Below are 72,089 nucleotides of genomic sequence, written 5' to 3' on the forward strand. Positions count from 1 at the left end.
CACGAGAGTGAGTCGGAACGACTGGGCTACTCTACTGGTGGTGGTTCCAAAGAAAGAAGGCGATGAGCTGAGGCTCTGTGGTGACTATAAGGTCACAGTGAACCCAGTGTTAAAGACGGATCATTACCCGTTACCGCAACCAGAGGAGTTGTTCACCGCCCTTGCGGAAGGCAAAGTGTTTTGTGCGCTAGACTTATCATCACCCTACCAGCAAGTGTTACTGAGCCCGGAAGCCCGACAGATTCTAACAATAAACACTCATAAGGGGCTCTATCAATATAACAGACTCCCTTATGGGATCGCGAGTGCCCCTGCTATATTTCAGTCCTTGATGGACAAGGTCTTGCTTGGTATCGCAAACGTTGGGTGCTACCTCGACGACGTTATCATAGCTGGCCGCGACGTGGATGATTGCCAAAGGACACTCGAACGGGTACTAGAAAAACTAAGCGAGTACAACCTTACGCTTAAATTCGAGAAGTGCAAGTTTTTTCAGAGCTCATTAGCATACCTTGGCCATAACAAAGGCACCGCCCTATCACCCGATTTCAAAAGGAGCTGCCGAACGCTTAGTGCAGACCACAAAGCGTATTTGTTAAAGCAACTGTTATCCCAAGCTCAATCCCGATCAAAAGAAACGCTACAGGAAGCGTTGGACAGCTTTTTGATGAGCTATCGAAACACGCCGCATTCCATAACAGGGAAGACACCTGCCGAGCTTTTTTTAAATCGGCAACCGAGACTCAAGTTGTCTTTCCTCAAGCCAAATTATGTTCGGGATATGCGTGATAAACAGTTAAGCAGCAAACAGCAGAATATAAACATCGGGGCACCGAGCGCGCATTTGCTGTTGGGGAGAGAGTGTATGCTAAGTGTGTGCGTGGCGAGAACATCTCCTGGGACGACGGCACGGTGACTCAGGTTGTTAGCCCAGTGACGTATCTTGTGCGCGTGGCGGGTGGTCGAATTCGATTTATGCACGCAGACCATCTGCGTCATTCCTTCGCACGACCTGTTACAACTGAACCAGTGAGTGTGTGTGGCGACCAGGCAAGTGTGCATCGCGACGAGCTACAGCCACTGGTGGTAACCCCAACGCAGCCTTCGGACGGTGCATTGCTACCAGCGCACGGCTCGACAAACTCAGACGCGTCTTCGATCCCAGGCTACGAATCGGAACAGTCAACGCCGATCCATCCGACGTCCGACGCGGCCCCTACGACAGACGACGGTGAACTCCGCAGCCGGACTCAGGACGAGTCGCACATCGTGCTGCGTCGTGGTGTTCGTGAACGCCGTCCCCCGGACCGCTTTCAACACAAGGACTTTCGGAAATAGCAAAAATGTAAGCGCGGAGGAGTGTCGTAGCGCGAGCGTTCTTATCTAGTCGATAAGTTGCACACGGCCCGTGTGACGTCACCCCGAAGGAATATAAGAACAAGCGGTTCTTGGCAATAAATGTTTTCTTTGTGGTTTCGTCCGGACCGAGATCGCTTGCCTGCGTCATTTCACTTTCATTACGAGAAATTGTTGACGCTGTCATGAGCAAAAAATTGCCTTTAGACTATGTGTGCATTCTTCGTAAAAAAATCGAGTCCTTCTGTCGAGAGTTTTAAACAGTTTTCCCGCAACAGCAGTGCCATGCAAGATGCACTATCTTGTTCATTATCCAGATTATATATTGAAGTAGGGTCCCCTTGTTAACATATGGGCCATGCGGTACGAGGCAAAGCATCAATATTTTAAGAACATAACAAGGAAAATTCGTAACTTCAAGAACATCACTGGCAGCCTGTCTAGACGCCACCAGTTACTACAGATGTATGTTTTTGCATGTAAAAATGCTGGCCTGCAGCTGGACACGACTGGCTGTAAACGTGTTCTGTATGAACATTTGCCAGCTCATGCTCAGGATCACGTCACCACTCACAACCATGGCAGAGAGGAGCTCTTTACGCTGAAAAAAGTTTTTCTGAACAATGGTATTTATGCAAAATCTTGTGTCCTGATAACTGCTGTTCCACGAGATGAACTTTTACAGTTCTCTGAAATTGTTTAATTTTTTTCTATCAACAGGAATATTGTTCTGCTTAACTAAAGACTTGAAACTGTACAGTTTGATTCTCATTTTCATGTGTATGTGGTGAAGTACACTTCGGAATTTTCCACTATGACTGAGTTGTCTTCAATCAGTCCACACCTGCTGACCGTAGAGAAGAACGGAGGCAGACATGTAATAAAACCTCCGGCATGGTTTACTATAATTATAAGGTGCTTCGACGTTCCACGTGGAGCATACCATACATTTATGCTTTGGTTTTTGCTGCAGATACTGGCCACATAGAGGTTAGTAGATATGTGTACCTTCTCATCACACTTCCCCTGGATCCGTCTTGACATGTGCCACCGGTTTTCGTACCCTGCTGGAACTGCATTTTGAAGTGTGTTGCACTCATGCCTGAACAGCTGCTTCCAGCTCATAATGTCTTCAGAATGGCATCCTTGCAGGATGGCCCCGAACAGGTGATAACCACTGAGTCCAGACCGGGTAGCACACATGCACGACCAAATATCCGACAAGTGAGTGCATGCGACGCCATAATTTACGGACGCCTGGTAGAATTCAATTGTCTTTCTAAAGCTTCGTACGAGCCGGTGTTTGATCGCATAATGTACAACCTATTTAGACCTTGAAGATGATCACCGGTTTGGTGCAACAAAAACGCCCTGCAAGGATGCCATTTTGCAGTCATTGATAAGATGGAAGCAGTTGCAACACACTTTCACTAAGTCGTTCCACAGTGTTTGAAAAGACTTATACACCAGTGGCACGAGTGCATGTATTCCTTTTGCAGGAGAATTATATTTCGAGAAGCTGTATATATCTGTCAACCCGTAGGTGGTTAGTATCTGCAGTAAGAAAAAAGGAAGTCTAAACAGTTGGTTTGCCTCTAGTGTTACAGTGGTTTTGGTGCATTTATATTTGTTTTTACCAAGTGGAGCATAACATGTGTTCAAATATTCCACATGCTTGCTTGGCCGAATATATACACTGAAAACACTTGTTTATATATCGGTATACTTTTTAGCGGATGCTGCTGTTAGCATTTGCTTTTCCATTTTGGACGTGTTTGTTTCCTGACTCAATATGAAAATACCCAGTGCCCGTGCTGTTATTATGTCCAGATTTCACTCGTGGTATAAATGTTTGATGCCATGCTGTGCTGTTGTGTGTGAAATCGGTGATATTTTCAGCTGACACTGATTGTACTGTTTGATATTGTGGCCTTTTTCATTTGTGCAATACAATAGTTTAGTTTTATGTGTCTATTTTGCGGTGTTCTTATAGGTAGAGACAAACACTGTCCTGCCCCCTCTTCCAAACACACACACAAACACACACACACCAAAGCGCCCAATCCTGGACACACATTTTTATTTTGTTTCATACATTCCTGTGTGATTCTGTGGTGTATACTGTGCAATTTCGGGTTGTATATAAAAATGTTTTGAAGCCTTTTGAGATGACCATCGCGCGATCCGAGAGCTGTGGCCCAAAATGATCATTTTTAATTGCTAGACATTTTTTTCTTTATTAAAAGACATTAAGATGCATACTCTATGGTAGCTTTGCTGTCATATTACCTGTATTCTTGGTGATTTTAGGGCAAGCTAATGTGGTCGTAGATTACTTAATTAGATAATTAACGAGTACATATTGCCACTCCTAATTTTTCTCCTCCAATAATCGAGTTCAGAGTGTGATAAGTTTACTCTAGTACTCAATGTTATAATGAAGTGGAAATCAACGTTTATGGTAAATCGTTCAAAGAGTGTTTAAAAAAAGTAATTTGTACTACAAACCTTTTTTTTAGAAACACTTTTGAACAAAATGCATTGAGTACGTGTTGTCAAATTATCACCTTCACATCATTATTGAAGAAACAAATGACGCGCGTGGCAGCAGTTACTGAATAATTATCTAATAAATTTAATATAGGTTTGCTCTAGAATCAACTATACAGAAAGGATGTAAGCAAAGCTACTCTGAGCGTATTTTTACGTCTATTCTAATAAATAAGAAAATGTTTTCCGCAATTTAAAATGACCGCTATGTGTCCAGAATGAAGAGGTGTTCTCAGTGGAGACCACTGTTTACCACTCAAAAGGTGCAACATTTATTGAACAACTGTTAGAAGCCCACCAAGAAGTGTAATAACACCTCTATAGCCAACTCAGAAGGTTTAAGCCTATATTTACACCTATCCTAAAACAAATGGAGGGTGTTAAACAGGTGTATTTGGTATCAAACACCCTCCCAACACCCTTGTTGGTGTTTTGAAGATTACTGTGTATTACGCTGCCCTATAGACCGACACGCGGAGCGGCTCTGTTTACCAACACGGCCGGAAGGCCGTGTTGGTAAACACGGCCTTCCGGTCGTATTTCGTCGTATTTCCTCACAAGGTATGTCGTATGCTATGCCCGACTATTTGACCTCGTGGCCCGAGCCTGAATGGCAGCGGTATCGAAACAAAGTGTGCGTGGACGGCGTTGCCTACGAGGATCCGTACGCCGTAAACAAGGCCTGCTGGACTTCCGACGTAAAGTTGCTGCCACGGAAGTCGACGGCTCACGTCGTCGTATATTGAGTTTTTTTGCCAAGCCAGTTCACGGCCGACACGGTGCAGGCGTACAAGTCTCTCGAGGTCTACGATTACTTCGAGTCGGTTTCCGCACTGCCGGCGGGATCAGCAGACTCTGGGTCTGCGGAAGTGTGTGCATTCATTAATTGATTAAATACACAGAGCGTCTTCAAGTCAAGGTATGATATTTTTCCTACCCTCATGACCACAAGGCATGACAAGCAGTAACGGTTTGTCCGTTCTGCAGTCTTGGCGGTAACAGGCTACAAGTAACGGCGTTGTTGGTAACGCGTTACTTTTTTTTTAGCAGCGCAGTAACCTGCCCTTTACGTTTTCGACACAGTAACGGGTAACGTACTTATGTTACTATTTCAAGTAACGTAGTTATGTTAGTCGTTACTACTTCCCAAGTCTTAAAGAAATTACACTTAAATTTTTTCCGTGTTTTAGGCGTCAAGCCATGTTTTTCTTCGCGTTGTTTCTCGTAAGTATTTAGGTGAAACCGTAAAATGAGATGAAGTAATTATGTTCAGTTTCTGCATGAACAGAATTTTTCTTGATATATGACCTGTATCGTCAAAACCATAAAATCCGTTAAATTATAATTTAAAAAAGTAACGCAGGAGTAACGTACGTTACTTTCTATCGGTAGCGGTAACGTGTTCCTTTTATTTCTAGATAACGTAGCTCAGTAACGCATACCTTTTATTTGCAAGTAACGAGTAACGTATTTCGTTACTTTTTTTCGGTACCGCCCACAACACTACCGTTCTGTCGCCGATCCCCTTCTGCTGGGTAGCACAAGCGTAGCGAGCCTCCGACGAGCGCTTGGCCGGTGCTTTGTGCGCGAACACCATGGGAACAAAACCTGGGTGGTCTCGATCAGACAACGGTTGCCCTGCACATAAGCAAGCCTCGGGACGGAGATTGAAATGGAAGCCGCACTTGCCTTCAAGAAAGTGTTTGCTGCACAAACGGTCGTTCGCGCGAGGCGACCATTCTTTTCGATCCACGGATATTATCCACCTTCTATGCCTTTCAGAGTCTGCTGGGAACTTGTGGAAACTCACTCCGCTGCTCTTCTTGTAGATTTCGGTGCAATTAACGGCAACATTGCTTCGCGGCATGCTGAAATGCTATGACGCCCATGCGAAACGTGCGCGCTTTTGCCCACACCCCCCGGCTCCGGCGCGATCGCAGCGCCGCCGCAGCTCCGTGACGTCAAGCCCGCGTGTCGGTCTATACGGTCGAAGCGGAGCACGTACAGTGTAGCATTGCCTCTCGTGTGTGCTCTTCAATCCACGTTCCTGGCCTGTGGCGACACAGGTTTGTTTTTAACAAAGTTTTTTATTTCGTTCCGAGTGGTGCGTGACTTCTTCCTCGTTGTCTCGTGTTTCCCTCTCGCCTCGAAACACATCGAAGACGAGTGTTGTGCTTAGTGCCTGAGGCGGAAAGTTTGAAACGCAGCATTAGCGCAACTACAGCGAGCAAACGAGCTGGCATTCTTTTTCGGCAAACCACATTAGCGGCTATTTGATGTAAAAAATATCTAGAGAAAATCGATGCCCCTTTCCGATGGTCTTAGGTCATCGATGCTTAGAGCACGCGTGCCTGCCCTCTACAGCCGTGGTAACGTGGAAATCGTTCTATATACGTTTTACGTTTTTGTTTTTCGGGGCCAATCCACAAAATGACCGACTGATAACTTCCGTCATGGGCTAAAGCAGCCAATCAGAACTGGCTTCTGCGGGATTGACTTCCGGTAAGCGGACTGAATGGAATTCGGTACTCTGAGGACATTCAGTGGCTCCCCCAGCATGGTCTCTACTCTTTTCACCCTTAAGCTGAGACCACACCCAAAGCTACAAGAGCGAGCTAGCCCGCGCTCCCGGCTTTGAAACGTGCATTTCTAGCACGAGCGCTCGACCTGCGGAAGAACTGTTGAAATCACCGACCCCGAGCTCTTGTGCTTGTGTTTGCGGCATTGGCTGCAGGCACAGCTTAAGGATGAACGAAGACGTCTTCTGTTTCCTGTCGTTCTCAGTCACGTGGGTTCCGTATCTATTATGCTGAACAAAAAAAAATAATAACACATTTCAATCTGGAATATGCGAGAATATATACGTGAAGCAAAACAGGAATGTGTGACAATCACGCATTTTTCGTAAAGACTTTCCAGCGGTGTGGAGAGATCAAAACGATGTTTTACCCTATTGTAGCGGTGCTGCCGAGGCGCGTGCGAGAACCCACCGAGGACGACGACGAAGCGCGTGCAGACGGCGCGTGACACACTTCGAATTGGGTCTGATTTGGTTATGGACGTCCTTTTGTTAATTAAAAACGTAACATTTGGTGTCAGAAGTGGGATTTCTGGCATGGCGCCTCAAGTTACCCGGAAACCCTCCTCTCGGGAAGAACATCCTCTGCAATGTGGTCAGCGTTGGCGTCTCATGGAACCAATGGATGGCGGCTGGATTTCCTGACGCCGCAAATCTTCATGCCGGAACCGCCACGAAGAAGTTACCACTTCGCCACGTTGCCCACGACTATTCTGTGGCCGTGCAATGAAGATCCTGCGTTGGCCGATGTCCACATTTGCATCCGTAAGCTTTAAGGCCTCGAGGCGCGTAGGTGCGCGCCGGACTTGAATGTTTTTCTGACTGCCGTTCTGGACATTCGGCGGATCAGGTCATGAGCAGCAACGTTAACATAACGTTCCATCTTCTCCTGGACTTTGGCCTTACCGGCACATTTCATTTTCGGTGTAGGTTTTCAAAATGCGCAAATGCGCAGTGATGCTTTCCACCGATATGATTTGTGCCGGCATCGGAGTTCTGATCAGACGTGTCACCAGGTGTGACGAAAACAGGAGCTAGCGGCGGCCAAGTGAGAAGTCTCGAGGCATCAACTTCAAAAAGCGCCAATGTGCTGGATTTTGGTGTTGCGGAGGAACTCTCGCAGAAGAGCATCGGCAACGACACCTGCAAAAAGAACTGTTTATCTTTAATGGAACGTGGCGAGGTTGGTTAGCAAAATGAACCAATCTAGGAAGAACCATCACTAAAAAACTCAGAGGGGAAATAGTGTAACGGTGCTGCTGAGGCTTTTTCCCCTCTGAGTTTTTTAGTGATGTTTCTTCGTAGGTTGGTCCATTTTGCTTAACAACCTCGCCACGATTCATTAAAGATAGACAGTTCTTTTTCCAGGTGTTGCCGATGCTCATCGCGACAGTTCCTCCGCAACACCAAAATCCAGCACATTGGCGCTTTTTGAAGTTGATGCCCGCGCACTTGTCACATGGCCGCCACTGGCTTCTATTTTCGTCACCTCTGGTGACGTGGCTAATCAGAACTCTGATGCCGGCACATATCATATCGGTGCAAAGCATCACCGCACATTTGCGCATTTCGAAAACCAACACCGAAAATGAAATGCGCCGGTAAGGCCAAAGTCCAGAAGATGGAACGTTATGTTAACGTTGCTGCTCATGATCTCATCCGCCGAATGTCCAGAACGACAGTCAGAAAAACATTCAAGTCCGGCGCGCACTTACGCGCCTCGACGCCTTGAAGCTTTGGGATGCTAATGTGGCCATAGGCCAAAGCAGGATCTTCATTGCACGGCCACAGAATAGTCATGGGGAACATGGCGAAGTGGTAACTTGCTCGTGGCGGTTCCGTCATGAAGATTAGCGGCGTCAGGCAATCCAGCCGCCAGCCATTGGCTCCATGAGACGCCGGCGCTGACCACACTGCAAAGGATGTTCTTCTCGAGAGGAGGCATTCCGGGTAACTTTAAGGCGCCATGCCAGAAATCCTACTTCTACACCAAATGTTACGTTTTATATTTACAGGAGGACGTCCATAGCCAAATTAGAACAGATTAGAAGTGTGTCACGCGCCGTCTGCACGCGCTTCGTCGTCGTCCTCCGTGGGTTCTAGCACGCGCCTCAGCAGCACCGTTACACTATATTAGAAGTGAGGACATTCAAGATGGCTGCGACCTTGAGGAAAAGATGTATAGCAATTCTCTCAAAATATCGCAAGGAAAAAAACTTGACTCAAGCCGCGTGCTCGGAAACAGCACGTCTGAATGTCTGTGCATTGTACAACGGGTTCTGTACGAAAAGCGAGCTACAAGAGAGAGGGAGAAAAGGCTCTGGCGAAAAGGATAAAGAAGAAATCGTATTGATTTGGTCTTTTATTAAAACATTTAATGATTGCTCATTAACGGGTAAATGTGGTTTAAATTACCAATTATATCTCTGACGCAAGCACAACAACTGTTTGTAAAGCGCCAATATAGTATGTGTTTATATTTTTCAATTTATTGATTTCGCGTGTTAACCACATTGGCGCTGCAAGCGAGAAAAGCAAGCATGTCATGCTGGGTCGGCAGGGCGAGCGTCGCTGAGCTCGTGTCCCCCTATGACTTAGGTGCCCCCAAGTGTAGGAGCCAATACCCTAAAACTACTTATTCTTAAATTTCGTGCTGTTAATTTGCAAACACCTTCTGGTGCAGTAAATATGGACGTTTGCTACAACTGCGGTTACCACAAGCTTCAATATTTCTCGAACTATCCAAGAGTTCAAAGAATTACCTCCCATCTTCTCATTCCAGTCATAGTTGGGGTAAAAACTTTTTCCAAATATTGAAATGTATGCCGAACGATTATGGAGTGGCTGATGTAGTTTCGTTATCTGCTGCAGTTCGGAGCTTTCATCCTTTGGGATTGCGCTCGAGCGACCGACTTTGGTGGAGGGGCGCTATTAATGTGATATTAGAAGTGATCGTGATGAGATTGCAACTGGAGATAAAAACTCAGCACTTATACAAGGCTACTAGAGACAACTCAAATCAACATATGCAAAATCAGCCTAGAAATTAATCTGCTAGGCTCCCTTTATAGTGGCCGTTTTGTCTTGCGCTTTGTCACTCATTTAGATTGTTTAGTGTATAGTGTACGAGTATTGCTTTTGTATATTTCTACCTTGCCACTCTAGCTAAACTAGAGTAAAATAATTTAAAAATAAAATACACCAATTTTAATAGAAATCAAATTTCGATAACTGGTTTAACAGCCTGATCAGCAGTGTGGTGGACTGCGCTAACAACTACGCTGCTGGGGACGTTTTTAGGTTTTATTCTGTATTATAAGGTTTTTTCAGCATTGCTCAGGAAGACTACAAGAACAGGCCCGTGCACAATTTTTTAGAACTTTTGTTTTAATGTGTTACGAAACGTGCTTCTAGGAAAGTTTCTTTCTACTGATGCCGTTTACTCATCTGACTAAAGATATCACCTATAGCCCAGGAATTTTTAATCAACACTTAAATTTTTTCAGGATTTATCTGAGAGTCAAACAAGGCAAAAAAGCAGGTCCCGTTCCTGTCTTTTCTTTAGGAAAGTTAGAGGGATTTAAATCGAAACTGAAAGAGGAAAAACTTTCTTTTTACATCTTTTTTTTTTTGCACGAATACTGTTTAAGTGACAATAAAGAGTTCATATTGGAATCCGCTTTCATAGTGGTAACGTAATCTTTTATTTCTTTCTAAAAAAATAGAATAGTTCTACAGATAGATCGCGGAAGTGGACATAGGCCGTGAATGTTGGGATTGATAACCCCTCAAAAAAATTATATTTTATTTTCGAAACCCACCAGTCGGGGTAGTTATATTTTCGATCTAAATACAGTCCATTATTCAAAACAGTTCCCTCGCGTGCATGCGTTTATTCAGCTCTCAAAACCGGAAATTTGATGTTCGGGAGACTAGATATTGCCCCGGCCGTGATACCTTGGAACAGAGTGCCAGGTCCGCCTCCAGTAAACTCCAATGTGAATGATATTTACAGATCTATTGCAATTCACATTGTCCCATTGCAGCCAACGCTACTATCCGATGTGGCAAGCAGTGCCCTGAAGCGCATTATTATAACATCTCTAGTCTTTGCGTTTAAAAAAGAAGCTCAGTCTCACGGTGCATTTTTTATCCGTAATTGTTTTTGCCGGTAAAAGCGCAAAGACGACCATCGCCGTGACAATACACTTTTGGTGCTGCTTAATAGGCTTTGGGCGGATCGTAGCGTTGAGCGTGGTTTGACATAATAAGGAACAGAGAATAACTTAAATGCCAATGGACGCCTAGCTATACGTATCATGCTTTTGCTGATCGTCTACTTAAAAAAAAAAAGACGAATTAAATAAACGTTCTTGTTGGTGTGCGATAGTGTATTTTCTGTATCTAGTCTCATGTCACCCTCTTCCCTAAACGTAATGGTTACTTCACTCCTCCTTTACATCTCTGAGTACCAATACTATTTTTCTAAAATTTATTTTAGAAAGATATTTACGCCCTAGGGTAATATTTTAATCCTGACCACTCGTGTTTTAAGCACAGAAATGTAGAAAAATAAACGGTCAATACATCATCTCATACACAGTCGGTTTATTGCACGACAAAATGACAATGTACGCTCGTACGAGAACGAAAATGAAAAAGAAAAAAATGTCCTTGCCATGACCGTTCTGTGAATCTTGCCTCATGGCTGCAACAAAATGCGAAATACAATGCGGCGCTGCGTTTTTTGACGTGTTTCTTGAAGTAATTGTTGACGTGTTTCTTGACGTGCGAACGCCAGCAACAATACGTTCTTACAAGAATGGAACTAGGAGCGACGGAGCGCGTTCTGAAAACCTCAAAGTACATGTAGTATTTATTTTGTAATTTCTACACGATAACTGTTGGACAGATTTTTTTTTTAAATTTTGATGATGATAACGATCGAGGGTTTTGTGGCGCAAAAAGCAACTTAGGCCAAAGTGCGCAGCACTACGTAATATATTATATTATTTCCGTATGTCGTGACCTGGCAGATATGTCTGGTAATAGATCCGGTGTAAATGGCCAGTGCTAGCAATAAAACTAAGTGCACGATCAATTGAGATGAGAGGGTTTTTTTCCAGTAAAAGAATAGGGTAAACGAGTATACGATATAAGAACGGCAGGAAAATATTACCGTCGTTTTTACTCAAGACCACAGGAAGCCCCTAATTTCTGTAGGATGGACACAAATCGTCCGCAGTCTGCACAGCGTGCTGGATGTTCCCACCAGAGGAGGGGTTGGTGGGCGATATACGAATGGCCTATGCGAAGACAACATATTAAGACCTTGTGAAACCTATTCCCGAATGTGGTACTCTCCCAGAATTTAGAAAAAAGCCTCGGGAAGTGAACATTACTGTAAAATACTCTGTCCCATTTTCTCAGCCATCCTTTCAAAAATTGAAGGCCTCAAGGCTCGTCTGATGTTTTGGTAAGGTATCAAGCAGCTAATAGACCGGTTCCGCCAAGCGTTCGGCGCATGCGTGTCGCCGCCATAACTTTGGCTCACAGGAGGCAAACGGCTGTACACGAGAGGGCTCGTGCTGTCATGTGCTCCACACGTGCAGAGCTCCAGCGAAATTGTCGCACGTGCAGAAAGGCTGAAGTTCTCTCGATGCATAGCGGCAGCGGTGGCGTTCTCAACTGGCTTTTGAATTACGTCTATTGCTGAAGATTCTTGGAGGATGAGACTTGCCGTCAGCTTTCTTGTTGCCTAATAAACTCACGTGACTTGGAACCCAACAAAATGAAATGTAGCATCCGTTCCGCAATTTTCTATTAATCTTGACATGCACAAGCGCTATGAGCACATTTTTGGTGTGTTTCAGGGAGATAATATCAGTAATCACACTTTGCAAGTCTACTAATATATTCGACCTTTTCATTCTCTTCAGTCTAATGCAATCGTCTGCTAACGATGCTGCATACAATTCCCTAGTAAAGATACTGGCAATTAAATTGATGCGTTCACTGTGGAAGCAATTTGGGAGAGCATGGCGCGTTAATGGCCACACGGTGCAGGATTGGCGTTTTGAAAAGGCGGAAGAAACTTGGATGTATTGTGGCAAAATATATTGGACGATGAAAGTTAGCTAAAACCAATAGAAAATTTCTCGGAGTGCATAAAACATCCCGTAAGTTATAGATCTTAACACCCTTAATATAGAACTGGAAATTATCAGCATGCTTCACCTTTAAATAAAAACAGCAAGAAAAAACATAGGGACAGACAGAACAGCACCTCTTTCGAGAACAATGACCATAGGAGCGTCAGTGTACTCACTGCATTTTGTAATATATCTGTCGCAACAGGCTGAGTGTCTCTCCCACCGAACAAAACTGTGAACTGGCTGAATGAGTGTCAATTCCTACAAATTTAGTGCCTTTGCACATAAGGTCAAGTGTTTCGTTGTGGCTTAGGAGGTTTTCGTTGATTTTACCCGATTTCAAGTTATATCAATATTAGTTCGCTTTGTGCAGGGTTCCTCGTCGTTCGGTTTTTGCGTCCTTCCTTTTCTAGAGTTACGGCTTTCGCCAGAGAACTGTACGTTTCGAGTGATCCTTGGAACATCTTTCTTTTTAGTTGTTTTGGAGGCACTGCCGGTGTAAACCGTGTTGAAAAATGTTTGTCTTTTTTGTGTGTCGTATAAAAGGGGTCACCGATTCTCAATTCTATTGTAAAGGTTGCTTTGCTGTACTGCATTTGGCACAAGATTCCCCAGTTCTCTTGAATAATAATAATAATATCTTTATTTCCATCAATCTTGATGGGGAAGCGCAAGGAAAAAAGCTGTGATATGCAGCTTGACTGGTCCTTGATCCCCTTACAGTGGTCAACGGCAAGCATCGAGAAACAAAGATGAAAATCACATTCAGTAGCAGCTGAAGGTATTGTTAACAGAAAAAGAAAACAACTTGAACAAACAACGTTTTATGAAAATAATGCATCATGTACAAAAATATCCACGCAAGTCTTTGAAAGTCAAGTGTTCAAGGGAAACATTACTACTGCACAAAGTATTTAACAAATTTGGAAGAGTAAATTGGAGCATCTGAGAGCCATAGTTGGTTCGCTGAGTAACCATCTTCCACTTCTCCGCGTGACGAGTAGAATACACGGGTGAATTTTCCTCCAACAATGCAAGATTCTGTAAGAAACATGTGCCCTTTATTATTTCACTCTTAAAACTGGTACAAAGTCGATATGAATACAACTTGTGAACATCAATTATCCTATAGCTTTTTAAATAATTCAGCAGTGTGAAAATCAAAAGGTACATTACCTACACCTCTGAGTATTTTCTTTTGTAGTATGAATAGTTTTTCAATATTAGTTAACGTTGATGTACCCCAAACGAGGTAGCAGTAGGCTAAGTGGGAGTAAAATAAAGAGTTATAGATCAAGAGTTTCACATTTGTTGGCAATATGTAACGGTAGCGATTCACAATCCCTACCACGCGAGCCAGTTTTGGAATAATATAGTTGACATGGCTATCCCAGGACATATTTTCACTAAAAAATACTCCGAGAGTTTTAAAACAACTGACTATTTCAATTCGAGACGAATTAAAACTGAGAAGCTTAGACACCACCACAGGTTTATTTTTTGGACGAAAAATAATAGCTTTTGTTTTACTACTGTTTACTGTCAATGAGTTACTATCACCCCAAGATTTAATTCTAGACAAACTTAAGTTAGCCATATCGATTAGCTCATCAGCGGTTTCGGAGGAAAAAATATGCTTGCATCATCAGCATACATTAAGAATGTTGCCTCCTTATTGACGTTAATTATATCATTTACGTACATGTTGAAAAGGAATGGCCCTAGTACACTACCCTGTGGAACGCTTGACGTAATAGGCTTAATAGTGGAGGAATTACCATTGATGGATACATATTGCTGTCGATGCTCTAGATAAGATTGCAGAAGTAATAGCGCCTGCCCACGGATACCGTAAACTTCAAGCTTTTTAAATAGGACCTTATGATTAATACAATCGAACGCCTTGGTAAAGTCTAAAAACACCCCGAGAACCAAGTTTTTCTTTTCAAAGTTTTTTAATATAAATTCTTTTTGACTAAGTAAGGCTGTTTCAGTTGAGCAATTATTTCTAAAACCAAACTGCGAGGAAGTAACAAGGTCATGTGTATTTAAAAAGTCTACCAAACGACGATAAATTATTTTTTCTAACGCTTTAGAAAAAACGGGCAGTATAGAAATGGGCGTGTAGTTCCCCAATTCATTCTTATCACCTTTTTTCGTACAGAACAGTTACTTTCGCTACTTGCATTTCGCTACAAAACAGTTCCTTCTCTCGCTCTCTCTCCTCTCTAGTGTTTTGTGCAGGATTTGATGCCTATATAAGCCCTTTTGTTGTGAAATAAATTTCAGCTGTGTTGGAGACCTTGTGTTTTTCCGTACTATTTTGTCCCACGCTCGGGGTTTTACTCAGAAATTCAATCATAAGCTTGCTTTAGCCCACAGATTGCAAAAGGCGCATTATATGGAACCGAGTTAGTCCCCCGCATTGAAATAGAGCGACTTCCTGTGCGAAATTTAAATCGTTAGAAATATGCACTATAATTATTAGAGCTGAATTCACCGTGGAAACGCTGAACGAGAACGTCTGCAACAGCTTTGACGGACCCCAAGTCAAGTTTTATACTGGAATGGTAAAACATCGGTAGTCACCTTTGATGTTTGCGTATGCGATTTCAAGCATCTTCAAGCGTACAAAAAAAAGTACTTACAGAGGAGAGATATGAAATCCAAGATGTAGTCTTTGCCAGCTTTCTTCTCTAGCGGGCTTGCGCATTGCGCCTTTTGAAGTTAATCTTGGTCTTCACAGTTGTCTGCCACGGGAAAACTTTCCAGGCTCGATTTTGTTTCGTAGCGGTGGTTGAACAGTCTTCGTTCCACCACGGCTTGCGTTTCTTCGGTAAATTACCGGAGGTATGGGGGATAGACTACTCGGCGGCATTAATTATCTGTTTAATACCACACGTCGTGGCAGATAGTGAAGCCCTGAATGTAGCAACTTGGCTAAAACTTTCCCAGACCGCTTTGTCTAGTTTCCAAGTTGGCATACGTTTCTGAACTCAGGGTAGGTCAACAAAGCTCTCTAAAGTATACGGGAAGTTGTTACTCTCAAATGGATTATCTGAAACCTTCTAATAAAAACAAAGAAGCCATTATGGTGATGAAATAGAAAAATAATGCAGGTGAAAGAGCTGTGTGCAGCACTAAGAAATGTTGGGGATTTGTTGTTTAAAGAAAAATTTGAAAACAATAGCCATCGCTCAATAACCCCTCTACGGGAATCAAGTCTTGCATTGTCCCACATGATGTAATCAGCATTAGATTTACCTAAAATTACAAACGGCTGTGAAAGTTGAGTTAAAATGTTCTGTATCTCATGCTCGTGTTTGGGAATGTGTGCTGGGAGATACAAAAAAACAACCATAAAGAGACGGTCAGTAAGAAGTTTTGTGTAGCCACAGCCTTGAAAGGAGAGTCAAGGGGGACCCCGGTACACCCTACTCCAACCTGCACTACAATTACAACACCGCCAGATGAATGTGAAGATGCGCGGCCCTTGCAGAAAATAAGATAGTTTCTCAAAACTTCCGTATGATTCGAGGTGAAATGAGTCTTCCATTATGCTAGAGCTATTCAGGCGTATCTCGCTAACAAGAAAGTAAACATCGCCAATGTTTTGAGGAGACCCTGACAGTTCCAATGCAGGAAGCTAAGATGAGCCATAACAAAATTTAGTTAAACATGTATATAACAATATAGTTTGAGATCTTGTTGAACTCTAGGAGGACATCGCTTTGGACGCCATTTTCTGCCGCCAAGTCACCAGATTATAGTTAAGGATTTCAAAAGACTTGGTGACTAAAACCTGTGAAATTTCCTAGAGGTTTAGCATCGTGTTCAGAGTGCATCCCTAGAAAACGAGTGACACCTTTATGAGCTGAGGATAATGAAGATAGTATAATTGCTTCGGTGTGACCCCTTTTCAGAGGCGGATTAGGTATTTTGGCTTGCTTGGGACTTCAGTGGCTCTAGTGCGCCATCCACTATTTTGCCCCTCAAAGGAAGAGATAACACCTGATAACAAAAAAGCCTTTGCTAAGAGTGCCACTCCACCAGCGCTTGTCCAAACACCATGCACAAGTGTGGTTCTAAATAAGGAAATTCATACCCACCCAAGTTTGGTCCTTGCTCCAAAGGAAGGTAAAAAATAAAAGAAGCGAAGAGGAGGAAAGTGAAAGAAGAGGGGGGATATCAGAAGAAAGGCGACTGACTGGATCATCGTGGTCGGGCCTTACCAGGACACCAGTCCTCAAGAAGCGGACGTCCAGGTAGTGTATTGCCTTGCCGGGGGGGGGGGGGGGGGGGCGAAGGGTTCGAACTTTTCTTGAGCCCAGCACAACGATCAGGATCTCCTTTTTCCCGGACGTGGGTAGGCAACACAGAGCCAGACAAGGGTGGGTGCACCTACAGTCGCTGAATGTTCCCGGACTACCGAAACTCCCAAGCTTCAGTTCTGGCTTGTTTTTGTCGTACGTGTGTCTTTTGCCGTCTTCTTTTAGTTCGCGCCTTTTAACATTTTAATTTGTTTCAGGACCGAGTCTCGGTGCCGCCGTGGCGTTCCAACCCATCGCCAATATGGCGTTGCCAAGTGCGGTCGAAGGGTACAGTGTAGCTTTCGTTCTCGTGCGATCTCTTCAATCGAGTTTCCTCGACTGTAGCGAGACCGGATTTTCTTTCTTTTCTTAAGTTATTTCCTTCAAGTCTCGTGCGTGTTGCTCCTCGCTGTCTCGTCTCGTCTCTCTCTTTGTCTCTCTCTATATCTCCCCTTGAAACACATCGAAGTCAAATCTTAGGCTTAGCGCCTGAAGCGTAGAATTTGAAGCACAGCACCAGCGCAACCGCAGCGAGCAAACGATCCGGCAATCTTCTTTGGCAAGCCAGATTAACGGCTACATGATATAATGCAGAAAAACTGGAGGAAATCAAAGCACTTTCCCTTCGGTTCTAACTCGTCGATGCTCAGAGCTCACACTCGTGCTTACCCGCGATACCCGTGGTAACACGAAATGTTTATATACGCTTTTTGTTATTTTGGGCAAATCCTCATAATGGCCGACTGATAACTTCCGCCATGGGCTAAACCAGCCAATTATATCTGGATTCTGCAGAATAGACTTCCTGTAAGCGGACTGAATGCAACGGCGTACTCTGGGAACATTCAGTGACCATAGGTGAACTCACAATGCTCGGGGTCCGTAGTGACGACACTCACAAAACACCCAGAAAAGAAGGTGCCCCCTGCTGGTTTTGAATTTTTTTACTTTAATCGCGTCGACAAGTTATTGAGAAATTGAACTGTACAAGTACATATCTACAATATTTTTCTTATCTTTACATAAATTTTAAACAGCTAAAAAAAGACTGTCTTTGACACTTGCGTTTGGAAACAATTTACAAAGTTCTCTTAAAGGGTAAACGCGAAGAAAAACATATGTTTTCTTTAACAGCCTACTTGGCTGTTAGACTGGTGCAACCGAGAAAACCTGTTTTCTCTAGTGACGTCTAACGCCTGGTCAGCTCAGTTGGTAGAACGCTCCACTGGGAATGGAGAGAGGTCCCGGGTTCGATACCCGTACCAGGCAGATTTTTTCGGTCGCGCACCGGTCACCTAGCTGTGTTTGGAGATTTGTGTTTGTTCTTCGTCCCTCTTGTTCACCTTCTCCAGGGATTATTTTCGTCATTCTTGTTCAGCTCGCTTGCACCTTTGCATTTAATTGCATTATAAGCAAAAAAGTAATAGTTTTCGATAAGCGGATTTGGTCTGTTCTTGACTCGAACTTCAGTCCAAACGCATTAATTTATCTCAAGGTCAAACCGCCGAAGGTACGATATGATTTCCGTACAGCCGTAAGTACGCCTCCCCCGAGTGTCGAGGAGGAACCTGCCGAATTCCGGTCACATCTAAAAACCTGGTAATCGGAACTTTATTACTCAGAACTAAATCATTACATTCCTTCTTTATTTAACGAACTCCCAGAGTCCCTTATGAATATAAATTCCACTAGGGTACTAAAACGGAAACTAAGGAATTGGTGTCAAGCATCTGAGCTGCAGATATCGTAGCCTGACCGTTGGAGATATTTCGTACTTTTATTTCATGGTTGCGTGAGTAGACTTGGCAATAAGCACCTATATTTCATGCTCTCAAGTGTTCCATTTTTTGTATTTATTTCTGTTGCTAATTTGATGTTCCTTTCATTTTTTGTTGTTGTTGTGCTGCGGTGTGCTTCCTTTTTGTTTATTTTTTGTAACAACATGTATTCTAGTTGGTCGCCTGGCCCCACATACAAGCAGAATGCTGCTTTTGTGGGCCAGCTCTTTATCTTGTATGAAATGATCTGAAAATAAAAATTGAATTGAATTGAAAAAAATACAGAAGTGGTTAGCCAAGTTTCAGTGATACATAAAATGTCAAAATTTGAGGCCAAAACCGATGTAAAAAAGATATCCGACTTCGTCCGCAAACCGCGCACATTCCGATAATGAATTTGTGTGCTATTCATTGTGTTATGGCGCGTTATCTCAAGTCTCGGAAGATTCAGAATCTACGAGCAGACCTCAAAAAGTCCCAAACAAGCACCCCTCGGGCCACACGCAAGCATCGCTGATAAGACTAAAGTTATCAACAGTAGTGCTTATATGAAACGAAGCATACGTGTCATATTTGCTACGAAGCTTCTTGCAAGTGAAAGAGCACAACTCCAAAGTGGAGGAGACAAGTATATTCACCTAATTGCAAAGTAAGATTACCTAAATCAGGACGATTGATGTAATTTTATCAAAGCCATGCCGCTTCTATCGAACAATCTTTTAGGTTCCAGGAATAGGCCTAGTGCGTAAACCTCGCTTACTTTATTCTTATGGTTCACTTAGTGTCGAACATACAATTTGCCAATTGTTAAGCAGGAATTTTGATAAACTTCGGCTCTCAGGGCATCTAACAATGAAAAAAAAAAGAAAGACATTGATCTATGACGGTTGTGAGTGGCCGACCTCCGCCCACAGGAGAAGCATGCTCTTTACTTAATCAAAATTCCCGATGAATGTGCACAATAAAAAGTGCAACGAACCTTTCGAGCATGCAGTTTTTGTGACCTTGTTTCCGTCACCACAATATAAATCTTCTCAAAAACCTTAAAACTCATAATCAGAGTCTTAAACATCTGGCACCTGCAGACCCCAGAGCTTCGAAAATAATATTTTATTGTTGAGTCACGGTACACACTATTTCGTTCAAATTTTTAAAGTAAACTGGATATGAAAATGCTTCATTTATCTTTATTTATACAGAGAACGTCGGTATATACAGAACGTGTTACCGAGCCATTCATTGGGTTTACAAAAATCATTGCAGGTTATATTTTTTTGTTTTGTTTTGGTACTATGCGATTTTATTTTAAGCTCTGTTATCTTTATGTATAATGGTGGGCACGTACTGTGTTTCTTGGTTCTTCTCACCAAACCGTTCGAACGCAAATGCCGAACGCCGTAACGCCTGCCACCAGCGTTAGTATTTGTACAGTTAGTAAAGATCACCGCAGTAAAGACAAGCCAAGTTAACTTAGCGTCTACCCGCAAACGGGTGCGACATTGAAGGTTACGATATGTACATGGCAAGGTAGCAGAATGTCGAGCTCACAATCATAAGGTTGTGGTGCGATTCCCGTTAAAGCACTTTTAAAATTTTGATATATCTTTCAATTTACCACTTTTTTGTACAGTTTTTGCTTTGAGTGGCATCTTAAACACTTCGTAACTGTTTCCGTGGCGTTCCGTCACACTTTCCTTGAGGATCCCAGCCATGGACGTGGGAATGAGGGGAGGCGACATACCGGCTCAAGTCAGCCTAGAGAGAAAAATCAAGTGAAGCCGAAATTAAAGGTTGCGGTCGGCGGAACGCCCCCAAGGCTTACCAAAACACAACCGAATCAGCTTTAGGCGCCAAATCAGCTCACTTCGATCGCCTAATTCGTCCAATAGCACCTTTTGGTTTTGGTCCCCGTTGAAGGAGTGTCCCTCCAAGCTAAATGTCGCCCACGGCTTAACCGCTGGCGGCGTTCTGTCGCCTACGGAAGCCTCCCACATCCATGACCCCAGCACATCCGCCAAGAGCTAACATTTTTATATATATATATATATATACATATTAATGTGGTAGTTAGTTTTGATATACAAAGTGTTCAGCGGCAAACAAAAACAAACATAGACAAAGTTCCGGAAGAGTATCTTGCTTCCGGTTGGTCATGGTTTCTGCCTATTTTTGAGAACCCGCAACGAGTAGCGCGTACTTTTAAAGTTTTAATGCCAAGGAAACACTTTGACACGTTCAGAATTTTGCTTACACTGGATTTACACGGCTTCCTGATCCCCTTGACGAAAATTATTACCAATTACTCCTTAAAGAAATAACGAACCTCCCCAGGCATCATGGGCGCATCTTCACTACTACCTATTCAAGTCGCCTGGCCCATAAACATGTAAACGACTTAGGAGATAAAAGTCGTTCAACTTTTCGTGAACGAAAAGCCTCGTCAATGGGCACTTATTTTCCCCATGCGCTGAAGATACGCACCAAGCTGCCCTACGGGGATGACGAGTCGGGTCTTGACCCTAGCAAACAGTGTAACGAAAGTGTTTATTACGCTTTCCTGAACGCGACGCTAGTTTCTGTTATGTAATATTTTCTGATGCTTTGACTTGCTTGCTTTAATATTTAAGTTTGCTTTCGAAGCGTTTTGTGTTACCTTGTTTTCTACGTGCTTCAATAGCCAATAGGGGAGATAGTCGGTCGAGTTGCATCAGCCTCTCGTTTCTCACGTTGCGCCATCTTTCGGTAGCATATCGAAGTAGTCGAGCACCGTCTGCTTAGCTGCGATCATATAAGCGCGGCGAAGCTAATGGCGGCACTCTTTTCAAGGAAATTATATTAGTTCACTTTTGATTTTTTTTTCGCGCTGGTGCGCATCGGTTACTCAAAAACAAGGTACTGGCATTATTAGAGCGTAGCTCTCAAATAATTGCTCGCTAGCCTCAAGCCGTCGAGCAATTATATATTCCGGGTCGCATGACTGGTTCTTGTTGGACCAGTCATGCGCCCCTCTTTCGCCACGTCAACACGCTGCCGCCCATACCCACGCGGAGAGAGAGCCGGGGCATGTGACTAAAGGGAGGTGGCTGATTGGTCCGACAGACACGTAGCTTCCACCCTAGCCTGAGCTTATTGGTGAACGGGGTGTAGGCCAGCCAATGAGAGTGTGCTGCCACCCGTGAGGGAGCCCTGCTGTAGCGGGAACATTTGATTATATTTTAGAGCGCAGCACTTAGGCGCCCGTTTCCGGCTTGAGCGGCGTCGGCGTCGCCGTCGCCGTCGCCGTCGGCGTAACCGCGCGCTGCATTATGGGTACATTTTCCCGAAGGAACCCGAGGTCCTCCCGAAAGACCTTGGGTTCCTTCGGCAGGACCTCGGGTTCCTTCGGGAAGACCTCGGGTTCCTTCGGGAGAACCTCGGAGGACCTCGGGTTCCTTCGGTATGACCTCGGGGAGAGAGTCACGCGACGCCCCCCCCCCCTCCCCCCGAGATCGCGTGACCCCCCGAGGTCACGTGACCACCCCCGAGGTCACGTGACTCCCCTCCCGAGGTCACGTAACCCCCCGAGGTCACGTGACCCCCCCCCCCCGAGGTTACGTGACCCTCCCCCCCCCCCCCCCGAGAACACGTGACCCTCAGCACCCTTGCCTCCTCCTCCTCACGAGCTGCGCTCTAATTCGGCGTTACTGGGAGTTGTAAACGGCTTTCATTTTTTTATTCAATCGTAATATTTTTCATCTCGATTTTGCGTCTAATGTTTTACATTTTACGTAATCCCCCAAAATTATGTTCTATCCGAAAAAATTGTGTTTCACTCCCAAAATTGCGTTCTATACATCTATATATATATACAACAATAAGGTTATCGGGTTTCAACACACAATGAAAGTATTCCCACACTACATAGGTGTTCATCTCAAGAACCATAGCGAAACAAGTGCTCCTCTCCGCGGAACGTTAATGTTTTCCCCCTTCCTGTGTTGTATTAAGATGCATTATGTGCATCTTAGATTGGCTTTATTTTACACAGACGTGTGCGTTTAAAAATGCAAGGTCATCTTATCTTCCTTCGAAAACCAAATCTTGTAAGAGCTACTTAGCGCAGCTCATGAATAATTCGCAAAGTATTGAGGAGACTGAAAAAAAATGTGACTGCGGTAGCTACGGCGATTTGAATTGAAAATACAATTTGTGAACATTGTAATGTAAGCACACTGACCGCCTAAAAACACAGTTTTATTGATGAAAGATTAGGGTTTGTCATGCGGATGCCTTTCCTCAGAAATTGACAAAACTGGTTGGAAGGGCTGAAAGTACAAACCAAAGCCTCGCTCATCAGACGCAACAAAATGTAACTTGGATCCTCACTTCCATATAAAGTGTGGGATGAACTTGCCTTGATTTTTTTATGGACAATTTTATAAAGTTTCAATCCGTTGGGCATGGGCCGTTTTGTGTTCAAACGCTTCCAGTTTTCTTTCCCACTCTCCTAACAAAGTGAGGGAGTGAGTATGAAAGTCGCCTGCTTTGGCGGAAGTTTCTTGGGGAAAGGGTGAAGGATTACGGAAATGAAGGTAAAAAGGTTATTTTTGTTATATTCCTGTAAAAAGTATCTTCACGTCCGATTTGTTCTGGAGCAGTCGTTACTCTTATTTTGTTCCCAGCCTCAATTTCTTTCGTTCTCTTGATCTTTTTTAAGAGCTCCGGAATTTAAATTCCTAACCGGGCGACTCGAACGCTTTCGCTTACCCTAAAATAGTAAATATACTAATGCAGATTGTGCTATCTTTTGTTTATAGGAAGTATCCCGTGAATACAAGGCTCACTCTTACCTTTAAAAAATATGGCTCGTCTCATTTAGGTTTTTTTGGTCATTCTGTTGGCAAATCAGTGTGGTAAATATTTTACAAATATTGTCTTGCATTTTATGCACATTTATTAGTGCTGAAGTAGGCCTTGTTTGCTTTCTTTATTGATTCTCGCATTTCTTATGCGTTTTAATCAGGAAGTCAGTGTAAACATTTTCTTAAACGTTTACAAAGTACGCCCGCATTGAAACTACAACCCGAAACACTCAATTTGCTTTCATGTGGAAATGGAAGTGCTGCTGTTGAATTATCTTTTTTTATTTAAGTTTTAAGAATGCTTTTTGCAGTGTATCAATAGTTAAAGAGCTACACTGCATTCAAAATATTTTACATAACCAAATTCGTTACATAGTGCGTGCCCTGCCCTGTGGAACAGTTACTTAGTACTCTACTTAGGCGGTCGTCGGTCGTGTGTACTCACAGTTACGATCAGTCGTAGTGTACGGGCTAACTTAGAGAGTCGAGGCAACAGATGCCATTTTAAGCCCTACTACCTCTCCGCCTTGCAAATCTTCATGCAAACAAAAATTACTACACCGAGTGTTTCTGCGAAATCTGTTGGTAACTCTTGTCAATAAGGTGGTTAAACAAAAAAAAAAAGGAATCTTTTTGGGGCATGTCTGTCAACCGCAGCAGATGTCAGGGATTGCAAAATTTTACATACATTATTTTAGAAGGTGCTTAAAGGAACACTGACCCCCCTCCCTTCCATTTTTTCTTTATTATGTTTTAGGGATATATTACCGTGTCAGAAGCCCACCCAATGAATATTTTGCTACAGCGGCACGTCTATTTTTAATAGCCAAAAACGCAACTGCTCGAAACCGAAACCGGACTAGGGAGGAAGAAGAAGTATAGAGGAGGAGAGTGTTGCCAAAAGTCACGTGGACGTGCAACCTTTTTGTTTTTCTATCAACGTATTTGAAGTTTTCAGAAGTGACAAAAGGAGTATCATATTTTGTTTCACTTTCTAATATTGAGTGTATACCTTCGATGAATAACGACTTTGATTATCTTTTGCGGTTATGTCTAAGCCATAGAACATGAAACGTGGCCACGGAGAAAAGAGTGAGCGCGACTCAAACCGGCCGATTCTTGATAGGCGGTTTTCGGGCGGTAAGAAAATGAATTTCGAGCGGCAAATCGTGTTCTGGCTAGCTGGCTCTTATATATCATGTGAAGATAAAAATCTTGACGAGCATAAATACCCTGTCAGTGTCCCTGTAACAAATATGTAATGATATATTTAATCTGCAGACATTAAAATGTCGATATTGAAACATACATATTCTAAGAAAGTGAATTTGAGTATATGCGCGTTACGATTGCGCGTTGCGTCACATGACGTTACGTCCTGGAGGCCCGTACGGGCGCTGATTGGATGCAAGTGCCGTGTCAGCGTTCGCGTGGGGCTATTATAGGAAACGAGCCCCACGCGAACAATGACGCGGCCCTCACATCCAATCACCGTCTATGTCGGCCTCCCGGACGTGACGTCATGTGATGTAACGCTCAGGCTTTGCTGTGGAGCCTCGTCGAAGCGCGCCAGCCAATGGGACTGAAGCCGAAATCCATCAGCTCTACTCCGCTCCTTCGGGATTGGGGAAAAGCATGCAAAAAGGGGAAGCATGCAAAAAGTTACTGGAAGATGGTTTCATGCTTAAGACACTTCCAGAAGTTGAACAAAACAAAGTTTTATTTTTTCAAACACTATTCGCATATAATACAGATCTTATCATATGCGATACACAGGGCATTACTCCCAAAAATTTCAGTTGTGGTATGCGATAAAACAATTTCGATCTTTGTTGTAACGAAGGTGAACATTGCACTTATAGCAGTGTGTATATAAATAATTGTTCAGTCCTGGTGGGCACAATTTGCATCGGAGCCTTCTGGCACCCCACATTGGCCTGTGGCAGTCTCCATCGCACCGCACATCATCTTGAGGCTTGCTGGCAGAGAGCTTGCGCTATTTAGCAGCTGGGATAATGGATGATGGTGGCCTCCCAACAGGTCTTTTTGCTACTGCAATCAGGCACTACGCGACGTCAGCTTGGAATCGCCTCAGGTTGACGTGTCTCTCATCCAGTTGGGCGCAGTTCCGTGTGTACAAAAGGCATGCGTTGACAGTAGCGACCATGAGTGTGTGGTAAAACAAGTAGATATACCATGTTCGGGATATTATAGGAAATTTATAAAGTTCTGACAGGTAGTTCAGCAGGTCTACTCCTCCCATGAAGGAGTAGTAGGTTGCGACAACTCCTGGTTGTTCTACTTGAGTAAACATTGTTTCCTTTTTGTCCCATCCTCGAACTGTGCAGACAGGCTCCGTGGATGCATAGTTGGAAACCAGTGTTACTGCTCTGTTGTCGAACCGCTTTATTACCGCAACACTTCTCGTGTTGTCCACAGCATAGTCAAAGGCGCCACGACCCAATCTCTTCAGATCACTTTCGGTCTTGAGGCGGCAGTCTTTAAGCCTGTTATTTCCCAGCGTTCCCACAATTCCAAGACCCTTCTTGTAAAATTCCGCCGCCAAAGCTATAGAAGCGAAGAATGTGTCGGCGGCTACTTTATAGCCTTTCTCGTGCGGAAGATGTTCACACCTTTTTATTGCCACGTCACCACCCAGCCCAAAATTTTGTCTTTTGATTTGGCCTTGATAAACATCAAATTGGTGAAGGAAGCCTGAAGACCCTACCCGCCCCCACAATTTGATACCCCATGGGTTTGGTTTTCCTGGCATATACTGTTTCATTGGGCACCTCCCTGTAAAGAAAACCATTATTTCATCAACACTGTTGTGCTCTTCAGGCTCAATCGATAGCAAGTTTTCTTGAGGTGCACCTAGCCAGCTGCATATCTTCGATGACTTGTCACCATTTGTTCGGTCCGCATCTTGACTATTGTTTGTAAACCGCAGGAGCCTCATAATCTCTTCGAAGCGATTGCTCGGCATCACATCCAGCGGCGTAGACTTTCCATTCAGGCTGAGAAGTTCTCCGGAGGGGGGGCGAAGAGGGAAGGGGGAGGGGGGAGCTTTTCCGGGAAATTTATTTCTAAAACCGACAATTATCAGTAGTTTATTTTAGGGGATATATTTTACAGCCTAAGTATATCGCCATAGCTCCATCGCTGTGCGCGTTATTTTGTTTCCATGCCGCTACTAGAAGCTCGTTACAAGGCACGTAAACAGCGTCTCGGTAAGGATCATGGCCCGGGGGGGGGGGAGCTCTGCACCCCCCCCCCCCCCCGAATGTCAGCAAAGAAGCACGAGCCTCGATGCCCCCCCCCCCCCCCCCCCGTTTTCTACGCCTATGATCACACTAGCAATCGCTGAAAACCTAGTGCCATTTTCCCAGTATTAGCGCAGGCTCGGCATTCGTACGAGGCCCATTAACAGGTACATGCCAATATACTGTTCTTCTTCACTCTCCGCCGCGTTTAGTGAAGTTCCCGTAGTTTTCACACTGTAGAGGTTCGTCTCAGCAGCCAGAGATGAGACCATAGCCGCGCTTACGAACTTCCGAAAATACGAAAGCGGGGACGCAATGGCGAGCGGCGGTGTACATTCATCCCTGAACGTAGCAAGGGACAAGTACAGAAGCCGCTTTCTCCAGTGGCCCCTGTCGACAGAGCAGGTACAACCTGGAGACTGACTGGCATCATCGCTTTCGTCCTCGGATGAATCGTCGGTGCTGTTCGAAGCGCACTCAAGACGATTGCTTGCGCTCTTCGGAATGTACTCATTCTGGCCTTGCTCGCTGTAGTCACCGAGGTCACTGTCGTACCCCGTGGGCATATAGCTGACAATATTCCGGGGCTTGTGGGCTGCAAAAAATGCACTCAAATAGCATGTATTTACGTGGAAATGTGATACGTAGCATATCTGATACAGATGTCGCGAACTACCAGGAATGCCCACTGCAGAATATGATACGCTAGAAATTCGCTTGCTTATGAGCGGTCAGACGTAAGCAGAATTTGAATCAAAGCTGTCTAGCTGTTTCACCAACAATGGCGCTTACAACTAGCACAAATAAACAATGAACTCACCTTCAGTTTTAGAAGAAGACCAACCGTAAAATGCACGCGTCTTGATCGCTATACCACTTGTGCTTGGCTCTGCCATTTTCAATTGCGCCGGTCAACCCCCTGCCGGGCAAAACGTGTACCAACAAGAAGTGAAAACCTTTCTGACTTCCTCTACAACTGGTAGATGGCGGTTTTGCACCGCAAAACCGAAACCGAAACTGCTTTTCACTTTGCGATCTTGCGTAGCATATATGATATCTGATACGCTAGGCAGTACAGGGCTAGATGCCGTTTGGCTAGACTTTTCGCGTGGTTTCATAGCTGGGAGCTGGCTTCACTTGGGGAAAGGATTTAAGGTGTCGTCCGGCGCGGCTTCAAACTTGATAACGTCGGCTGGCTCAGTGAAACAGTTTATACTTTCGATATAAATAAATATATATATAGGTAGCCACTGAACGCTTAAGAAACGCAAACCGTGACTTATTTATGCCTTCTGTTTCACGGACCGTTCTTAAGCATTGTTATCGGCTAATGCCACACTCTCACTACCTGCGTAGCGATAATTAGATTACTGGTACCAGCCACCCCCTGTGTTTCTTAAGCTCTCGATGACTACGTGTTTGGTTCGGACACAAGCTCGGCATGACACTCAGTTCTACTGGTCATGCTCACAACCCTCTGATCGGCTGCTTTCTCGTGAATACTTGGTAACTACTGCATGTCCTGAACTCTTTTTGCAAGCTGCGACAAGTTATTCTAATTACTCTTACCTCACTGTTGTCGCTTCAGCGGACGTGGTAAATGGCGCTGTAGGCGCGAATAGTCTTCCAGATTTCGTACAGAATAAAGAGATACTTTTTGAAAAACTAGACGATCTTTGTTTTGAACATGATGAAACGAGGATTATTGTAAGTAGTTCGGGCAACCACAATTAATAAACATTGCATGAATTTTTTCCTGTTCGGTGGCCTTAGAAAACAACAGTGGTCTTCTTTTTCTGTAGCGCCCAGACTTACGTAATTGCAGAGTTACATGTGTTTCACCGGGACATATTTTTACACTCAAGCCGGAAAGCGCTGAACGATGTGACTATGGTGCGGTGAGTTTTTCTGCAAAATTAAATATGTATTGCGAATTGTTATATGAATTAGGAATGTTTAGTCACCCTTCATAAACATCTTCCGCCTCATTAGGACAAGTGACAAATTGTGGTAAAGTAGGACCACATTATAGATGGGTAAATTATTTTAAATTGTAATCGAATTACAATTACCACTATTTTGGCCCAAATCTATTTAAATTATATTTATAATTATTACTGCACAACACTACTTAGTTCCAAATCCGAGTTAATTTGACACAGTAATTTCGTTACTTCGACAATAATTTCCGCACTGAAATATGTGCGCTTACTTGTTACCCTGCGATTAGGGACACAGTACACTATGAAGTTTTAAAACCATTACCCTGTGTAGTTTTGTATCCCAGATAACAAATTAAATAATATGGGAGCCGAGTTCTGAGTACAATACGAATCAGTTGTTTTTCAAATCTTACACCTAGATTATCAGTGTTACGTATCATTGTAGTTGCTTTATCAGGGAGCTCGGTGTTTGTATTAACAACTCCCTTTAAATTAATAACCATGTTTTTCGGCTGTAAATGAAGCATTTGGAACTCTGGGCGAAATCGGACGGGTGTCACTAATATTCAACACCTTGTGCTACTGCGACCTGTATAAATCTTCAGTTCGATCGCGGGTGTAATTAGTCTTCATCATTTGGAATTCTCTAACAGTATCACATATCACTGCACTAAAAATGCACAAATGCGAACGATTAGAACAGTGTATGACAGTTTCATCAAAAAAAGAGGCTTCTACCATTATGAAAGTTTACTACGCCGATTTTTATTGTCTAAGTTAGTTTTAAGGGGGAACTTCAGATTATTTTTTTTCTTTTAACAAATTTGATTACGGTAAGGAGAAATCAGTTGATTTATTGCAGTCGATAGGTTTCATACCTCGTCTCGGGTCGATCGGACCATTTTAAACTTTTTATGTGTCATATATTTCCATTATGCCCCCTAACAATTATTTAAAATATAACAATGTACATCAAGACAACTCTGATATGTTTACCTTTTTTCATGATTTTCATCATGATACGTGGAAATGTATGTTTGCTTTCTGCGTGACTCAATCATTGTCTTGCATCGTTTTTACTTCTGTTTCTCTAGCATTTCTGCTTTCAGTTTTAGTACTGGATTTCTGTTTGATATTACTTCACCACTCAGAAGACCGGTGGTATTGCTTATGGGCACAAGCAATGCAACAAATTATGATTATTATTATTATTAGTATTAATAATAATAATAATAATATTAATATTATTTTTAAATGCCAATTTTTTTTAATTTAATTCAAAATTAAAATTAAATGCAAAAAAGGTCATCACTGTGAGGAGACGTCGGAGCGAACGCGACTGGCTAACTGATGACATTCTGTTTGCAATTATGTCCAAAGATGCCCTTTGGGCACGATGCCGACGTTCTCCAAAAAATTCTCAGTTGAAGACAGAATTCCGCAGTACACGAAATCGTTTAAACGCGCTGATACGTTCGGCAAAAAGAAAGTGTTTTCGAGATCAATTTTTAAATCAAGGTCAAGTATATCACATACCTGGTGTTTGGTGAATCAACTACGAGGCAAGGGGATTAATAAATCAATTGATCATACACTCGAGAAAGCATTCGGACACGATACAACGCAACTGGTTGAGGACTTTAATACGTTCTTCGCTAAATTCTCCAGAGTAGCCGGTGATGACGCTCTGTTTTCAGCAGGGGCTGTAGGCTCAAATGCTTCTTCGGCTTTCCTTCCTCAGATGACGGGGCTTGACGTTAGAACTGCACTTTTCAGTTTTACATCAAACAAGTCCCCTGGTATAGATGGAATCAATGCAGAAGACCTACGGAGAAATTATGATTTTATAAAGCACGTGCTCCTTTATATGTTAAATGGTTTCATTTCCAATCGGAAAATTCCGGATGATTTGAACAGTGCCTTAGTAAAGCCTTTATTCAAAGGTGGAGAGCGCAAAAAACTTAACAATTACCATCCAATTTCAATTTTACCTTTTATAGTCCAAATTTTGGAAAACATACCCTCAATATTATGACGTCGTACCTAGATAGCTTTTGATATTCTATCGTCTATACAATATGGTTTCGTTAGTGGCCGGGGTGCCCAACCACTTCTGGAAGGTTTTTCTGATGAACTGCATCTTGCTTTTGAAAGGCGTCAAGTCGTGTGTGCACTTTTTATTGATGTGGCGAAGGCATTCGACACGGTCAGCCATAGCATTCTACTTAAAAAAATGCATAAAATCGGATTCCGCGGTCCATTCTTTTCTCTACTTCAAAACTTTTTGAGTGGCAGTACATAAGTAGTTTTCATAAACAATAGACGACGCTCCAAAGTAAATTTAAAAGCTGGAGTCCCCCAGGGATCTATTTTGTCACCTCTTCTTTTCAACGTGTTTGTCAACGATATGTCCAACGCTGTCTCCACATGTAGACTATTCCAATACGCTGACGACACGGTGTTGCTCTCGCTCCATCTTGATTATGCTATAGTAATGACGCTACTTCAAAAAGACACGTGCTGCTTACTTGACTGGTTTAAAAGAAATCGTCTTGAGGTACATATATCAAAAACTAAACTTATTTGCTTTCATAATCCCCTAAGAATTATAACATTTGATCATCCACTTTACATGCATACGTCTGACTGTGCAGACAGCAACTGCATCCCAGTGCCTTATGCAGATCAGGTTAAGTATGTAGGAATTGAGTTTGATAGTGTTTTGTCATGGAATTTTTCCATGTCTTATATCTGTAAAAAACTGCGAAGGGTGTCCTGCTTACTCTATAATACAAGATCATTAATTCCTATATCAACCAAAAAGATGATAGCTCAAGCGTTAGCGTACAGTGTTTTAAGGTATGGCATAACGATTTTCGGGCATGGGTCTGTGATATGGTGCCAAAAAATTGATTCAATTTTGAAAGGAATGATTAAGAGTATTGTCTACTGTTCATCGTCACAAACTGAAGAAGAAAAAATAACAACTTTAGGTTTGCCACTATTCCATGCTTTATTCATTCAGACTCTTGTATTGAAATATTTTTGGAACAATGACTACAAAGAGCCTCACACAGTGTCTAGATCACTTCGTTGGACCGAACGCTATAAAGTGCCTTTTATGACCACGAACTATGGAAAACGTGTTCACAATTTTTATGTGCCTTCAACCTTCAATGACTTGCCAGAAACCATGTATGGTGTGAACTCTTTAAAAGAACTCAAACAAGTGCTCCAAGATTTCAATTGAACAACACAACTATGCGTGAGTGTGTGTGCGCGTGTATGGTTTTTATTTTTACATATTCATTTATTGCATCACAGTGTAGTTATTAAACCTATGTGTATGTTTTTTTCATCATATTTTATTTCATTCGAGAGTAGTTACTAGATGATGAGCTTGATACTGTTTGTGTGTGGGGATATTGTGACTATGACCTGTAGGGTGCTGTCCCACAAGCCTTTACTGGCTTTGACAGACCCGTGCCTCGATTTGAAGAAATATCTACACAAATAAATAATAATAATAATAATAATATTATTATTATTATTATTAAAGTAATCAATATTATAAGTGGTGGTAAGCATTAAAAAAATCAGAAATCAAAAACTGAGAAACTGAAAAAGAATTGTTTATGAATATATTGGCACACAGTATATTTACCATTATGATTCATTTCTTCGCTGTTTTATGTTGCATAAGCTATTTGTGACTAGACAGTGCACTTTTTTATGTTTGCTAAATGTAGCTTGGGCGAAAATGTGAATTCCATTAATTCAGTCTATTTATTTTATATATTGACTGACGTCAGCCAGGAAGAGATAAACATTTTACCCAGCTTGTTTGTCTTATGTATCACATCTAGAGAGGATACAAATCATTTTTTTGTTATTTATGGACGTCACTTTGATATTTTATTTTGGTGCTCCAAAATAAAATCACACAAAAACGAGAAAAAAAATCAGAATGTAGCTCATGCACATATTCAAAGTTAATACTTCAAAGAAAGAATGAACAATTAAAATATAAAATATTATCTGGGAAGCACAAGATCCTTAATATTACACTCCCCGTTAGCCTAAAAACCGAAGGGCGCGGCGAGTCACGGTCCAGAAAACGCCAACGGATCTCACCGATCACTTTTTTGAGTTTGCCCGATACTATAAATTCATGCAGATAAAGCGCACCGAGCTCTGTCCACAATTCTGCTCAAGAGAGTGACGTATGCGTCTCTGGGAATTCGTCACTATATCTGCAATTTCGCCTTCAGCGCATCCCGCAAAGTCTCGCTGCCGCGATGGTGATGACGTGACTAAAACCACTACGTCACTCTTCAAAGCATCACTGCCAGCAGGACTTCCTGTGCTCTTTCTGCGCCTTCTTTTGTAATCGGGTCACGAAAACATGAATCCGAAGCCGTTTGCCTTTCGAAAATTGTTTACATGTATTTAAACTTTGATATTTTAAAACAACAATAACAACATGACCAATCTAACCATTTGTTAAGTTAAGAAACACTTGAGTTAATCCTTAAACTTATCTCAACAATTAGCCTCTCGTCTAAGGTTCTCCCAGCTCCAAAACAGTAAAACAAAACTGCTCCCATCTAGCGATTACCTATTTTTATTGTGAATCTGTTCCAGTTAAAACACACTGTAAAACTATACATATAATTAAACAAAATGTAAGTTAGTCACAGGTGTAGTGGTAAAATCATAATAATATGTATACTCAGAAAAATCTTGTCCAACTTATTACAACAACAATAGGCAAGAAAAACAGAAATAATAAGTTGCTTAAGAGTAGGAAGTTCTCCACGGACTTTTGGCAACCACAAATAGTCGCGGAAATGCAGAGACAAACACTTCGATAAGAACAACGTTTTACCCTCGGGATTCGCATTCGCAATATTTCATCTTAAAGCGAAATAAACATTATTATTGGTTCTAATCGCCTGTTTATACTTTGTTTCACCCTAAGTCAAGGCGCAGCAGGAGCTGGGATCAATCAGAGAGCGTCAAAAGCGCACCATTCTGGTGTTCGCCATGTTTCTCTACGTGTCCTATCATCGCTGTACCATTGATAAACAGACCTAGTGATTTGCGCTTTTGACGCCGTTCGATTGGTCTCCTTGGCTCGTAGCGTCGGTTGCGTATGGACTTGCTGAAGTGAGGTAGAGTGAATAAAAAACCCTTCTTGTAATTTATTCAGCTAGTTAACATTGTAACATTTCTCGTTTTAACTTTTCTTTGCTTTAAGATTTGCCGAGGAGAAGAATGTTTTTACCTTCTATTGAATTAGTGAGCTAAGGTTGATAACAGAAAAACAAACTCCTTACAATTATAATAAAGTAGAAAAAGAAGCCTGTACTAATTAAAAATGTTTTCGTGTGATCAGTCCAGTTATTTTACTTCTTTAGTTTACTGAGTAAACTCACGATACAATATTATTTACAGCAAATCGCCCAATCATAAAAACTGCACTGTAATAATATTGGTGTTATAAAATTTGGCGTCAAAATAATATATATATAAGTTGAAGTCACCGAGGGTCAAAGAAACTTGGAAGGTTTAATTGAACATGTATAAGTTATACAGAAACCGCGACGTTTCGAAGGGGGACCCTTCTTCCTCAAGCGGGACTTCGAAAGTGTGACCAAAAATGTGGAGCGAAATACCGCAGGAGCAAGAAAAAAAAAAAGGCAAAAAATACATAAAATACAAAGATAAAAAGATAAAAAATAAAAATTCAAACAGCAAACGCAAAACATGGCCGAGACCAGTGGCGGCCTCATCTGCGAGCTCACCCAAAGCACACTATCCTAACTCTCCGTGACCGGCCATAAGCCCTCCACCCAAACACACGCCCACGACTATGTATGGCACGCAGGCCACAAAGGCGGGCGGTCCTGTCTCGTAATTGCCCGCCGCGGGCCAACTCCGGACAGCGATCGCCCCGTCGCGGTCCCCTCCAGTTAAGTCTCTTCAAGGGCGTCCACGATCACCCGGTGTATTGTTTATTTATTATTTATTTATTTATTTATTGATACTGTCGGCCCTTCACAAGGCCTTTACAGGAGTGGTAATACATACAAGAAGTAAAAGAACAATCATGCACTGACACTTCAAAAAAGTGATTCACCCGGAGGAATATAAAAGCAAAAGAAATACATTCAAAACACAAAGTCACGGCACATTATCAAGCACTATACTCTTTATATTTTTAACAAAATCACAGACATTTTTCATAGTGAGGACGGAATTCGGGAGTTGGTTCCATTCCTTTATTGCCCTAGGAAAGAAACTAAATTTAAAACAATCATTTTTGACAGATGGTTCCCTGATATGCATGCTATGACGATGTCTCGTACATTCACTGACGCGTACGTCCATGTAATTATTTTTGTCTATCTTAACTAGACCATGAATGATCAAAAAAATAAATTTCAGGCGGTCGCACTTTGTTCTTAATTCAAGAGAAGGAAGTTCAGCAAGTCTACAGAGTTCAGTGGGGGAATGGTTACGATTATATTTATTAAAGATAAACCTGGAAGCAAGCCGCTGGACTTTATCAAGTTTCGACGAGTTAGCTATTGTACATGGACCCCACACTACTTTTGCGTATTCAAGGATAGGTCTCACCAGTGTTTTCCAAGCTAATGTTTTTATTTCTGGCGAAGCACTTGCAAGATTTCTTCTGAGGTACCATAGTGCCTGGTTAGTTTTTCTGGACACTTTTTCCGTGTGTGTATTCCATCTTAAGTCGCTTGTAAAGGTAACTCCTAAGTACTTATTTTCGTCTACACAAGGTAGGTTGGTGTCATCTATAAAGTAATCATAATTTAGGATATGTTTTTTTCTTGTTATAGACATAACGACTGATTTTCGAGGGTTTAACACTATTTGCCACTCGTCGCACCAATGTTTGATTTTGAGGAGTTCATTTTGCAGTTTTAGTTGATCTTGTCCAGTTTCTATTTTATTGTACAAAATACAATCATCCGCAAACAGCTTAATTGGAACTGATATTCCACAGCGTATGTCGTCTATAAATATTAAAAATAAAAGCGGTCCTAGCACACTACCTTGTGGAACTCCAGAAGCAACTGGAGCGGATCTAGACACACAGCCTCCCAACTCAACGAATTGAACTCTCGATGAAAGATACGAGCAAAACCAGTTTGTAATGATGGGGTTCTTAAACAAGGCTTTAATTTTAAGCAACAATTTAGGATGAGACACTTTATCGAATGCTTTTGAAAAATCTAAAAATATGACGTCCGTTTGGCCACGGTTATTTATAGTTTGGAAAGATCGTGCACGGTTTCGATGAGTTGGGTCGTTGTGGAAAGACATTTACGAAATCCATGTTGATATTGAAACAAAATATCGTGATCGTTGAGGAACGTTAAAAGATGCTTTGAAACAATATGTTCGAGAAGCTTAGAGCACGTGTTAATGAGAGATATAGGTCGGTAGTTTCCCACACAAGAAACAGAGCCTCCTTTATGTATGGGTACAATTTTGGCAGTCTTCCAGGCTTTTGGCACGGAACCATTATTTATAGACGACTGAAAAATTATAGTAAGATATTTGGCAACCCATTCAGCGTACCGCTTCAAAAACGCATTAGGAATTCCGTCAGGCCCGGAACTTTTCTTTACATCGATGTTAAGTAAGAGGTTAATAACTCCCTCCTCTTGAATTAATAAGTCACTGATTGGAGGATAACCAGCGAAATTTCTACCTCTTGGTAAATGTTGGTTGTCTCGAGTAAACACAGATGAAAAAAAGGTATTGAATTCTTCCGCTCGTTTTGCTGACTGTTGTCGGAAGTAATTTCCTTTTTTCGGAGGGGATTAACATATCGCCAGAATTTAGCCGGGGCTTCTATAATAAATTTCTTAAGAGTGACATTGTAAAATTTATGCTTCGAATCTTTAACAAGCCTCTTCAGATCGTGACTCAAGCTTTGCAGTGTCATTTTCCTAGAGTCATTTGGTTTAATTGCATTAGCTTTCCGACATCGCTTTATTTTTCTTTTTACATGAATAATTTCTCTAGTGATCCAGGGGTTCTTAGTTCTTATTATTTTGATACGCGTAGGCACAAATAAACTAATACAGTGTGCTGTCACATCAGCAAAAAAATTCCACAAAACTTCGGTAGCATCATCTAACTGGTGGAGTGACTGGAAGTCGTCAAGCGATTTCTCAAGATAATCTAAAATGCTAACGTCATCTGCTGCCTCAAAATTAAGAACCTTTTTATGCGGAGGGCGACCAAGCCTGCAAGGGCTGAAGTTTAGCGTCATGCATGTCATTTTGTGATCTGAGATGCCTTCAAAAAGTTCACATTCCAAAAGAAGGGGTGTTAGGTTTGTGGAAACAAAGATTAAGTCAAGTAATGATGATGCAGCAGAAGTCGTTCTTGTGTGTTCTGTGACAACTTGAGATAAATTATAACAAAATGCAATTTCCAGTAGTTGCTCGCAGCTGGCTCCGTCTGTTGTTCCCACCGAAAGCGTACTCCAGTCAATGCCTGGTAAGTTAAAGTCGCCTACTAACAAGATGTTTTTATTATGACATATTACAGAGTCCATATACTGTCGCAACTTCACTAAAAAGTCAACTGAGGAATTGGGAGGTCTGTATACACCGCCCAGGACTATAACCCGGTCATTCATTCTAATCTGGACCCATAGAGCTTCGATATCTTTAACCTCATCCAGTACAGTAAATGCAATATCGCTTTTTATCAAAATTGCTACGCCTCCGCCACGTGCTTCCCTATCTTTTCTAATTATGGTATAATTTGGTGGTGCAATTTCACTGTCTAAAATATTGGAATGTAGCCACGTTTCTGTAATCACCATAGCGTCGGGTTCGTGTTCAAGAACAACGCTTTCAATTAGGTCAACTTTATTTACAATACTTCGGGCATTTATGTTAATTAGTTTGAAGCGTGCTTTGTTGTGACGTCATTGATCCTTATCCTGCGTACTCGGATATGATGAGCACCGATATCTTTCGTTTCTAACCTCGTCCCAGGCATAGAGAACGTTGTTTATTTTGACCTTATCAAAAACCAATCTAGCCTTTGCGCCTTCCTTTCTTTCATCTGCAGTAGAGTTCCACAGGTGCTTGCACGGCAGTCGCGGAATATCATGATTGACGGGCATGAAATTTTAAGAGAGAATATAAAACAGGAGGACCATAAAGGCGACCAACTCGTCGCAGAAAACAACTGTCCGGTATCGGTAAGCGCCAAGCCCCGCCGCACTACCCCGAGGGGGCGCCGCGTCGTCGGCTGACAGAACCGGCGCTCCCAGAGCTAAAGCGCGATTCCCGCCTCAAACGGCCCAGACGCCATCCGCGACAATAGGGCACCACTATTACCCTCGGAAGTTGACCAAAAATTAATCGCAGTGTCAAGTAAATCTTTGCACAACACATTCACAACAGTGAATGTGTTGAATGTGAATATATATATATATATATACATATATGTATAAATGTTATCCCGTGACCCGCGAGTGGTTAAAGTAGTCAGAGCAGTTACACCAGGCTTGTGTTGTAATCACTTTAAGTAATGAAATTACTTGTAATAAGTTACGTTTTGGGGTAATTTTGTATTTATTCAATCACTTTTATTACGTAGTAATCACAGCAGTAATCTCATTATTTTTGCGAGTACTACAAAACCCTACGGTTCCTAAAGGCGCCCTTTATTCGTAAACATTTTCTGCCAAGAAATTATTCAAACAAATCTCCCACAGGAGGAGGATTTATCAAATTTAATAGATTAAAAAGATAAGGAGTTAATGATTAGGTATTTTAATCCAATGTTAAACAACAAGAACGATCCGTTTTCAAACGGGCAGAAAACTGTGGTTAAAAAAATTGAAGTGAACAGAGAAGGCAGTTACTTTTTCAAGTACCGAAAAATTACTTTTAGTCTCCGGTCATCAAGTAATCTAATTGAATAATTTTTAACACGAATAATTTTATCTGCAATCGATTACTTTTTCTTTTGTAACGTGTAACACTGAATAGCACGAAGAAAAGCAAGAATCGACGAGCAGAGCAAGCACGTTGCCTACTACAAAGTCAATATTCATCCGTGTCCACACTGTAAATCTGAACACATATAAAGCTGAAGGTGCTGTGTATTTTTTCCAGCAATACATGGGTCCTTGCATTTAATAAAAACAAGCCAAAGCAAGCAAGCGATGCAAAAGGATATGTGATATATGACAGTCGTTCCATCTGAAGTGCATGAAATTGAACCAGTTGTGTAACTTAAAAAAGCAGAGTAGCGCAGATCTTAACGCGGTAAAAACATTAGACAAGCAGTTATTCTCTAAAAATATAGCGGGTCTACTCACCCGCAAAACACATGACAGAGTCAATTGCTCCAATCTATGGAGGGAGCTCGGTGCGTGACGGAACTTGAAGACGTTTAGACCTGACAAAACAGTATGTGGTGTTAGACTGAGTAATCGTAATTCGTCATGCTCAATGAAACGGAGCGAACTTCTTTTCTTTGGTTAAAACATATTTCAACCTTGTTACTCGCTAAGCTCCCTTTGCAGATTGCAGCGATTGGCTCTGCCATTTTCATTGCGCGAAAGTAACCAGCTTGCCTAGCAGACCGAGGCGCGCTTTTTCCATGAATTAGCAAAAACACAGAACAACTCTAATGAAATTACTTCAATTAATCCAAAAGTGCAAGCGAGCCGGGCAATTAGTCATTTTGTCCCGTTCTTCCTTTTCCCAATGGAATCATTTTCAACAATAAATAGCTTAAACAATAAACTCACATGAAATAATGGTTTGTAAAGTGAATCGACTGCTTAAGTTCTGATACCAGTATTCCATGCAAGGAGTAGCCCGGGGTGACAAGGACCAGGGCAGACGAAGACTCATAAGTTAGCATGGTGTATGTGGAGTGCAGAAATGTTGGGTGAAAGTACCGTCCAAGCTTCGTCGTAAAGCCCATAGAGTACGTTAGTATCACCTCCGTCGAAAGGTTTCAATATATTGAAGGGGGGAAGAGGTCGCCCTCCCCCCCTTCCCCATTGCTTTTCTTGACACCACTGCAAAAAAAAAAAAAAAAAACTCGTTGTCGGCGGCAGCACACTGCTGCAGAAAAACAAAAAGTCCCGTCAACGGAACCAATGGAGAAGCTCTCGTGTAGGAGCCTTCTAGGATCGCTTCAGGCAGCTACGTTTACACTAGACACAAACTTGTTGCCAAACATAATCCTTGGAAACCTACGCACATCCTAAAATAAGTATGTGAGTTCCCTATTCTGCAAAACACGGAGATAGCCGATCACGGCGAATATTACGAAGATCTTGGAGAATGTCAAATCTGATTATACGATTAAACCTAAAAATTGCAATGTGCGCAGAAAAAAATTAACGAGTTAAATGTATTGCTCGCTGTTCCTGCGCACATAGTATTTTTTACTCTTTTTTCGTATTCTTAGCTTCATGATTATCTGGGATCCCTCAACAGTTCGCCGTAATTTGTTGTCTCGTATTTCAAGAAAAAAATATCTCAAATACATTTTTTTTAAGAGTATTTATTCTCAATGACCTTGACTGAAATTTTGACGTCTCTGGTTCTTGTCCCACCTCAATCAACAATCGACAACCTTTGATCTCAGAATTCGCTCCTTCACTTTTTTACAAGAATTAAAGGCTTTGGTGTTCTCACACGATGACAAGCGTAAGATGTTCTTGTCATCTTCGTGAAGAAAGGTGGAATAAGATATGATTACTTAGAGCTGCTCTTTGTGCGCCTTACAAAGCCGGCCATAACAGTGTTCCTTTTAAAGAAGTTTCACTCCTTTACGTCGAAGTTTAAAGTAACCGAACCTAAGAAACGTAGTGGATACGAGGGAGCTCGGCTTCAGGTTCGATTTGCTGCGACGCTGCTCTGCGTCACCCGAAGCCAACCGCCAGAAGAGACTCGAGTTCTTCAAAGCCGGCGGCTTCCGCTTCTCGCCAGGGGGAGGGATGCTCGAATGTACCAAGGGCGGTGTTGGAAGCTTCCGAATCGAGGCCATTTTTGTGCAGCGGACGAGCAGAAAAGGAGAAGTTTGTACGGCTTTCGATCTTCCCCTTCGAGAGCACATCTTCTGCAATCTTGATGGTGACGTCCTGCTTAATTCGTGCCGGAAACGGTGACAACTGACCATCCCCGACGACCCTTTCGGGGATCGGAATACCATCCTCAGAACGCTTCGGAAAGCTCGCCTTCTTGGTGCTTACTCTGATCTCAACTTGAGAGGCTGAAAAATATTTTATTCATTTATTGATACATTAACTGAAGTATTCATTTAATTAGTAATTTACAAAGAATGTAGCGACGAAGCAAAAAGCTGATACCACTTAGTATTATTGTAGAAAAAATTTTTGCGGAAACTGAACAGCTAACGAATCAGTAAAGGCTGATAACTAAACGGAAAAACTATCTTAAATACAGCCAGCTTAAAACTTACAATAACTTCCTGAATAGGGCGAACCCATGTTAATAGTTTCTATGGCAGACTCAGGCAATACATTCCACTTTGTTACTATACGAGTAAATAAATAGAGTAATTTACTTGACCTGATACATGACATGCTACTTCTGAATCGTCATTCTTGCTACTACCTATCAGGTTATTAAAGGTGCCACGCAAAAACTTCAAGCACCAGTAGCCCTACAGTTAGAGGTTCTTATCTGATTATGTGTATAATATTTGTTACACTGGCATATTTCTTCTATAGATTTCTGATACGAACCTTGCGCCACCTATGTGAAGATTTCCAGCTTATCTGTATGCGTCTATTATCACAATTCCCAAAACAAAACAAAAAAAAAAACGTTTTTTTTTGTTTTTTTTTCTGGGGGGGGGGGGGGGGGGAGGGGGAGAGGGTAATTTGGTTCTTGCCAGATTTGTGCCCGTTACTCGAAAAATGTAGTGACTTACAATTCCAAATTACCGTGCCTCTAATGTAATGAACTACTGTTATAAATTACTTTCGTTGAAAAGTAACGGATTACTTTACTCGTTACGTTAGAAATTACTTTCACGTTACTTTTTGTGTACACTTATCCTGAAAAAAATTTAAAAAAAAAATTTATATTTCTCGAAAATGCTCAGCAACACTCCTTTTCATTACTCACACGCCCGTATAATGGCACTGCTTCTAAAAAATAAAATATTGTATTTAAGAGAAAGAGTGTAGGTGCACTCCGTTCACTTGTAAGCTGACGAGACACCGAAAGCTGACACCAACATAACACGAAGAGCTTTGTTTTGCCCGGGAGAAGAAGAAACACACGATGGAAGGCGACGGAAAGCCTGATCGGCGTTGTCATACTTGATCGTTGTCTTTCGTATATTTTTACATGCCTTGCGCGTTTCCCACGTTGTTCTAGTGACCGGTCATGCAAAAATATCGTGTTTTCTTTACGGCTATTCTCTCCTTCCTGGTGTTTTCTATTTTGTTGAACTTGCTCTTTTTATGCTGCTGAGTGTTGTGCTCGTATTGCTCCAGTTACTGTATTATTCTCATACTCAAAAAAATCTAAATGGTAATTAAAGTAATCCGTTAACAATAATTTGTAACAAAAGTATATCACAAATTACTCTTCAAAAAAGTAGCGTGGCAATTACAAAAATAATTCTTGAAAAAGTAACAGATTCCAAGTAATCCATTACTTGTAACGGATAACTTCTTTAGTCTGGTTTTTGCCTTGACATCCGCAACCACGTTCTTATTACCTATGGCTAGGGTTTTGTGTTTTCGGATAAATCCGATAAATCTAAGGAAAACCTGCCCGTCAATCTTCGTAAATTCAGATTTATAGTTAAAACTCGATTTCGAGGTCACAAGGACAAAATAAGCAGCAAAAAAGGCCGTGTTTTCCAAACAGGCTTTCTGGAAGCACAAAGGCGTCAGGACGTGCAACTTCAGTTTCCTTTGAAATCTCCAACTACTGACAAAAGGCGATTACATTTTAGCTCGTCAATGTTCCCTCAGGAGTACGGGTTATCCTGCCCGGAACTAGTTTCTCCATTTTTTTTTTTAATTGGGATGTCAATAACATAATCTTCGAACTTCAAAGGCTCGGGTATATAACAAAAATAAACTTCCATATGCCGCGAATTTTCAGCGGCAAATAAATCCGAAAAAAAAAAGAAAACCTTCAAACCTCGCTAGAAGTAAAAAAAAAAAAAAAAAAGCAAAAAAAGGAAATCCTATCTATAGCTTTGCCGGCTCAGGTAAATCAAGGTTGGCGCAAAGGTGTCGCTTGACGCAACAAAACAAGTTAATCTTAGGTTATCGACTTCCTGAGCCACAAACACCGTGTCGGCAAGCTCAGAAGATCTTATGTTGCCCTCTCAGAGACTGATTTAACATTTTCCCTTGAACAAGGAGTCGTTTCCTGCGATTTTATACAAAACTTCCGATAACTGGTAGCAGTAATTTCAAGCAGCAAAATGGATAAAGTGCCGTTACTTTGAAGCGTTGCATATTTAGTGACTTTAATGCTCGAGTCCTACTAGAGCAACAGACAGAAAAAACAGACACCGGCAAGCCTCAAGCACGCTCAGAATGCACGCAATGGCACTTTGGCGGTCTTCAAGTCTCTCGGCGCTCAGGAAGTAAGCACTATTCGCCTCGATATCAAAATGTGTCGCCACCGTGCGGTCGAAATTGGGAACATGCGAAAGTGGGGATACCGTCGTGCGTCGTCTGCTACGGGCGCACATTCAGAAGCATGGATCTCGACGACGCAAGCCCGTTTCCGACTGAGCTGTTCTCTCCTTATTAAATGCTTCATGTCCTTGTTGTTGTTCCTGTGTTGTATCGCTTCACACGCGTGGAAATTCAGCAAAGCGATAAATATTAAGTCGGATTCTTCCGTAATCTTAGTGCTGCGATATCTAGAACTTTTGGTCCAACATATTTTTATCTCGCATAATCCAAAGCTTTCATAAAACGCTCTGTCTGGACTGGGGCTGATGGTTCATTCATAAATTAACCCGACTGATCGCCAACATTTAATGACTAATCTATCGATAAATCTGGTAATGGATTATTCCCCAGTCATATTACATGAAATACGTTAAAACTACACTTTTCTTTTACTATTTTTATAATGTAATAAATGGCATATTGCATTCCAACTTTCGACTTCACGTTGGGATGTCTACAGAAACATGAACACGGAAAGCCTTTTAAAGTGAATTAATTTTTAATATATTGCTTAAACAGTATAATCACCCTTGATGACAATCAGAAGCTTGCTGAAGTGGTTTACCGTGCAAGTCTGTCCTAAATGAAATAAAGACGTTAGAAATATTAAAGCAGTCTTTTTACTTTTTCCTAACTTTCTCCAGCACAAGATTTCGATTAAACGGCAAAAAGAAAATCTCGATTAAGCATCACTCGAAGAATCTGAAGATTAATCGATTAACTGCCCAGTCCTCATAAGCGTTAGGCGACGGCGGAGGGTGATCGGAAAGCCTCGTGAGAGACACTAGCCGTCATGAGTTAAAGAGAGGCATTGGGCCCGATGGGGGCCGTCTGTGTCGTGGTGCGGGTCGTTTGTTGGAGTTGCAGAGTCTATGCGGAGGGCAAGTCGTCTGCTTCTTGCGCAGGAGTTGCGGGGACGTCAGAACGACGCCGAGTTCCGATTGGCTTGGATTGAAAGGAACACTCGTTTGTTCCACTCGCGGCAGATATATTAGAATAGTTTGTTTCAGTGGTCCTGCCACCGAACAACTGGCGGATCGTATCTATACTCCGCCACAACTTTTCTTGGCAATGCAGTGGAAAGTACAGGCCCGCGTCCCCTCTCTCATCTTGAGTGTGCGCGGGCTCTCCTCCTCTCCCCGGAAATGGGGTTGGAGGAGAGCCTGCGTACACTCAAAATGGGAGAGGGGATGCGGGCCTGTACCTTCCACTGCATTGCCAAGAAAAGTTTAGGGTCATAGCAGAGAGGGTAAAAGAGAAAAAAAATGCACTCCCCCTCTCACCCCGCTTGACGTCCGCTCCGCCGAGTGAGCTGTAGCTAGCGTCTGGCTGGCGTGCAAACTCTGTTTAAAATCGCGTCATTTTGGAACTTTCAAGCGCAGATGCGCAGATTGTGGTATGCCAGTTGTCGTGTAATATTATGCTAGATAAAAAGACTGACAGGGTCCAAATTGCGCTGTTACCTGCGTGCAAATAATAAAAAAAAATAGGGAAAACTGTGTCAGATTGACCGGTCTCTTTGGCGAAAAGTAAATCCGGTTGCTGTACCTTTTTTACTATACAAAAGTTCGTACTGGTGTAGGCCTTTAGCGACCATGAGTGGAAGTCTGAAATGATAAATAAGACGTGCTCTCCTGCCGCAATACAAGCAGTAGTTGAGGGTAGTACTGCTGGCTGACTCAACTGCTATTTAAGTAACGGGAAAATGATATGCTAGTTGATCATTTAGCAAAATGGAACAACAGAGAGCTATAGGCTGATTTTGGAGTAGCCACAACTGTTCTAAGAACGCGAACCACTTCACAACGGCAGCCACGAGCGAGAGTTCGATGTTCGGTAGAGCCCGCCCATACAGCCCAAAGATGGAGAACGGCAACCTCCCGGTTTGTCGTCTGCTAGCGGAGTCGGGCGCGTACCCTCTCTCTCGTTTTACCCCGCCGAACCCGCTGAACTTCCCGAATGTGTGGAGAGGGCGCCGCTGTCGAACAAAATGGTGCCGCCCAGAGAGCGCTAAATGGAATGGTCAATAGAAGAGGCTCTCTTTTCATCGGAAAGTGGGGGAATTGTTCCGACTCCGAAAAATATACCCACACCATGGAACAGTAAAGGGAAACATCGGCCGCAGGGGAACTCTGTATCACGTCAATTTCCAATACAAAACTCACTCTCTTCATGCGATATTTTTATATTACTGCTAAATATAAAAGTTTAGAAAAAATATGCCTAGAACCGGCGATGTAGCAGCCCATAGTATCAGTATTATGTTATCCAGGTTGAAATTCATTGTTTTGATAGATACATCTATCAGATAGATACTTCTATTTTAATGCAAGCAAATATTTAACATGAATAGTGCAGTTCACACGGAGACAGGTATCCGTTGTGGTGATGCGTGCTTCCCAACGTCTTCCTATAGCAGAGGACGAGTCCACACGAGCGACTATTTCAATTTAGGCCGTACACAGCTAACACGATTCGATCTTCACTGAAGCACCGAACGGTACCGCACCATTTTCCGCTAAAATTGTTTTCCCAGCGATAATATGCGACAGCATAAACGCAAAAATCTACACCGCCTCGCGCGCGAACGTGGAGAGCCTATGGCCCGGCAATCCCCGCTTTGATGATGATGATAGCGCGACAGTAGCGCCACCTCTAGGTCAATCTCGAGGCCTATAGACCCTTTACTTTTTTTGAGGGCGCCACCATCTTGATAATTGCTGCTCCGACGACGCCGTCTAGCGGCTTCAAACCTAAAATATGGGCTGGTAGGGCCAGATGAGCTATCTGGGTAGGCAACGGTGTGGGTATGGCGGAACTTGGCTAGATTTGCGTATATACAGGGTGTCACAAAAGAAAATTTACACGGTCTTTTTTACCGCAAAAAAAGCTAGGCATCGCCGAACGCTCATTCTCCGCCCAAAGGTAGAGCTAGAGGTCACAACCAGATGCCAAAGTTTCAGCCCGATCCGATAACTTAATCAAAAGTTATAAGTGATTTTCTGAAAATTCCAATGGGAAAATGGAGCCCATTTTTGGCCGTTTTCGGTTTCTGGTGCCATAGAACCCCATATGTTTGAAAACTCCTTCGGCCGCCATTTTCCCATTGAAATTTTCAGAAAATCACTTATAACTTTTGATTAAGTGATCGGATCGGGCCAACGTTACTAAAACACTCAGTTGGGAAACTCGCCGTCGAAACCTGGGCCGCTGGCGTCCACCGAGACCGAGCTAAATGCGACAACAGCGCCACTCTTTTTCGTTTGTCTGTACTATGGTCACCTCGAGCTTTTTGAAAGCCTGTTTTTTGCGTAAAAACAAACGGAAAAGACTCTTTTTGTATGAAATTTATTGGAGTTTAGTACCAAATGATGGGCGCGTGATGTTTTTATCATCTTTAGTTCGCAAGGTTTTGCGGAACAATTAATATTGTTTTTATAAAACCATGCCTCAGCGGGCCTTTCAGGTAGCGCGTCCCGACCTAGGTGCATTTTAACTTCCGTAGTTCAACGCGGCGCGTCCGCCGGGGAGATGGGGGTGGCACCCCTGTAACCTCTTCCGCTGTATCTGTTCTTAAGCCAAAATAGAAGTAACGTGCAGTTCTTCGAGAGGCCGCTGCGGGAGAAATGGTGGCGTTGTATTCGTCATTAGCTCGGTGCTCGGAGACAGATTGGGGCCACTTTTTCAAAGCTGTCTCTATGGGAGTTTCCCAACTGAGTGTTTTAGTAACGTTGGATCGGGCTGAAACTTTGGCATCTGGTTGTGACCTCTAGCTCTACATATGGGCGGAGAATGAGCGTTCGGCGATGCCTAGTTTATTTTTGCGGTAAAAAAGACCGTGTAAATTTTCTTTTGTGACACCCTGTATATAGTGGGCTACACTCTTAGAAAAAAGGGGTATCCATAGTCCTCCATAAAAAGAGGAACGCTTTTGTCACCTAGGTTCCTTTAGAAAGGAAGAAACTTTCGTACTGAAAGCAGAGTGGCAAAGTTCTTCCGTCGCCTGCTTCTCAATATTTCGGCCCCGAATCGAGCAAATCGAGCTCAATAAGGCTTAAGCGGGTATTGTACAGAGCGAGAGGAGCAGCAAATAAAAGCGTCACACGAGCTTTCCAGCTAAGTGTCTTTATTTTTAAAGCCAGCTTCCCCCCGCAGGTAAAGAAACTTGCATTTTGAAAGCAGTTACTCAGACTTCTCGTCGTACGCACTGCGACGTTTGACGGAGACAACCGATACCCAGTTACTTCGCGCACTTCACGTCTTACCTTGGCTATTCCTCTCGCGTCTCCAGCTCGACGCTCGCCCTCCCGCGGCGGAAACGGGAAGCGCTCTAGTGAGGGTCCCCCGATTCTCCTGCTCAGCAAGCATGGCGGAACTGCTCGCGATCATGGCTCGCGAAATGTCGTTTCCGAATGCAAACAACACTCTTCACTGTCCCAACGTAGTGCTGCAGCCGGTATGGGATTGCACCTTACTGGAGAGTTTTAGTATTGCGCATAGAAGCAAACGCAAGCGGTGTGCGTTTGCGTTAGAGTTGCGTGCCCCACGTTGTGCATGCGCCTCATCGCCATGTGCCATCCAATACCGCAATTTCGGGCTCCGCGCACGCGCAGTGTGGAACGTGCAAAGCTAACGCAAACACACAGGACTTGAGTTCGCTCGTATACGCAATAATAAAATTCACTACTGTTTCACCGGCTTCCAACGCCAACGAAGCGGCTGCAGTGAGCAAACGTGCAAGCAGGAAGGCGTTCCTTCGAACTGGAAAGGCTGAGATTGGCAAAACGATGGCGAGCAAATACAAAAGTAAATAAATGTTATGAAAAAACTAGTAATTAAAAGGGCTTTTTTTTATACTTTTGGGCATTTGGTCTGGAAGTATATTGGCGGCGATTTTGGACGTTTTGGCGATTGTCAAAAGTCGCGACTTTGATAGCACAATATACTTTACCCACAATTAATGTAATTTTACATGGATTTCTCACATTAGCTAGAATGTTTTCATTGATTTTAGACTATTTTTATTTTATTTGTAATTAAAATGCAGCAATTGGAACCAGTGATGATAATTAGCACAGTTTTCATTGTCATAATTCTTCGCGCGTTTAAAATTAGATCATAAGCAACAAATTATATTAGAGCTTGAAGAATTACTGATTCAAATATGTGAATTTTAATACTATTATTATTAATACAAATCGCGGCAATGTATGCCTCTAATTAACGCCAAGATCACCAGAATACTCTATTTAACCATAATAGTCTATCCAGAAAGGTATTTTTTTTCTAGCATATGAAAAACTCTGACATAGTTATCAAGATAGAGAAACAGTTAAACGCTGCATGTAATATGAAGTCCTACGCGTCACGCGGTGCTATAAAAACACACACACACACTTCAGCTGTCTGACTCGGATTCCGTCTTGGGTTGTTGCAGTGAGAGCAGCGTTTATTAGTTTATGTGTTTCGTGAACATATTGAAAAAATTGGAATTATTCTCTTCTTCTTGTGGTGGGATAATTGTCATTATTTCCCATGACAATTATCTGAGCGAGAAAAAGGCAGCGAGAACGCACAGATATCAGCACTGATTTTTTCAACTACGAATATCAGCCTGGATCGAACAGTATGTCACAAAAATAAAGTTTCCGCGAACAACTTTTCTAAGTAAATAATTACGATGTGAGACACATCTTGAGTCGTGAAAGAATCCGAAATTAAGACCTCTGTCGAGAAATTAAATCCAAAATAGAGGTAAGTTTCGGTTTCGCTTCAGAATTAAAACGCGCATCCTTCCGTAATCAATACGCTGAACACCGTCCTTGTTTTCAGGTTAAAGAGGTGACCTACGCTCATAAAACATTAGCTTCCTCGTATTACTAGAAATAATTTATGTCGCGCTCAGTGAAGCCAGCACACTAGACAGGCTCAACAGCGGCACGCATCTCTGACCCTCACTAAACCCGCCATCTTGGAAAATGAGTGGCGCCACCTATAGTTAGTTGGAGTCGCGGATACTTTCGTCAACCCAGTCACGAAAGGAGTGGTAAACCCTTCGCGAATCCAGAAGCCGCACTCTAAGGAGCAAATTCGAAGCAGCTGTTGCACGGTAACCGGAAATTATCGCGTAGCGTGAAAGAAGGCTAAGTCGCTTGCCACCAGACGGCGGGGTCAAGCAGAGTAATTGCTAGTGGCTAGGCTAGGTGTCGCTGGGTACCGATCAATTCATGATTCTACAAAAAGTTTTCATTTGCTCACGCAACCATATCGCGTCGGCCGGACCTTTTATTATACACACATGCACATATATTTCGCATACCATTAGCATCAGCTGAATATACACATTTAAGGGCACATACAAACATCAACACAACAGCACACTAACGCGTTTTTTTTTCTTTATTGCCGGCTTACACAGATTTTTTTACAATAAAAACAAGAACCCTATTAAAAATGAGACCTTTCAGCCCTGATGTGTTATGGGACCCTACTAGACCTTCAACACTTCAGAACTTCAAGACTTCAGACTTCAAAACTTCAGACTTCAAAACTTCAGACTTCAAAACTTCAGACTTCAAAACTTCAGGTTTCAAAACTTGAGGTTTCAAAACTTCAGGTTTCAAAACTTCAGACTTCACACGTTCAGCCTACTAACCGCATAGCCCACATACCTTTCAAGCCAGAAATGCAGCTTTCGGAAAACCACGACAGACCAAAATGTCCAAGCCATTGGCGAAAACAAGATTCAAGTGTACGAGTAAAAACAACTTTATTTAGGACTGTATGACCAAAGTATTGCACTCATTGGCTGAACTAAAAATAAACACACCTTGAAGAGTTTTACGCAATTAAATTACAACTGCTTTGGGCCCGCTCCCCAACACGCACCAGCAGGAGGGGGCCTGTCGCTTCTTGCCCTCGTAAACTGGCTCGTCTGCAGGGGCACTAACAGCCACTAAGCAAGTGGCCTGGTGCTGCAGGCAGCAGCTATAGGAGGTACAAGAATAACATGTCACGTACGCTTCACACCAGATGAAACAATAATCATTAGTACTGTTCACAAGCATTTCACAATTGAAAGTAAGTCTACAATAAAACTAACGCTGTTCTGCAGTCAGTTACACACTTCATTTCAGTGCCATTGACACTAATTATATCCGGAGATTGTCAGTCTCAGCTCAGCGGCATTCAAAAAAGGGTATTTTCGGGGTGCATCCTTTAACTAACTAAACATACGATGCATTTAGAAGGTGTCATCGAGGGAAGATGACGTTAGAACTATACGGAACAGCCTCCGAATGTGAAGCAGCTGTTTAAGGAACTGGAATGCTATCAACGGTCTTGTTCAATATAAAACAGTGGATAATATTAGACTATTTAAAATTACTAAATGCTTGTAGAATAATTAATGAATGTGCATACTTTGAGAAAAAAAAATGACTGAGCCAAAACCACTGAAAACTTGTAGCGTACACCACTTCCTGTAGATACCAACACACAGATGGTGCGTATGAAACTTCCTTCCACGAGGCAACCAGGCAGCTAGGGCACAATAAATTATGCAAACATTTTACTGAAATTATTTTTAACCATACTGTTTCCAAGCTTCCAAAAGAGATAGTACAGGGTCCGATCAAGAAAAAGAGACCTGACTTTTTTGACTGCATAAAAAAAATTATGCATCACAGAACACTAAAACTCCGCCAAAATGTGACCCTAGCGGTCCAAGCAAGATGCCAAAGTTTCAGAATGTAGAGTCACCAAACACGAAAGTTATAAGCCATTCCAGCTTATAACTATTTATAAGCGTCTCCTATTCATCTCTATCTGTTTGCGAGCTCTGTCTGCCGCCGTTTTGACACTAACAATATTTGATAATTACTCATAACATTTTTAATTAGATGACGCTACGTTGTGACCTTGCTCGGATTGCTAGAGTTACATTCTGGCAGACTTTCAGTGTTCTGTGATGCATAGTTTGTTTCTGCGGGACGTAAAATGAAATGTACCTTTCTCGATTGGACCCTGCGATAGCATGGGTGATCTTTCCCATAAAAGTTTTCACACATTAAAAAAAGGAAAAAAAAAGAAAAGAAGAGTCCGCATGCAGGCCCATCCTACTTGTGGCGAGGCTTAATGAGCCTCCTCATCGGGTCGTTCACGACGACCTTCCTGCCTGAAAGTATACACAAAAAAATGAGAGTTATGACATTCTTTGAAGACTAAAGGAAATTTCAGACATGCTGCAGTTGATGTTTTTCTTAACTGCAAAGTTTAAAGGTCCACACGCACATCTGCGTTTGAGCGCGGTGCGTTCCAGTAAAGGGAAACATCGGCAGCAGGGGAACTCTGTATCACGGTAATTTCCAATACAAAACTCACTCTCTTCATGCGATATTTTTTTATATTACTGCTAAAGTTAAAAGTTTAGAAAAAATATGCCTAGAACCGGCGATGTAGCAGCCCATAGTATCAGTAATATGTTATCCAGGTTGAAATTCATTGTTTTGATAGAGACATCTATCAGATAGATACTTCTATTTTAAAGCAAGCAAACATTTATTTGAATAGTGCAGTTCACACGGAGACAGGTATCCGTTGTTGTGATGCATGCTTCCCAACGTCTTCCTATAGCAGACGACGAGTCCACACGAGCGACTATTTCAATTTAGGCCGTACACAGCTAACACGATTCGATCTTCACTAAAGCACCGAACGGTACCGCACCATTTTCCGCTAAAATTGTTTTCCCACCGATAATATGCGACAAAATAAACGCAAAAATCTACACCGCCCCGCGCGCGAACGTGGAGAGCCTATGGGCCGGCAATCCCCGCTTTGATGATGATGATAGCGCGACAGTAGCGCCACCTCTAGGTCGATCTCGAGGCCTATAGACCCTTTACTTTTTTTGAGGGCGCCACCATCTTGATAATTGCTGCTCCGACGACGCCGTCTAGCGGCTTCAAACCTAAAATATCGGCTGGTAGGGCCAGATGAGCTATCTGGGTAGGCAACGGGGTGGGTATGGCGGAACTTGGCTAGATTTGCGTATATATATAGTGGGCTACAGTCTTAGAAAAAAGGGGTATCCATAGTCCTCCATAAAAAGAGGAACGCTTTTGTCACCTAGGTTCCTTTAGAAAGGAAGAAACTTTCGTACTGAAAGCAGAGTGGCAAAGTTCTTCCGTCGCCTGCTTCTCAATATTTCGGCCCCGAATCGAGCAAATCGAGCTCAATAAGGCTTAAACGGGTATTGTACAGAGCGAGAGGAGCAGCAAACAAAAGCGTCACACGAGCTTTACAGCTAAGTGTCTTTATTTTTAAAGCCAGCTTCCCCCCGCAGGTAAAGAAACTTGCATTTTGAAAGCAGTTACTCAGACTTCTCGTCGTCAGCACTGCGACGTTTGACGGAGACAACCGATACCCAGTTACTTCGCGCACTTTACGTCTTACCTTGGCCATTCCTCGAGCCACAATACTTTCGTCAACCCAGTCAAGAAAGGAGTGGTAAACCCTTCGCGAATCCAGAAGCCGCACTCGAAGGAGCAAATTCGAAGCAGCTGTTGCACGGTAACCGGAAATTATCGCGTAGCGTGAAAGAAGGCTAAGTCGCTTGCCACCAGACGGCAGGGTCAAGCAGAGTAATTGCTAGTGGCTAGGCTAGGTGTCGCTGGGTACCGATCAATTCATGATTCTACAAAAAATTTTTATTTGCTCACACAACCATTGCGCGTCGGGACCTTTTATTATACACACATGCACATATATTTCGCATACCATTTGCATCAGCTGAATATACACATTTAAGGGCACATAGAAACATCAACACAACAGCACACTAACGCGTTTTTTTTTTCTTTATTGCCTGCTTACACAGATTTTTTTACAATAAAAACAAGAAGGAAAGGCTAAAACACTTCAGCCGTACGAAGGCCGTGGCGATTTGATAAAATCTTTTAAACATGGCCAACTCATCCAACAGTGGTAACCAATCTGGAGGTTCGACGAGGGCGCGATGTACTTCTCTTACATAGACAATATTTTCAATAAAGTTTTCGCGCACCGTGCGAACATTCATATCTGCATGTCGTAAACTCATTCTCGTCTTCCACGTACTGTGGAGACTCAACAGCATAATCATATCATACGGAATTTCATCTTAATTTTTCACAGCCAGATAACGAATACCGCGTGGGTTGACAGGAAAATCTTTTTTGAGGGTGCGCTGGAGGATGTCCCAGTGGAACACAGCGTCCCAGCATTCGATAAACACGTGTTCTACGGTTTCGGCTTTTTTACACAATAAACAGTTGGTGGACCAAGGGACGAATAACCCTTTTTCCTGCAGCCGAGTTTTCACCGGAAGAACGCCACAATGTAATTGAAAAAAAAAAGGTTTTAACACTTGGCCTGACCGGCATTCTTTTCACTCTTTTTAGTACGTCTGAACCACTGCCGCCACTGTATAATGATCGATACAATGGTATAGGAAACAAAGCATCGACTAAATCTTTATACAATTTTTTCCTTGATACTGTAGGCAAATATTCCATAGAGAAACGAACTTTCAACATGCGGAAAGACAATAAAACTTCTCTCATGTACCCACGAACACCTGCGCCTATTACAACACCGGATGACAGAACAAATTCAGGCAGGAAACTTTGCAGGCGAACTTGAATTACAGTACGTAAGAAAGGGTCGTTTTGATCTCTAAGAAACATAAGTCTCGAAACAATTTGCCTTATAAATAAATGAGCTAGTCCTAGTCCGCCACTTTGCACTGAACAAAAAAGATTTGTGCGGGCACAGCGCTCCCAGTTCGAGTTTCATAGGAAAACAGCAAGAACTCTGTGGAACTTCTGCACATTGGCCCGAGACATACAGAGTACCTGTAATACATACCAAATCTTCGCAATCAAAAAAACATTGCACACGGTGGAACGCGCGAAAATAGACAAATCCTTCCCCCTCCACCCTTCCGCCTTTGTTCTGACGTTCTCAGTCTCTTCATTCTAATATGCAGTACTGTCTCGATAATGCACTAACGGCACACCTAGATACTTGGTGGGTAAACTCTCCCACCTAACATTCATAAAAACATTTGGTTTACTATCCCAATCACCGTGCCGAAACTTTACCGTTTTGTCCCAATTGATGACACTCCCGGTTTTCGCACAAAAAGAAGAGGCAACCTTGACAATTTCGCGAATACTTTCTTGATCCACGCAAAGAACCGCAAGATCATCCGCATACGACATAACTTTTACTTCATTCGTGTTTAGCTTGAAACTACGTACGTTATCGTTCCGAAGTAGTCTAAAAAAAAAACGGTTCTAAAAATATACAAAAAGCAAAGGCGAAAGTGGGCAACCTTGCCTAACTGAACAACGTATCTCAATGCTTTGTGTAACTCTCTCATTTACAACCAAACTTGTAATGCAATTTTTATAAGCCATTTTCAAACCTTCTAAAAGAACGTACCCTACATTGGCGTGTTCCAAAATACGAAAAAGTATTCGGTGCGAAACACGATCGAACGCTTTCTCAAAGTCGAGTTGCAACATTGCAACCCGGCCTTGAAAGGCGTCGCAGCATTCTAAAACGCTTCTAGCTACATGTATATTCGTGTAAATTGTACGGCATTTTATGCCGCACGTTTGATGCGACCCTACGAGTACTTTAATCACCCTTTGTAGTCTTTTAGCTAAAATCTTCATGTAAAGTTTATAATCAACGTTTGTAAAGTAATTGGCCTGTAAGATCCCACTGAGAAGAGTTTCACCGGATCATTGTTCTTAGGGATAAGCACAGTATGCGTCCTAAGAAAAGATAGGGGCAACATCTGCTTCTCATAGGCTTCGGTCAGTACCTCATACAGCGCAGGCGCCATCATATCCTTAAAAGATTTATAAAAATCGGCACCAAGGCCATCCGGCCCTGGTGTCTTTCCACTCGTCAACTCATCGATGGCCGCTTCGATTTCCGGCACGGTGATAGGCACCTCTAGGCTGTCGCACACGTCCTGTTCTAGTTGGGGCATCAAAAACGAAAATTGCGCATTGAACCCGTCGTCTACTGACGCGATACGCCCAAACAGATTTTGATAATGCTCCACAAAAGCCCTTTCAATAACCGCCTCGTCACTCGTCACCGTAGTTCCGTAACAGATTTCCCTGATATGGTTTCGTTGGGCATAACTTTTTTCGTCGCTTAGTGCGCGCTTCGTCGGAGCTTCACCCATCCACAGCTTGTCGCTTCGAGCCCCGACTATCGCTCCTCTGTATTTCACGACATCGACCAGTTCTAATTTACTTTTACATTCGTTTATTTCGCGCATAAATTTATCGGGATTAGCGCTTTCTAGTGTTACAAAACCGTTTAACTGTCGCCGTAGAACATCCTTTTCTTTCTTTTTCTGATAGTGAAGGGTGCTGCTTCTCCCAATTGTAGCCATCTTTACTTCTTCCTTAAAGAGATCCCAACGCACAGCCCACAGTGCATTATCCTTACCTTATAAATTTTCAAAAAGTTTGCTCACACTTGCTCTAAAAGGCTCATCCATAAGAATACTACTGTTGAGCTTCGATAGTGCCCAGTCCCATTTTGGTGATTTTGCCTTATTCCCTAGAGTAAACATGACTAACGCATGATCACTGAAAGACACGTGCTTAACAGAGTAAGCTCTACAAAGAGGTAAAAGATCAAGCGAAACATATACCCTATCCAGTCTCGCATGACTTCGGCCTTGAAAATGCGTGAACTGTACATTTCCCTGATTCATACATGCCGCCACGTCCTCTAAGCAATACCCCGAAACAAGGTCATTCAAGGAAAAGGAACTCGCGTCTCGAACAGGAGCATGACTCGAACGATTTTGTGGCCTACAAACGCAGTTAAAATCACCAAGAAATATAATTACCCGCTCGCAATCGAGATACGTGCTCAGACTTTCAAAAAAAAATTTGCGTTCACCTTCGCGATTCGGCGCGTAGACACAGAAAACGCGCCAATCAGCGTTCGAAAAAGAAAAATCGCATAAACAAATCGCCCGGAACCTCAAGAATGCACGGCTGTTTCTACCACACCAATTGACCGCCGAATAAACAAACAACAGCCGGCGGAAAACCCAACAGCATGCGACACGCAAACGTTAAAAAAAAATTCTGAAAAATTCGCACCATACGGTCAGTCTGTTCCTGACTTTCAATTTTGGTTTCTTGAACGGCAATAATGTCAAGCTCGTTCTCAGAAAATAAACGGCTCAACTGGCACTGCCTACGCCTGGCTGACAAGCCGCGAACGTTAATCGTGGCCACGCGCAAGGATGCCTCGAGACGTATTGCCATTCAGGGAGAGGGAGACCGTATGGTGCCTACCTCAAGTTCTGAGAAGCTGGCCGTCCGCAGTGCGGACTTCGACGCCCGAAAGCCACTGGGCACGCCGGGTTAGTGGGGTGGTTGCGCCCCTTTCTGGCCATTCACAGAATTGATCGGTTTGACTTGGAGCCGTCTTCTCCAGAGGGGCGTCGCCTTGGAGGGTGGCTCTTCCTGGCTCGTCGCGTCAGGGTCCCCGATTCCGCCGTCCCGTGTCCGCTTCGGGGCTGCACCGCTTGCCGAGGAGTCCTGGTCCTCCATGGCCGATTCCCCTGACAAGTCAGGGGCGGTGTCGTCGCGCGTGCCGGCTGCCGTGTTCCCAGGCCTCGACGCCTCGACGGACGTAACATCCGGAGATTCGGCCCGGCCAGCCGTCCCAGCAACCGGCGCGACATTGACATCGGACGGCTCCGTGACACCCTCAGGAGCGGCCTCTACGCTCGCCGTTGACGTAGCCGGGGTCGCAGCCTGCTCAGCGTCGTCCTCATCCATCAGCAGCTCCGCGGAATCCTCAGTGACCTTGCTGGAGGCCGCACGGGCGTATGTCTTGACGCAGTCCCGGGCCTCGTGTCCAAAGGCGCGACACTCCGTGCACCGGGGAGCCCGGCAGTCGCGGCGAATATGCCCCGTGCGACGGCAACGGACACATATCGGCGCCCGCCCGGGAACCACAACCAAGACGTTGCCTCCGCTGACACGAAGCTGGTGCGGGAGGCTCTCCAGGGCGACGCCCTCCTTGAGGACCAGGCGAACGACGCCGGTAGTGGAGTCGACGTCAACGAAGCCGTCGACCTTCCACTTCTCCCGGGAAACCTCCTTCACCTCCCCGAAAGGCTCGAAGGCCGGCGTATCGAGTCCACCGGCGCGTCAAAGGAAACCCAGTGGAGCTTGACGCGAAACTCCCTCCGGTTGGGGTCGACCGGCAAACACGTCGTCCCCTTCACCTGGAGACTCCCGGCTTGCAGCAGCTTCGCCTTGGCCTCCGGCGTCCGCAACTTGAGCAGCCAGACGTGGCTCATCTGGTAGGCTCCCAGACCCTCCACGTCCGACAAGACGCCCACCTGTTTCAACGGGTCCCGGAAGTCCTCGAGGCGGTACGGCCTCCCTTCGAGGTCAGCCTGAAGGACCACGCTGAGTTTCGCCGCTTCACCGGTGGGCAATGTCGGCAGCTGCAGACGATGATCCTTCAAAACGGGCAACGTTATCACCGCGGCCGATAACGGCCGCCGCCGCTGGCGAGGACCAATGCATGACACGTCCGTTCGCTATCGCGTCCAGAAGTGGAATCGAGCACACTAACGCGGTCACTAGATCTCTGCGTTACGTTTCCGCCTTTTATACTGGTCGTTTTGAAGGTACAGATTTTCTCGGTGACCAAATAAGCAATAAGAATCTTCTGAGCATGTTGATTTTTCTCCACCAATGTCACACCTCTGAGAGTATTTTGAGCGGCTCAGGGTATGAATATTTTAGTAGAAAGTAAACGCTCATGCTTTAATTATTTGAAAGCTAATAAATCAAGCTTCTCCATTGCGGTTTGAAGCCATGTGTTTGCTTCCCCGCACTGCACGTCGTAGCCAGTATTTCTATTGCTGTGTTTGTTTTGCTATTTTTGCTGGTCGCGTACGGCTGCAATTGTTGTCTTGGATTAACCCGTGTAGAGGGGCTATTCACTCAGGTGGAAGGGAAGCTGTACGGAGAGGAAAATTGCTTTTCGATCAACTTGAATGCAGTCAAAGCCGCGACTTTCGGCAGGTGTTCAGTGTACGGAGCTACGCAGTGGCGAGCCGGCAAACTTTTTGGGCTCGTAGCAGCGCGCCACTTGGAGGGCAATTTCCCCAGAAACTGTAAGGAAAATATATTTTGTTAATTTTTTTTTTGCCGAATAAGTACCATTTTTTAATAATAAAATTTCAAACGCTAAATATACGTACTTTCTGTCATATTTCCATTCTGTTCAGTCCTATCCCCAGAAGGCAATCGCTCTCGGGGAGGAGACAAATGGACATCGCAGACGACAGTCGCATTGACCACTGTACGATAGGAGCTAAGGTTCAGACCAGCGTGACGACATGACTATTGACACGTCGATCAATTACATCGTAATCCCTCAAACAACCTCAAACTCTCTAACGCAAACCGGAATGTCAACCTGGGGCACTCCTCCCCCCTGATTATGGCCCGACCGGCGGCATCAATGCCCGACCGTTTATGTTATATCATCTTGTTGTTACACCACTGATACGCGAACACACGGTCACACACGGTCACACACGGCGATAATTCCAGTTTTCCGTTCACAACACACAACACTGCAACCGCGATGTTGCTGCTATGTTGCTGACAAGCAGAAATACGAAAAAACGTGGGATCGCCGGTTGGCACTCAGCATCGGAAAACACAACCGAACTCAGCGCAGGAGGCACACCGGCACCCGGCAGCAAAACTTGCCTCTCTTGGACGCAATTTCCGCGATTTCCATAACGTCCTCAACGTTGAGACATCGTTCCGTGTGGTCCTCGTGGTCTTGCGTGTGGGGCAATCTCATCCCAGTGTACGTGGCGCTGCTGGCACTGCTCCGGAACTTCCCTGTTTCTAGCGGCTTCGTTTGCGCGTTTGATAAAATTAGTGGTAAAAACGGCAATGCAACCAAAATTTTCTGCAAGTTTGGACTGGGAGAAAAAATTACAGGTGGCCTTCGCTGCCGCCTGAAGCTCAATAAACTCAACAACATTTATTAAATAACCTGCGCAACATGCTCGGAAAACGAAACCGAAACAACATGAAGCCGGAGGGCGGAAGCGTTCTCCCGTCTGCGTGGAGTAGGAGAAAAAAGTCTCGTTCTCCCCTTTTTCTCGTGTCCGCTTGGGGGCGCGCCAGTAAAAGGCAGGAAAACGCGCCGTTGCTACCTTTTTTTCTCCATTTCAGTCTTAGAGTTACAATACCTTAGCCGGTCTTATCGATCTAGCTTTGGCTGGCTAATGACAGGCATTCACCTAGCCTCTTTGATAGCATGATGATGAAGATTGTGGGATGCTTTGATTGAGAGAGAGTCAGGCAGTGCACTTTATAACACGACTCAAGTGGAGTTGTTTGCTTTGATTGGGTTTCCACTACGAAGGGATATATGAGCAGTTTAATATAGTAATCTACGTAGTTGAGCTCTCGGCATTTGATAGTTGTACGTGGCATAAAGGGGGTAGTGTAGTTACCGCGTAGTCTCCACATTGATCGGGGACGGCTGCTCCTTGGAAAACAGTGCAGGTGCCGGTTTGATCCGCAGCTACATTAGGGCACCTCCATCGGCCGGCAGATAGAGGCACCCTAACAGGCTTCATAACTAAAATGAATACCTTGAAAACAATTATTTGTTGCCAGTGAACTTCCAAAAACATCCTTTGTGTTCGGGGTGAATAAAAATGTGAAACTAGGAGACGACAGTGTAGTCGACAGCTGCGAATCGGCCGGAGATGGTCGGAGCCAGTCTCGCCAAGCGGCCAAGCCGAGCCATAGCCGGAACGACGGGGCTGCAAGCGCCAGCGCCACCCGCGGCCGTCTTCTAACGTTGTGCCGCTTCTACGGTTTCGTTCGTTATACTACCCCTTAAGCCACTGTAATAGTTGCATCATGAGTTGTGGCAGTTAGATGTTTTCGTACACTTTACATGCCATGAAAGTAATAGAATACCTTGAAGCAATACCCTAATCGGAATGCCAGCACCCGGTTGGAGTCGGTCTGCCTGCGTTAGATGAAGTAGAGTCAGCAGAGTCGTTAGCGTAAACGTGAAGATAGGTATGATAGAAAGCTCTTGTGATTCACGCTCGTAATCCTCTGCCTTCACAAATAGAATCCTTGAGAAACATCTAAATATGTGCTCATCGCATACTTCCGCGATTTATCTTATGCTTACTAAAATGATTTGTGCACCCGACGACGACGCAATGATAGCCAGAACGCCAGAGAGTCTTAGAAATTATAACACGGTTAAAGAAAACATCCGAAAGTATCTCACGCACGACGTCTTTCTCTAAGCCTTTTTGCCTATACCCTTGGCGGTTGCATACCCTACACACTAAAAATTTCAACACCCATGTTCGTGTTAAAAGGGTGTTTTTCCGAGCTCACACCCTTCCTACACCATTTTTACATGATTTTTTAATATTCAAGGGTGTATGGAAAGGCCTACACCCTTCCTACATCCTTTTTACACCCTGCGGCTACCGAAATCGTGTTAAGAGGGTGTTGCGGTGGTACACCCATGATTTCCGAGTCGTTGAACTCGGAAACCACCAAATTGCAGACATACGCGCCGACAGCAGAAGTCAAGAAGCAGTCCGCTCAATTTTAGCGAATTTCGTGAAGTTCAAGTAAGCACAATGGGCAGCTGACATCCAAGCCAACCCAACGCTCAAGTTGTTTTCAAGCCGTTCAAGCCAGATGGATGCAGGCGTTGTGTACAAGCTTTTTGGTTGTTTACGTGCAAGCGACCACGAAAATAGCATCGGTTACTCTCGCACTTCTGCTCAAAATGGTGAGTCCACATCGCTTCGATTATGATACATTCCGTCTCATCTTGAGATGTACTAAAGCGAAGGCTAGACGTGCGAGACGGTTCGGGCTCACAGCTTTACTGTGAACCTGTACCGTAAAGGTCGGTTAAGACACTTCCGTTTGAGTGCGTTTGTCTGCGTTGCGTTTAGAATCGAAAGCGAGTCACCGGCACATCTGTGCTTCGTATGAAGCGTGGATTCCAATTCAAGGAATCATCTTGGCACGCGATATAAGCAGCAGGGATGTCCTGGTTTCTCGCCGCCGCAATCCGGTCAAACGCGGTCAAATGCAACTGTTTGAACCAGGCTTTACGTGGTTGTCCTGTGCTTGTCCTTCGCGTTTTATTCTTTCGATTTTAAGTATTAATTTTAAACTCGCTCGCTTTTACCAGTACTAGTAGATACTCAAGCTGCACGAGGGTTCGTGCAGTGCGACCATCTAGCGATGCTATGAGCTCGTGCTCGAGCCTTGGCTTTAATGCATCTTAGTGGGGAAGGCAATCATCGGGGATATATGACACATTATGATGCCAAGTTTGTTCACGGTGGGTTCTCGTGCTGTTTTGATTGGAGGAGAAGGGGCATGTAAAAAATTGGCAAATGGAACATGGTTAGCGACAGCGCAAATATATGTTGGAAAAAGTTCAGAACGTTGAAGCGCAGCAGCCCGAAACTTTGGAGTTGAGTAATTAGAGAATCATTTGAAGACATCTTTAGAGGTCTTCAAACGAAGACCTCTAAAGCAAACTCGGGCCGTTCCTCCTGACCTTGTTATTTCATAACTGATGTGTTAGAAAATGGAATGCAGATTTTCTTTACACGGCCAAAATATAAAGTGTTATCAAATAATACCTGCCACACTCATATTGTACGTTTACAGACCGAGGTTGCCCCGCCTGTGGAGGGTGAAGATACGAGCAGCCTCGAAGCCCACCAACAGTGGCTGTGTGCTGAGAGCGAAAGCTAGTGCCTGACGAAGGCCAGATCGATCTTCGAATGGATGCGACTGCCTGCAAACGGCTACATGCGTTAACATTGATGGGCATATAGACTGCACAGAATGCTTATCCCTACCTGATGGATGCTAGGAGGGTATGCATTCCATATTTTTTTACTGATCTTTACAACAATTGCTAAATTGCGCTTCCTTGCTCCGTGATTGCGGCTACCGGACAGCCATCTTGGGACACGGAAAATCAACCCCTTTTGGAGCGTTGCGCAGGCTGGCCGGCAGCGTGCTGAAGACATGATTTCTGCTGGTTTGTTGTCATTGGGCGCGTTAATGGGGCCCTGCAATAACTTTTTGACTAGTTTTTAATTTGGACCGAACCTGAGCGCACTGAACGTAGTAACTTAAAGAAACTTTTCTTTTCTCAAATTTCGCTTTATTTTAAAAGGTATCGGCAAATTGGAATTACAAAAACAAGCAAAAAATAACCTCCTTCATGACGTCGTAGGTCCTGGCTTGATTGGCCGTGAAGTAGTGAGCTCATCGAGCACTCACGGCTGCTGCACTGTGTCGACGGCTCGAGAGGGCACCACTAAAGCATGTGTTGACTAGGCTGTACGAAGCGGGCGGCCAGGGTGGCTCGCATTGCATTTGCCGCGCGATTAAAGACGAATTCGGCATAACACTTCATTGGTCACATATGACATCAAACACAGGGTAAAGATCAGTTCAGAACAGGAGCCACTTCGCGCTGCCATACCGCCAAATGGCAAAAGCGCCAGCCAAGCCCGCGCCGAAAGCCTTCGGAATGCTCGGAACTGGTCGGATCCTCGAGCCGGTATACGACCGCAGCGCCGCCGCGTACATCCGGGACCTTTCTACGCCTGCCGTTCGTCGGAGCCTCTTCCCACTAGGCCTTTCTAGTACGCGCCGTTTTTTCCGCCGCTTGGTGGCGGGTTTGTCGACGGGTCTTTTCTTGTTTCCGTACTTTATGAACTGCATTTGTTTCTTTTCTGATCTAAAATACTGAACAAAAAGTACTTTCATACATAATTGAAACGGTTCGTGACACTTATATTTTGTATCTCGACTAAAAAAAATGAAAGCCGTTTACAAATCCCTGTAACGCCGAATTAGAGCGCAGCTCTTGAGGAGGAGTAGGGACAGTACTAAGGGGGTCACGTCACCTGCGGGTAGTCACGTGACCCGGGGGGTCACGTGACCGCGGGGGGGGGGGGGTCACGTGACCTTGGGGGGGGATCACGTGACCTCGCGGGGGTCACGTGGCTTCGGGGGGGGGGGGGTCACGTGACCTCCCAAGGTCACGTGACCCCCCCCCCCCCCCCCCCCCCCGAGCCCCAAAGAGCACAGCTCTTAGGGGCCCGTTTCTAGCCTGAGCGGCGTCGGCGTAACCGGGGGGGGGGGGGGTCACGTGACCTCGGGGGGTCACGTGATATCCCCGGTTACGCCGACGCCGACGCCGCTCAGGCTGGAAACGGGCCCCTAAGAGCTGCGCTCTAAGAAGCTTTTAGCGGCTCTGACCATTAGTAAGCCCAGCACCAAAGACGTCACATTTTGCGCGCTTTCTGCAACGCGGGTCGCCCTCGTAGGTGGAGGAGGTTTCCGCGTCATCCAATTAAAATATGACTCACTGATATTTAGTTATTCTCTTCGTGCCCGCTGGCTTGCCCGAACCCCAAGAGACGTGGAAACCACAAAAGAGTTAGACGCTTAAATATGATTGCAGGGCCCCTTTAAGTCCACGCTCCTTTACTCCTGCTCCGACACTCCGAGTTTCACACTCCAGGCACAGCAACTAAGCGGCGCATGTCGTACAGGAGCGCGACACACCGAATCTATCGACGAGCCGCACAAGCTCCTTCCAACCGCACGGTTATGACAAACCTGGCATCCCGTGGATACGGGTGGGAGAAGCCAAAAGTATTTCGGTGCTAAATTAATAAAATCCGGTGTAGAGCGGCAGGGTGCAAAGTAAAAGAAACGGCGACGTTATGAAGTTTCTACGAACATTTAAATATTCCTGAGAGGTTTGGAGACTCGCTTCGAGCACATACGGGGAAAGGTACCTTGGCCGATCTGTTTATTGACCTTGCAAGCTGTTCATATTTAAATTAAAGACAGCATTCTTGAACCCGCTTGTCGACGCACGAAACCCTCAAACTTGCCAGATATTTCGTGGTTCCGTAATGCAGCGAGACGGAATTGGACGGAAGCTGTTGATGTGCTATGCCAGGGGTGGCCAAGCTGCGGCTCGCGAGCCGCATGCGGCTCTTCGCGTGTTAAGTGCGGTTCGCGGCTCCCTCCCCTACCTCCCTCCCGGTCGCACGAGCAGTTCCCCCAATAAAAAGGAATGGAACGCGTTTGAAATTGAAAGACAGGTTGCGGTTCGGTAGTCTTGTGCTACTGCTACATTACGTGCAGTTGAACTGCTTTTGACTCGGACAGATTAAAAGTAGCCCTGGTAATTGTTTACTCCTCTAAACAAAAGCCCCCCCCCCCCCCCCCCCCCCCGCGGCTCTTGGAAGTTTCGTGGTTCTGTTTGCGGCTCTTAGACCGGGTCAGCCTGGCCACCCCTGTGCTATGCCGATACCGGAACACCGTCGTTCGATAGATAGCACGTCAATTCGTTTCAGGCGAGACATGAACATGATATTTCGGCTTTCCATTCGAAGTATCGTGATTCTCTGGGCAAAGCATCCTAGAAAGGGCAGCGGCCCGACTGTCTTTTCGTCTCAACAACTTTTCTGTCGCTGTGCTATTGGCACGCTACCGTTTGATGGATGAATTCGTTTTCAGGCGAGATGCACGAACAAACTTTTTCCGGAATGCTAATTGCTGTCTTGGCTTTCAAATCAAATTGTTTTTACCTGCTGGATTAAGCACAAATTGACTGAATAGGAGCAGCTGTCCGGCTACGCCTTTCGTTTCAACAATCTCAACAATAGCACAGCCATCTTGTTTGTGGACGTGACATCACGGAGCGCAAAGAAGTCAGTTGTGCTCCAAAAAATGCTCGGAGCACGAAGAGCGCGCTCGAGTGTCAGTCTCCGGCGGCACTCCTCTCTGTTTAGTGAAAGGAGTGCCAAACGCTCGCAATGTGTGAACAATGAGAATTTCCTTTGAAAACACATGAAATTTTTTGGGAAAGTGCAGCACCGCAGGAAAAAGGCACATTTTGTCGAACGCAAGTCTCGCTGGTCTTGCGGCGTGATCAAAGCTTCTTTAGCCTGCCAAACTGCTGCGTCTCTGTGCCTTTTCACGTTTGGATACTTATCAAGAATCGATGCCATGGCAGAGCTTTGAAGGTATGTCGCACGTAGACGTCTTCTCTTTCACCCAGCTGTTCCAGCAAGTTGCTATCAAAAGGAAACGAAATCGGTGGTTGCTATTATGTATTAACCATGGCTATGTTCAAAATCTACTTAGATGGATCACATGACAGCACAAATAGAGCAATGCTTTGGAGGAAGGTAGGTTTTCGAAGGCAAAAGTATGAAGCAGCGAGATCGAAAGTTTTTCAAACGCGGCCCGTCTACATGGTTGTGTGCAATCTGTCGCCGTCGCCATAGCCTCCTACCCCTCCTTTGTCGCCACTGGATCATGCCAGTTTCTGGACTGCAAGTGCCGCATGTTACAAATACAGTCTTAAGAGTAAAGTAAAATGCTGCTCCAGAGGCACATGCATCTTCATGTACGTTGCACTTACGAAACAAATCCACATGGCGTTAATTCTTGATCGGTATTCAAGCGTACGAAGACAGAGATGCAGCACTTTGGCATGCCAAGGAAGCTTTGATCATGCCGCCAGAACGGCGAGACTTGCGTTAGATAAGTTGCTTATTTTTCCTGCGGTTCTGAGCTTTCATAAAAATGTTCACGTGTTCTCAAACGCAATTCTCACCATTCGGGGTTTTAACAAACTTCTTCGGTAAATGACAACGAAAAAGCAGAAAACATGTCTTCAGCTCGCTGCCGCCCAGCCTCCGCAATGCTCGAAAAGGTTGACTGATAATCTGTGTCCCAAGGTGGCCATCCGGTGGCCGCACCTGAGCTGCAACGACCAAGCGGAGGCGCGCGATACAGCAAATTGTCGTGGACATCAATGGTTTTGCTTGCACGTCATACTATTAGTCTTCAGAGCAAACACAAGTGTCGCTGCGGTCGCCACGTCTTGATTGGGTGAGGTGTACCGTGACGTCTGGCGACGGACTCCGCTTCGCGCTCTGGCATCTGGCTCGCTTCCCTGCGCCCGTTTCCTCACGATCGGAGGTTTGTGATCATGCTGACCTACTGTTCAGCGCCGCAATGCAATTTCCAAAAAGAAGCCGGTATCATATTTTACCACCCGAAAACTTCGAGATTAAAGAAGTTTGAAGTTTGAAGTTTGAAGTTTATTTGGTTTCTCACGGGCCAGGCCCGGTAGGGAGGTAGAGACAAAAGGCATTTCTGCCTGACTGGGCCTCTACCCCCCACAGTTCATTACAGCACAACTTGCATTAGTTGCCATATACGTAAAAAAAGTAAACAAAATACATACATCTACATAGCTACAAACATGCACACTTGTTCCACAAAATCTGTCCTCAGATGAATAAAATATTTCAAGAAATAAGAAAACAGTTTACAAATAGCTCTGAAATTCTAAACCTAGCTAGATAATGCCACACAAAGTTGACTATCATTCGTACGACATTCATTCGTAATCACTGACGTATAATCACAAAATAAACAAAGGAGCAAAAAAAAGAAAGAAAGAAAGAAAGAAAAGCATGGACAGTCAGACTAAGGATGGGAAAGGCACCGTCAACATCGGCCGTTGTGTGCTGTAAGCACGTTGAGAAGCGGGGCTTCGTTTACCCAGTGTACAAAGCGCTGGGTGAGACTTATACTGACAAATTTTTCATAGCTTTTCCAACCGTGTTTGTCACGTTTACCTTTATAATAGGGTTATAAGTATGGAAAGCTCTCGGTGGAGGCAATTCCGTCGATGAACCCCCCCTGCCCCCTCCACACGATATAGGGCAATTGTGCAAGGGGTTGTGGAAGCGGCGGTGTAAGTGTTTCAAACACTGAAATTCTGTTCTTTGCAGGTTCATGAGTTAGGGGAACATCAGACCCCGCTTTGCGGGCATACAAATGGCATTTAAGTCAAAGGCCTTTGGGTGGTCTCACTTGTGATTTTCTCTTCATGGCCCAGGATATATTTAACACGTTGCTCGAGCAGAGTGCAGCTTTTTTGCTGAGATGTTTTTGTTTAGAAACAAAGATGAAAAAACCTCTTAATTTATTCAAATCATCAGCAGCATTGATTGTGCGAGATGTAAATATATTGCAATGCTCCTGCAAGTGTGGTGGCATTTCTTCCATTTCATATACCAGCTGTGATTCATGCGCTGTCTGCCCTGGAAACCATGCTCGGAATGTTGATTGAAGTTTCGCCTGCAACTACAGACCATGCCTCAATAAGGCCGCATATAATAATTCAGATTTCCTACGTAAAACGTGCACAAAAGAAAAAGAAAAGAAAACAAAAACTAGTATGCCGACAGCTAACGACGTCTCGGCCTTTGCAGGGCGAGTGAGGTTATAAATTTTGTCCTCAGCATGACGTCACCCCGGCTCGCCGTAAGGGGTCGCCACCCAAACTTCTCGGTGCTAATACTTTCACCATACAATGCACCTGGTATTTGTTTGGCCCCTGGCCATGAAATCATTCTCAGTTTGCCATTCCATCTCACCGGGAGCCCGATTTTGGTCATCGAGGTCTCAACCGGCTTGCACTGAAGAAGCTAATAGCGAGTTCGTTTCATGGCACTCGTGCCCACGCGTGTCCACTCGCAGTGTGGAGCGGGTTCATTTCAGCCGGCACTCCACGAGTGGTTGCACTCTCCGAGTTTGTTTCATCGCTGACACCCCACGCGTGCATGCACTCGCTGCACCCAGAAAATCGAGAATGCTCCAAAATGCAATCCCGTCATGCCTCGCTCCGGCGAGGCCGGCGAGGAGCAGGAGCAGACGACGAAAGTTCGCCTGCTACGATGTGCCGCGGAACTGAAAGGAAAAGAAGTAGATTTTCTGATAGAAATTGCGCCTGCGCGCAACGGAATCAAACGCAAGCTTGAACTGTGAGCGTCTCATATTTCATGAAGGAAGCAGTTGACAAACCATACTTTATTTGGAGGTTTTAAGTCGCTCTGTTGCCGTAAAAACGCTGAAATATACCAGTGTGTAAAGAAATGCTCAGAACAAACGCATCACCGGCCCCCGAGATATTTATCACCAACGTGTGCGGGTAAAAAATTCAACATTTGTCGACAAAACACTCCCCCAGCAGAAACCTTTGCATGCCCAATAAGCATCAGAGAAAGCTAAACATAGTGATTTTACCCGAGGCTTGTGCAACATCGTCATGTTTAACATTTGCCTACGTCAGCTAACTTGTCCCATTGTATTTTGTTCGAGAAAGCTCTCGTTCTCGACGGCCTCACCAAGGCTAATATCTGATCCACCTGTAAGACGATCGAAATCGAAAGTCCCACAAAAATTTTCGCTGGATATTTCAGCAGAATAGTTTTAAGCCGTACCCTTTCAATGGTCCACGCATAATGCCATGCTCAAACACATCAAGCTTCTGCTCGGAAAGCATCATCAGTTTTCTTCAGTGTAAAGGGTTATGAGAATTGAAAGATCGCAAACAGCTGCTTTGTAGACAGCAGGTTGCGGAAATTTACGCCGCCTGTAACTATATCTATGACAGCCGAGTTGCTTGAAGTCATCGCAACTATAAACTACAGGCTGCAGCAACCAACGTTTGTAGATAAACGTTGGTAGCGACTGCACTCTCGCATTCCCACCCATCACTCCGAACAGCAAGGCGCCAGTTTCGTTTTGAGGTCGGTATCCTTTCTACAACATAGATGGCGGCAGCATCAGTATTCCGCACTTGGTGCATTTGGCGAATTCGTTTGAGTCCAGTTCTCCGTGCAACACTCAGTGAGTGCGATGCATTCTGGGAGATAACTCGAACGGTGCCAGTGCGTGTGAAACGAACTCGCTATAAAATACCGCTACCAGACGCATTGTCTGCTAACATGAGGGAATAATAATGAGTTTGTTTGCTACTAAGTCTCATTCTCTGACTGAAACAGAACGACGAACAGACTGGCAAATCATCTGCCATCACAGCCAAAAAGGGGCAATCGTGTGCTACGGATTGTGTTTGTGCAGAATGAGATCAAAAACTTATTTTGTAAGTGATGAGGTGCCCACAATCATGGGCGTCAGCAAAGTGGCGGAAAAGGGGGGGGGGGTTATCCGGGGGGTTTAGCTTTCAACCCTATAACTTGGAAAGAAAACGAGGTTTGCCCCCCTCCCCCTCCTTTTCCTGCGGGGCATACTGCAGATGCCCATGCCCGCAATCTAGGTCAACAGTTCTGGAATGAGGGTCTGTGGAACCTCTCCGCAAAGTCATTTTAGGAATTTGCAAAACTCTGCCGGCAATAATTTTTTTTTTTTAATATGATTTGGGGCATTGAGTTGAGCCCAGTCCAGCCATGGCGCATTCACAGCTCCGGGAGAAAAAGGAATCTACAGAAGAATACCTCTTTTCACTCTTTCCCCTTTTTATTCTTGCTAAACACGTTTGCAGTCCACCCCTCCCCCCTTCCCCTTTCTTTACGCTGCCTGGCGTCTCCCATCACTTCCGCCAGTCCAAAAAGGGCTTGCTTGCCACAATTGGCGGTTTTCTTCTTCTCTCTATAGCATCCCTTCTGCTAAAGTGGAAAGAGTGTAGACGGAGCTTCTTCCCCTCACCGTACCGTCTTAATCTGCAACATACTATACTCTCGGGAACAATATAAATAGCCTTGTATCTTTTCTGCCGCCACAAATGCCCTGCAGGAGGTAGCTTAGCATGTTTTTGGCAGAGGCTTTTGCTGCCACCACACGCCGCCCTAAGTGGAGTGCCACGGTGTGTGCATGCCACATATCGCATAAAGCAGGGCACTTTCAAGCTGCGTGGATGCAATGACGGCAGAAAAAACACCAACGGAGCAGACAATACAGAGCATGTTATTAACAGCACTGGTTAATTCCCAATAAATCACAATTTGAATCATTACTGTAGAACCATTTATTTTCGCAAATCAGTCACAGAGGACATAATCGCGGCAACTAAATTTTGCGAATTCCAGACGCCTGCATTGAAAATGTTAAAGAGATCATGAAAGCAATTTCGAAATTTTATTTGACGGCTGAAATGGGCGTCGGGCTCGTCTCGGACACTGTTGACCAAGTTCCAGCCCGAACAGAAGTTTGTGTGCCGCAGTTGTGGGCCGCAGTTGGGGGTCTCAGGCATCGTACCCACAGTTGTGGGTACGATGCCTGAGACCCCCCCCCCCCCCCCCCCCCCCTTAAGACGGCAGCAGAAAGGTGAACTAAATTGCGCCGTCACAGTGTGACGACAACGGGCTCCTCGTCGGGCGATTGCTTCAAACAGTTGAAACGAATGATATGCTCTTGGTTTAGAATTCGGTGGTGAGATGTCATACAAAAAAGCAATTTGAATGTTGTATATTTTTTTAAAGTTGTAATTTGGTATTAGTATTTTTCACAGCGTGTATAGGAATAGGTTCCATAGCATGTGTAGCGTGTAGGATGACAAGGAAGAAGACTTGTGGAAATAAATGACAGCTGTATGCTGTGCTGGTTTTGAGACGGTGGTGTGTATGTTCCTTTTTGTTTCCTTGTCTCAAGGAAACAAAATTTTGACAGCAAATTTTGAACCCTGCTAGTGCACACCTTTCTGATCTAAAACTGACTTCGAGACCGAGTAGGTTTCAAAGCCGGTTTCAAATAAGAAAACCAACGCCAAAGTCAACTTCGAAGCGTGGAATGTTTTGAAGTGATTTTTGGCGTTAGTTCCCGAAAAGATACGTTATCAGTTTGGTGGCCGGGAGCTAAAAGCATTTCATGCTTAAAATCATACTCATCAGTGTGGCCTTTATTATTCTCTGACTGAATCAATTCTGCTTTTATATGCAGGAGGGAACCATCCCGACGGCACCCTGCGTTGCCTTCTTGGGGTACGATGTGGAGGCAGCGATGAGCATGAATATACACGTTGATACAGTTTGGCTTTTCGAAGTGCAAGATGCGGAGGATGGCTTTACTGTGGTCATGGCGGCCTACTGGTTTTTCGGCTTCACCCATGGCCAGAAGACGTACAATACGAGCTGCCTTTTTGAGAAGCTTTGTCTTATTCTAATCTACTCACAGCTACGGCCAGTTGCAATCAAGGTGATTAATACAATCAAGGAAACACCTGTAGCCTGACTGCTGATCACATAGTGCGATCGCCAAAGTCTGTGAAACTCCTGCCAGAATCGTTTCAATTTTCGAAATCACTAAAGGCTTTGTTTTTCTTGAGATGGCAGCTGCAAGTTGTGTGGCTCACATACCTAAGTATGCTTCAATTCATGACCAACTTTATTCGTTTATATTCATCACATTTCTCTAGTCCTCTTTGTTGTTTCCTAGCCGTCAAACTATTAGGCACCTGTATGGAGTAGTTACATTTTTTTTATGTTTTTATCAAAACGGTTTGTGTCAGCATGTCTGGAATTCAGCACCCTTACTCCGAAATGTCAAATTAAACTTA

At 43.9% G+C, this 72,089-nt stretch overlaps 1 protein-coding gene and 1 non-coding gene across 2 annotated transcripts; one reads left to right on the forward strand and one right to left on the reverse strand.

Annotated features, from left to right (window-relative positions):
* The first annotated feature begins 18,140 nt into the window (after positions 1-18,140).
* Trnap-ggg lies at positions 18,141-18,215 on the forward strand. The gene has a single exon. It is a non-coding gene; the product is annotated as a tRNA-Pro (tRNA).
* Positions 18,216-25,630: 7,415 nt separating this feature from the next.
* LOC121045504 (piggyBac transposable element-derived protein 3-like) lies at positions 25,631-27,724 on the reverse strand. The gene is made up of 3 exons (XM_040501173.1): positions 27,649-27,724; positions 27,253-27,423; positions 25,631-26,361 (listed from the first exon to the last, which is right to left on the reverse strand). The coding sequence occupies exons 1-3, from the start codon at positions 27,722-27,724 to the stop codon at positions 25,631-25,633; spliced, it is 978 nt and encodes a 325-aa protein (XP_040357107.1).
* Between the last annotated feature and the right edge of the window lie 44,365 nt (positions 27,725-72,089).

The sequence above is a fragment of the Ixodes scapularis genome, unplaced genomic scaffold, assembly GCF_016920785.2.
Source record: "Ixodes scapularis isolate PalLabHiFi unplaced genomic scaffold, ASM1692078v2 PGA_scaffold4__175_contigs__length_147842914, whole genome shotgun sequence".
In the NCBI taxonomy this organism is placed as follows: Eukaryota; Metazoa; Arthropoda; class Arachnida; order Ixodida; family Ixodidae; genus Ixodes; species Ixodes scapularis.

What these genes read in the sequence shown, in the direction of transcription:
- LOC121045504 (XM_040501173.1), bottom strand. Translation starts at nt 27,724, where the DNA reads ATGGCAGAGCCAAGCACAAGTGGTATAGCGATCAAGACGCGTGCATTT. An exon ending in GTCTTCTTCTAAAACTGAAG is followed by an intron (nt 27,424 to 27,648) that starts GTGAGTTCATTG and finishes CATTTTTTGCAG; the next exon opens with CCCACAAGCCCCGGAATATT. An exon ending in GGACGAAAGCGATGATGCCA is followed by an intron (nt 26,362 to 27,252) that starts GTCAGTCTCCAG and finishes TTTTCTTTACAG; the next exon opens with GGAGGTGCCCAATGAAACAG.